Below are 57,815 nucleotides of genomic sequence, written 5' to 3'. Positions count from 1 at the left end.
CTCAGTCTTTGCTAATGTAACAAGAAAGAACAATCGATACAGAAAATAAGTCACTGTGTGTGTGTACCTCGGTTCTAGAGGTGAAAGGTGGTGGGCAGGGCCTGTCACCCCTCACAACAAAAGTAACAGAGACCCCACCCCAAATACTCTGATGTTGGAACTGCTGCCATAATGGGTTCTGGGCTGCCTTTCTGTGGCCACAGAGTGAGACATCCATGGACAGTGCTGGCTCTTCAGAGGGAAAATGTCTGATTTTCAGTGCGTGCTAATTTCCATAGTGTAACTATTTCTCCCATAGCTCATTTCAGACAACCAGTATGATGTTTAAAGATGTGTAAAGTCAAAACAGTGCGGTGGCATTTACCTGTAATCCCTGAACTTGGAAGGTAACATCAGGAGGATCAGGAATTCAGGTTTGTTCTTGGCTACATAGTAAGTTCGAGATTACCCTTGGCTAAACAAAGCCCCTTCCAGGTGTGGTGGTGCACGCCTTTAATCCCAGTACGAGGGAGGCCGAGACCGGAGGATCTCTGTGAGTTTCAGGCCAACACTGTCTACATAGCAAGTTCTATGCCAGCCAAAGCTACATAATGAGAATCTGTCTAAAAACCAAAGGGACAAACAAGCGAATCCCCACTCAAAAACAAACAAAGTCTGTGCAGACTGGCCTTTCAAGATCCTGTGAGCAGCCATTAGCACCCCCTGGGGCCCCTCACACCTGTTCACACTGGGCCTCTGCATCCCCTGGGGCCCCTCACGCCTGTTCACACTGAGCCTCTGCATCCCCTGGGGCCCCTCACACCTGTTCACACTGGGCCTCTGCATCCCCTGGGGCCCCTCACACCTGTTCACACTGGGCCTCTGCATCCCCTGGGGCCCTCACACCTATTCACACTGGGCCTCTGCATCCCCTGGGGCCCCTCACAACCTGTTCACACTGGGCCTCTGCATCCCCTGGGGTCCCTCACACCTATTCACACTGGGCCTCTGCATCCCCTGGGGTCCTCCTCACACCTATTCACACTGGCCGCATTGCTCTCACATTCACCCTGGGGTCCCTCACACCTATTCACACTGGGCCTCTGCATCCCCTGGGGCCTCTCACACCTATTCACACTGGGCCTTTGCATCCCCTGGGGCCTCTCACACCTATTCACACTAGGATTTTCCATCCCCTGGGGTCCCTCACACCTATTCACACTGGGATTTTCCATCCCCTGGGGGCCTCTCACACCTATTCACACTGGGCTTTTCCATCCCCTAGGGCCCCCATACCTATTCACACTGGGATTTTCCAACACCACCCCCCTAAGATCACAGGGAGCCCCGACTCTGTGGAAGACTCTTCCAAAAGCAGGCAGGATGGACTTTAAAACATTAACCAAGGCTGTGAGAGGTGGCACTATGGGAAATCAAATACTTTGATTCCATCACTATGGAGACAGAGGCAGGTGGGGCTCTCTGAGTGTGGGCCAGTCCAGGCTACAGAGTGAGTGATTAGCCATCCAGGACTACATAGTGAGACCCTGTCTCAAAAAAAAAAAAAAAAAAAAAAAAAAAAAAAAAAAGAGAAAAGAAAAAGAAAGAAAGAAAAGAAAAGAAAAAGAAAAAGAAGCGTGAGCCAGGGTATTCACACAGAAAAATCCTCGTATGTCGGGTGGAGCTGATGAAGTTAAGACGTGAGAGAAGGCAGGAGATGAATTCTTCCTTGGAACCTTGTTCCATCCCTGCAAATACAGGTTTGTCCTAGGGTGATACCCTATTTTGAATTTCCAGCTCCTTCCTGAGCCCTGTTGTGGGTGGTGATTCTGCTATCACCAATTCTTAGTAACAGGATGCCTTGGCCCACCCTGGCCTTGGCTTGTGGAGATTGAAGGTGTGAGAGAAGAGACTACACCCTTGAATGTGGTGAAGGAAGAGAGAGACAACAGCAGAGATTCATCCTGCTGGGGAACTCCCAACCAGACAACTAAATCACAGTCAAATAGGAGCCTGGATAATGCCACAAAAGGATGTAGGTCCTGGTGTTTGGGGGGACCCTTCCGTCTCGGTCCAGCCTTCCTGGGATGTTGCTGTCACCACAAGGTCGCTAACCGCTGCCCACCACCACTCTGTTCCTGTTCTAACCTGTGACCAGGAAGGAAAAGAGGTCGGAGTGACTCCAGAGCCCTGCACACCACTTCGCAGGTCTCAGGACACGTGACCACGCCTAACCACACACTTCTCCAGTCTCACTGATCAGGACATGTGACCATGCCTAGCCACACACTTCTCCAGTCTCAGGACACGTGACCACACCTAGCCACACACTTCTCCAGTCTCACTGATCAGGACACGTGACCACGCCTAACCACACACTTCTCCAGTCTCACTGATCAGGACATGTGACCATGCCTAGCCACACACTTCTCCAGTTTCAGGATACGTGACCACGCCTAGCCACCAGGAAGGCTGAAGAAAAGTGTCTTCTGGGTAGCAGTTAACCCGACTAACCGTTCTATGACTGTGGCGGGAGTGAAGAATGAGTATTGGGGTTCAGCTGTGAGCCTCCCTGGTGAAGGCCAGCCACTTGACCTCCTAGGAGGACCCAGGTGAGCATGGGAAGTGTGTTGATTGGCACATCTTCAAGGAACAGGGGGGTCCATGAAGGCTGTTCCCTCAGAGGTCAGGAAAGCCTGGTGTGGACCTCAGGGCCTATTCTCACTGAATGGGGAAGCACTTTGCACAGGCTTCTCTTGAGTCCAAACCAAGGGAAAAGGAGAGACAAACGCAGGACGCCCTGAACTGTTTCTGCAAAGACCAAAAGAGCTTGAGTGTGTGTGTGTGTGTGTGTGTGTGTGTGTGTGTGTGTGTGTGTGCGCGCGCATGGGTGGAGTGGGGGGGTTGTGTGTGTATGGGTCGTTTAGAGGTCAGAGGACAACTTCAATGTCATTCCTTGAATGCTGTCCACCACTGTTTTGAGACAGCCTCGCTGACCTAAAATTGCCCCGGAAGCCGGGCTAACTGTCTAGAGTGCCCCAGGGAACGTCTGTCTCCACTTCTCCAGCACCAGAATCGCAACCACGAACCACAAGCCTGGCTTTTGTCTTTAACACGGGTCCTGGAGATCAAGGCCGGATCCTCAGGCCCACAAGGCAGCCACTGAGTTCTCTCCCTGGCCCCTGGGTTAACTCTCACAAGGAGCCTTGCCTCAGGCCAGCTTCCCAGGGGTGGGGCAGCCTTAGGAGCTCTGGGGTTTGGGGGGCATGCATAATGTAAAAGTACAATTTGTCTCTATCTCTCTCTGTCTCTCTATCTCTGTCTGTCTCTCTCCATCTCTGTCTGTCTATCTCTGTCTCTGTATCTGTCTCTCTCTCACTCTGTCTTTTTTGTCTCTGTCTCTCCCTTTGTCTCTGTCTTTCTCTTTATCTCCATCTGTCTCTGTCTATCTCTGTTTCTGTATCTCTGTCTCTCTTTCTGTCTCTGTCTTATCTCTATCTGTCTCTGTCTCTCCCTTTGCCTCTATCTTTGTCTCCATCTGTCTCTATCTCTGTCTCTGTATCTCTGTCTCTCCCTCTTTCTATCTTTCTGTCTCTGTCTCTCCCTTTGCCTCTATCTTTGTCTCCATCTGTCTCTATCTCTGTCTCTGTATCTCTGTCTCTCCCTCTTTCTATCTTTCTGTCTCTGTCTCTCCCTTTGCCTCTGTCTCTCTCTGTCTCCATCTGTCTCTCCTCCTTGGTGTGCTCTTCCCGGCCTCTGCATGTAAGCTGCGATTCTAAGAACGTCTCTTTATAGACAGCACCACGAGCTGTGTTTACTTTTACCGCTCCATGCAGCCTGCCAAGTAAGCAGAGCCGAGAGAGGAAAATCTCTTAAATTAATGGAATACACAATTTTTCTTCTTCTAGGAAGGCGTCCTGTCTCCAGGCACCGAGCATAGAGAGCGAGGACGACTCTGCTGAAACTCACGTTTTCATGTTATGATCTCTAAGATCAGTGTGTCTCCAGGGGGACCACTAGGCAAGGCGGAACAGAGCCTAGGGGAGGCCAAAGGGGAACTGGGGTGTCCCTTTGTGGATTCTCTGTCTCATTAATAAAATAATTTCAAATAGACTCAGAGGGAAGCTTAAGGACTATTTTATTGGAGCTTGAGAGTAAACCACAGGGCCAGCAAGCTATAAACCTTAACAGTTGCCAGGAGGAGGGAGATGGAGAGGAAATGGCTGACAGCTTCCTGGAGGGGGGAGGTGGAGGAGGGAGATGGAAGGGGAGATGGAGGAGGGAGATGGAGGAGGGAGATGGAGGAGGGAGATGGAGAGGGATGACTGACAGCTTCCTGGAGGAGGGAGATGGAGGAGGGAGATGGAGGAGGGAGATGGAGGAGGGAGATGGAGGAGGGAGATGGAGGAGGGAGATGGAGGAGGGAGAGAGGAGGACAGTGGGAGGAGGGAGATGGGAGGAGGGAGAGGGAGGAGGGAGAGGAGGAGGGAGATGGGAGGAGGGAGATGGAGGAGGGAGATGGAGGAGGGAGATGGAGAGGGAGATGGAGAGGGAGATGGAGAGAGGGAGATGGAGGAGGGAGATGGAGAGGGAGATGGAGGAGGTGAAGTGGAGGGGGAGATGAAGGAGGGAGAGGGAGATTGACAGCTGCTGGAGAGGGAGATGGAGAGGGAGATGGAGGAGGGAGATGGAGAGGGAGATGGAGGAGGGGGATAGAGGAGGGAGATGGAGAGGGAGATGGAGAGAGAATGACTTGCAATTTGAGTCAGGGTTCAAGAGAGCAGGCAGGTTCAGCAAGGGAGTGTGGCAGCAGTTGGGGGGGGGCGCTGAAGAAAGTCAGAGTACACAGAGAACCAACGCAGACACGAGGATTTGGCCAGTGTCCAAAGATGAAACCGAGTGGGCCGGGGGATTGCATTTTTGGAGTTAGAACTGAGGATGGCAATCAGTCTTGGCAGTACGAATTGGAGGGGACTTCTGGAGTATACATACATTATCTCATTGAGGGGATTATTCCCCCTATCTGCAGCATCTTCAGGTGGGTCGGCTTTCCTGAGGGGTAGCCTCCTGGTGATTGACAGGCCCAGCTGGATTCACTCTCAAAGGAGAAGACAATAGTAACGTAACGTTTGGGGCATTTTAGACTGTCAGTTCTCCACCCAGGGCGAGAGAGAGAGAGAGAGAGAGAGAGAGAGAGAGAGAGAGAGAGAGAGAGAGAGAGAGAGAACTCAGATTCACTTCTTTTGACCAGGAGGAAGTAGCTCTCTCTTAATGGGCCTCAACAAAGCTGCCTAGCACTTCCACACTTGGCTTCTCCTCAGCTGTATCCTCACCCGCACGGACGTCTCTGATTGGTATTAAATTCTCTGACATTCAAGAAATCCTTAGTCAATGATTAGCATAAAAATTCATCTCATTGCTATGCATGACTATTTCAGTATTACCTACTGTTGTGAGTCGAGTTGTTTCTCTTAAGAGTATTGACTCAGATCAGATTCAGGTATGCTAGCTGAGTTGTGCATTTATTGAATATTTATTAGGGTGACAGTAGCTAATCTTTATTGAGCGAACCACCAGACAGAGCACACAGGGCATTCGTTTACTCTCATAACAGCCCCAAGGGCTTCTGGGTACACATACGTAGTCTGTGCTGGCGAGGAGGGCGTGAGAGATTTGGCGGGGCTTCAGGCTACACTGCCCTTCCTCAGGAAGCTGTGAGCTAGGAAGAAGCCTCGTGTCTCACAAAGGTGACAGGCTGGTGCATTTGTAGCTGGGGTGACCCATGACCCAGATACCTCATTTCTTACCCATTGCACAGAGTAAGAAACAGAGGTATGACAATGTTAAACTTCCCAAGGTCACATGCAGGCAGGAGGTAGTGTATGGTCTGAACCAGGAAGCCTACGTCAGATACAAGCTCTGAACCTGCACGCTGTCGGCACAGCGTCACCCCTACTCCCTAGGACTACTCTAGTTTTGAGTCAGCAGCACCTGAAAGACATGCATGCACATACACATGATATGCCTTACACGTTGCATGCCATTTTATGCCAGCCGTGCATTAAAAAAAAAAAAATCACTGCTCAGGCTCTGTGGACAGAGATGTGCAGCTGCCAAGGCCAGCTGCTTGGAATTTTACAATACAACAAGCAGAGAACAGGGCCGGAGAGCTGTCAGGAAAATGATACCCCGAGGAAATCAGCCCCTGCATTCTTCTTCCTGGGTGTGAATAGTTCTGATGACAAACCGGAGTCTGGAGTGTGGAAATCAGGAGTCAAGGCTTGCTCGAGCGATCGGGAGGGTTTAACGTGGACTGCCTGGCCACTTAGCTCCCCTGCCTTACCCTTCTCATCTCTTTGGAGCCCTGCAGATCGGCCTGTCCATTAAATACACCTCCCTCGAACACGGCCTAAAGCTCCTGCCATTTAATGCATTTCTTGGGTTATGGTTGCCCTACCTGCCACGGCTCCCTCTGATTCTTCTTCCCCTCTTGCTCCCTGATGCCTGAAAGTCCTTCAGTATGAAACAAAGCCTTTCATTTCATAGGAGGCGATGAGGCTTAAAATACGAGCACCCCTTGGAGAGGCAGGCCATTGATTCACATGCACGCCATGGATTTGTGTAAATGAGTGATCGGGTGCCCCCTCCCCCACCCGGCATATTTTGATGAGGGAAGGGCAGGGGAGGAAATATGAGCACCAGAAAAATCAAGTATTGGAGGAAGGGCACACAAAAGAGAGACCAGGGCTCCCCAAGACTAGTCTTCCTGGCACTGGCACGTGCCTGGTGTCCTGGGCTTCTCCAAGTGGAAACTGTCCGGCCAGGTGCCCAGGAGATGGTGGCACACAGCAGTGGGTTGGGATTTTAATGGACAACTCAGCAAGCTACTGAGCTTCCCCTACCTTAATGAGAGTCACAGAGCCTACCTCGAGGGCTGCTTTAGGATTTCTTTTTTAGTAGTGGTGAAGTAGGATTTCTTTTTTAGTAGTGGTGAAGTACACATAAGGGAATTCTCTAGCCATGTTTAGGGGTGAGTTCATAGCACGAGGGTCATCTTTTAGTTCTGTGACGGTCACCACAGCAATATGTCCCCAAAGCTCTTTTCACCTGAGGAGACTAACTCTAGGCCCCTCGTGGAAGTAGTTCATACAGCATTTGTCTTTCTGTGACTGGCTTGTGTTGCCGAGCAGGTGTTCTCGGGTTCATGTGTGTTAGGGCGTGTGCCACATCCTCATTCCTTTTAAGTCTCCAATATTCTACCCTATGTGTGCGCCGTATTAGTAATTGTCACGGTGCTGCTATAAATACACGGGTGTGGATACCTGCTCAAAGGTGAGTTTCCAGTTCCTCTGGACACACACACCCAAACACACACAATTGCCGCATCATATGGTAACTTCAGAAACGACTAGGCTATAGCCCACAGCGCTATATCGTTTTACCTCCGCACCAACCGTGTACAAGAATTCCAAGTTTCACAAGTAACCATACTAATTTTTGTTATTTTTAAATTGTGGGTTTTTGTTGTTATTGTTCGTTTTGGGGGGAGGGGCAATGCTCATGTACCCAGGGTAGCCTTGAGCTCACCATGGGACCAAGGCTAACCTTGAATTCCTGATCCTCCTGCCTCCACCTCCCAGGTGCTAGGATTGCAGACATATGTCTGTCACTATGTCAGGCTTCATCCTAACTCTTTATGTGAACTAAACAAAGCTGCCTGTGGGCATATCCAGAAGCCAAACAATTGTGTGACTCTAACTAAATAAGACTGGGAAAAATACAGGGCTGGATGCCAGGGCTTACACAATGGGTCACACACCAAAGGGTATTAGAGATCCTCACGGCCCCTACTCTCTTAGTGTCGAGCATCTCCACAAAAGCCCTGCTGCCTGCCGCTCCTCCTCCGCCGCCTCTCCTGGGCTCCGTGCCATCCAATCACCCTCCTTCTGCCTCTTTTCCAATATGCTTCCCTCCGCTGATCCTCCCAGCTGTACTCAGCCTCCTTAGGAAGCAGAACCTGGGACCTCTTGGCTGTCTTCTTCTGGAGAGCTGCTCTCTGGGACACACCTCTCGATTTCATCACAGAGAACCCATCTCTAGAGCCCACCTCACGTGGGGGGCTCTGACACCCCATGTGTAAGGCAGGCAGAGTGCTTAGAACAGGGCTGGTACTCAACCAGCTTCTGAAACCTCTCATCCGTTCTTGGTGCTGGCCTGGACTAGGAGCCTCATGAGCCAGGCGAGCACTGCAGCACTGAGCAGAGCCCTAACTAACGCTCGCTCTAAGAGCATCCTGAAGGTGAGCTGCTAATAATTTGGTGGTTTGAACAGGAAGCCTCATGTGTAGGGCTTACTCAAGAGACGCTGCCCCAAACTCCAGATCCAGGGAACCACAGGAAGCCACCCAGGAGCAGGTGATCTTTGGCTTTCCTACAGTTTTAAGATGCTCCCCTTCAAGGATGCAAATGTGTGGTCAAATGCACCCGTTGCCTTGGGTAAGGGTTTAACAGGCTATTTTGTAGCTTGACAAATCTGCTGTTCCCAGTATCCCCCTAGTAAGAGAAGATGAATAAATCTGAACTTTGTAGGGGAGGGAGGCTAATCTTCATGTGCACCTGCATCTGTAATGAACTGCAGCAATTCCGCTTATCGAGGTTTCAGTCACCTGCAGTCATGTGCATCAAATACAGCCTGAAGATGTGAAATGGAAATTTCCAGAAACAAACAATTCTTCCATTTTAAATGGGGCATCAGGGGCTTGGGAGAGGACTCAGTGGGTAAAGGAGCTTGCTGCCAAGCTTGAGGACCTGAGTTTGCTCACCTGAACCCACATGGGGAAGGGAAAGTACCAACTCCCAAAAGCTGTCCCTTGACCTCCACATACATGTTATAGTACATGTGTGCCCCCCAACACACATTACAGAAATAAATCAATGTAATTTTAAAAAGTACAGCTGGGCCTCATCTGAACAGTCTGGCGAGGTGCTGGTCTGCCTCCCCCATCTACCCGTGACTCATCTCTTTGTCCAGCATCCCTTGCTGAACAGTCAACATGCTCACTAGTCACGTAGGCGCCTAGCTCTCAGATTGCTGTGGTTTAGTGTGGAGAATATGTGGATACCTTCTCTTCACGCTGACAAATACCCGACGGAAGCCACTGGAAGAGGAGAGGATTATTTAGGGAAAAACCCCTGTGGTGAAGAAGCATGGTGGCTGGAATGCTCAGCAGTGGCTCACGGTTTTGTGGCAGATCCGGAAGCACAGAGGCGGTGGGGAGGGAAATGGGGAAGGCTGTCACTCTCAAAGGCCTGACCCCAAGGACCTGCTTCCAAAAGCCACGCATGGCACCCCAAAGATCCCACAACTTCCCCAAACAGCAGCTCAAGTTCTAAACCAAACGTTCACATACGTGAGGCCGTGAGGGGCAGTGCCCATTCATGCCATCGCATCCAGCCGCCTTTGTTTTCCTTAACAACAACATCAAAGGACAAAAGTAATGATGTTGATAACTTTATGACACAACAGAGTTATAGCTTCTATCTTATTAGATAGTAGAGAGACTCAGTGTGCAGTGGAGAGACTCCTGTGCAGTGGAGAGACTCAGTGTGCAGTGGAGAGACTCAGTGTGCAGTGGAGAGACTCAGTGTGCAGTGGAGAGACTCAGTGTGCAGTGGAGAGACTCGTGTGCAGTGGAGAGACTCGTGTGCAGTGGAGAGACTCAGTGTGCAGTGGAGAGACTCAGTGTGCAGTGGAGAGACTCCTGTGCAGTGGAGAGACTCATGTGCAGTGGAGAGACTCCTGTGCAGTGGAGAGACTCAGTGTGCAGTGGAGAGACTCAGTGTGCAGTGGAGAGACTCGTGTGCAGTGGAGAGACTCGTGTGCAGTGGAGAGACTCAGTGTGCAGTGGAGAGACTCCTGTGCAGTGGAGAGACTCCTGTGCAGTGGAGAGACTCCTGTGCAGTGGAGAGACTCCTGTGCAGTGGAGAGACTCCTGTGCAGTGGAGAGTCTCTCGTGCAGTGAAGAGACTCCTGTGCAGTGGAGAGACTCAGTGTGCAGTGGAGAGACTCCTGTGCAGTGGAGAGACTCAGTGTGCAGTGGAGAGACTCCTGTGCAGTGGAGAGACTCGTGTGCAGTGGAGAGTCTCTCGTGAAGTGGAGAGACTCCTGTGCAGTGGAGAGACTCCTGTGCAGTGGAGAGACTGAGCATGCAGTGGAGAGACTCGGGTGCAGTGGAGAGACTGAGCATACAGTTGAGAGACTCATGTGCAGTGGAGAGACTTGTGTGCAGTGGAGAGACTCCTCTGCAGTGGAGAGACTCATTGTGCAGTGCAGAGATTCTTGTGCAGTGGAGAGACTGAGCATGCAGTGGAGAGACTCGTGTGCAGTGGAGAGACTCCTGTGCAGTGGAGAGACTCGTGTGCAGTGGAGAGACTCGTGTGCAGTGGAGAGACTCATGTGCAGTGGAGAGACTCATGTGCAGTGGAGAGACTCGTGTGTAGTGGAGAGACTCAGTGTGCAGTGGAGAGACTCATGTGCAGTGGAGAGACTGACAATGTGCAGTGGAGAGACTCATGTGCAGTGGAGAGACTCCTGTGCAGTGGAGAGACTCCTGTGCAGTGGAAAGACTCCTCTGCAGTGGAGAGACTCCTCTGCAGTGGAGAGACTCATGTGCAGCAGCTCTCCACCTTGTCTAATGGCTATCAGTTGAACTGCTGCATTGCCACCCCTGTCCATCTGAAGGTGACCCAAGAAAGTGTTGAGACGTTTCTGCTTGTGTGTGCATCACCCAATACATGTCGGGACTAAGGCCAGTGCTGACTGAGGGTTGGGAGACGGGGTGAATATTCAGAGCTGGACAGATACTGGAAGAATGGCCACTCCTCTGTGGGGAGTCATCCAGCCCACGATTGATGCTCAGGACCCTTTGAACAAGGGCCGTTCTCAGAGGAGAGCATGATGGTGGCTATCCCCCTTTATACCTGGTGGATCAATATAGTTCATTCTGCCCTCTCATGATTATAATTGGAGCTTTAAAAATGGGAAAATCAGTCTTTTCTTTCCCCTTTATTCCCTAGATTAATGCTGAGCAGCAGGTATCAGGGCTTGGTTTAGTTTTTTGAGAAGTGGAGGAAACTGCCTTTATCTGATTGTGTGCAAAATTACCAAGTGTTAAAAACTGCATTCTTATGTCCATTATCCCTCAAATTCATGTGCTGAAATCTCACACCTACTTCATATAATGGCACTAGGAGATCGGGCCTTTGAGAGGCAACTAACTTGTCACAGCAAGATCTCATGGATGGAATTAGCACCCCTGTTAAAGGGACCAGAGAGCACTCCAGTGCTCCTCCACCATATGAGGACAGATCAAGAGGGACAGGAAGCAGGCTTTCCACCCACACACAATCTTCTAGTGGCTTGATTTTGGACTTCCAGCCTGCTAACCTTTAAGCAATAAAAGCTTGTAGTTTAAGCCATCCACTCTCTGGCATTCTGTTACAGCAACCCTGTGGTGGTTTAAATGAGAATGGCCCCCTAGATTCGTATGTTTAAATTCTTGGCCCCCAGTCATGGAACTGTTTGGGAAGGCTTAGGAGGTGTGGCCTTGTTGGAGGAAGTTTGTAACTGGGGGTGGGCTTTGAAGTTTCAAATGACTTGTATGATTCCCAGTCTCTGTCTCTGTCTCTGTCTCTTCTCCTCCTCCTTCTTCCTCTCTCTCTCTCTCCTCTCTCCTCCTTCTTCTCTCTCTCTCTCTCTCTCTCTCTCTCTCTCTCTCTCTCTCTCTCTCTCTCTGCTTTCTACTTGCTCATCATGATGTAAGCCCTCAGATGTTCCTGCCAACATAGCTTTGCTTCACCATCATGGATTCTAACCCTCTGAAACAGTAAGCCCAGATTAAACACTTTCTTTTCTAAATTGCCTTGGTGGTGGTATATTCTCACAGCAATAGAGATGCAACCAAATCCTACCTAACAAAGACACAGAAACCCTTAAGCCTGGCAAACATAAATCCTTCCATTTACAGACTTCTTATGAATCTTATGGACTTCTACTAGGAGGGAGATGATTGGCTCACATCTTGACTCCATGGTCTGATATTTTTTCCTTCGACAGCAGCAATCTATGTATAAACACAGACCCGGCGTGACTGCAACAGTCAGGGCCCTGCCCATTTATTGCTTCCTTCCTTCCCCTCTTGAGAATTGTCAAGAGTTGTGTAAAGAAAGTGAACTACTTCAGCTCCACTCAGACTTGTAGGTAACACAGGCCAGAGCTGAGCAGCCAAGGGAGCAAAGGGACAACCCGGAAGTGAGACAGTGTTGAGTTCGACTGCTCCACCAATTAGCCATGTGCCCTTCAAGGAGTTACGAGATGTCTCTGAGCCTCGTGTTCCTCGAAGGTACAGTGGGATGGCAGCCACTGCACCTCACAGGACTGCTCTCGGGATTCAAGGTGTACAAAGGGCTTCGGGAAAACTGCTCCCTGGGAGGCTACACTACACGTGAGCATCTGGACGGCATCCGGAAACGGGAGGTGTTTATGTCCCAGACCTCAGGCACGCCCTCTGGCATCCGTATTTCAGTCAAACCTCAGCAGGCATGCTCAGACAGAAGTTTCTCAGTCCAGGAGACGCTATAAACAGTTGACATCCTTGAGTTGCTTTCCAGGAGGGGCCCAGCAGAGGCTGTGAGCAAGGAGCCATTATCCCGTTCCCCCAGCTCAGGATGGATTCAGAGAGGGGAGGGGCCAGCGACTGCAGGAAGAGCTTCAGCGCCTGGCGCCCCAGTCACAGCTCTCACTTGGTGGAGAACTGGAAAGAGTTCCAAAGCAGGAACTTTCCAGAAGCACTTCTGAGGTCTACCCAGCCCATTTAAGGACAGCTACACGAAATGAAAACGTCTTCCTCTCTTCTGCTCCCCATTCTCCCTCTCCCCTCCTCCCACGCCGTTCTTCTCTCCTTTCCTGTCCCCATCTAACGCTGATAACTGCCCCCGCCCCCTCCAATTCTCTTGGTTTCAGCCATTCCACGAAGAATGTTGTCTTCCCACACCCCCTCAAAAGATTTGATAATAGTTTTTGAAGCAGAAAATTCAAGGCTGAGGTAATCAATCTGGGAATAACAGGCCTGTGCAATGAGGAGGTCCAGCTCCAAGCATTTCTGACTTGATCATTCAACATGCACAGAGTGATTGTCTACAATGTCACAGGTAATGCCCTAGATGCTGGGGACACGTAAACATCCGTGTGTGTGTGTGTGTGTGTGTGTGTGTGTGTGTGTGTGTGTGTGAACATATGTATTATCAAAAATAATGTTTCATTAAATAATTTATCAGAGCCTCTTTTCCATGTTAATTTGTACAAATAACAAATGCACATATTTATTGTTTTAACATCTACATAGCACTCCATTGTGAAAACACACGACAATGTATACCACCTTTGTTACGATGGTTTAAAAACGAGCCTCGTTCCCTTTGCATATCACCATGTGGAACAACTTGGATAGACCTGGTATAGCCTGGCTGGGGACGTTCTAGGACGTGTCCCCTCCATGAGAGTGGGGAGACAGACAGCTTCCAGGGCTGCTTCAGTCTGCAGCACCTTCTATAGGTGGTCAAGTACAGCCCCTGGGGTGCAGTGAAGAGCCCTGTGGCCCTGTGACGTGACTGAGTTCACACCTGGACTGGCTCCCACCACCCTCCAGAGCACGGGAAATCACCTGGATTTATATTATCCAAACACATTGCCGCCACAGCAGCAGCAACCTGCCTCTCGGATCCCCGTGTGCAATAAATTCTGTAGGCTACTACTGAATAAACAGAGGAAAAGGGAGAAAGACACTTAAAGATTGTGAAATGAGAAGCCAGAGGAGTGTGTGTGCGTGTGTGCACGTGCGTGCGTGCGTGCGTGCGTGCGTGTGTGTGTGTGTGTGTGTGTGTTCATACACTCCTGCACAGAGCTGTAGGCAGTGAATCCTTGCTCCTTAGTTACGGGCAGCACATGTGTTTTAGGTAGTTAAAGGACACAGTAAAAAAAGCTCTTGCTTCATACTCCTTCCCATTATCAGGCCCCAGTCTCCTCGTTTGAAGCTGCTAATGAATACACAGTCTGAACACTCAAGTTCAATCTCCCAGAGACACCTTCTCAGGCACCGCAGTCACCCCGAGGCCGGGGCATTCCTCACAGTTTCTTATCTGGGTGGTAAAATCAGGACGCCGCCTAATTGGTTGCCGACTCTCTCTGGTAAATGAAGGAGGTTTCTGTTTTAAGAAAGAGTGAGACTTCTCAGCCGTTGATTCACTGCCCACGGGGAGCCTGCGGAGCCGAAGCTTCCTCTCCGTGGAGATTTGCATACAACATCCACTTCCTGCTTCGCAGCCTGCTCCACCGCTTACCTGGACCCGGAGAGGGCGAGGGAGGTCTGAGCGGCCCAAGGTGGAGCCCCGTGGCCGAGCCAGCGACCACCCCCCGGGCCTGCCTGTCTGCAGCGGCGATCGGAGGTGAGTGATCTCACTGGTACCTGCGTCGACCTCCGTAACCACCGACCGGCTTTCCAGCCCACTGCCTTCTCCTCTGCCAGAAGGTTCTGGCCTTGCTTTCCGCCGCCCTGTCTCTCTCCACCTTTACCTTGTTCATCTGGAGACCAGCTTTGAGCTGAGACTACGGACCCCGCGCTCCAGGAGGAAACGTGGCTCTGGTTTAGTGTTTCAGGCAGGCCGAGCTGAGGTTAACTCTTTACTGAGAGGAGCACCCGACTACCAGCTACTCTTAGTGTCTCCTCGAGTTTCCAAATCAAGACATCAAGCTAACCATGGCGAGTTCAGGACTAGCCTGGGCTACGTACGCATGTAGCAAGAGCCCGTCTTTTAAAGGAATCAAACTTTCTCCGAGGAGGGAGCCGTGGTAGCAAGGATTAAGAAATTGGCTTCCAGCCCCAGACGCGTCAGTGACAGAGCGGGAAGGCCGACTCCCAGTTTTTCTCGATCCTGGTTTTATGCTGGTGGAAAAAAAAAAAAACAAACAAACCATCAACATCACGTTCTTGGGTCAGGAAGTGCTCGACACCGCCCCCCGCCCCCCTCCATTCTCCTTAGCCAGGCATGTGCCGGGTCTGGACAGTGCTGGGGACGCCAGGGGAGATGCGTGATCTTAGAAGCCGCCTTCTTGTGACTTCCTGGTGGCCTATTAGACTACGAAGTGAGTGAAAAGAGACCAAATTAATAATTTCAAAAGAGGTCAGAAAACTTGGTTCCAAGTTCTCCCTCCACTTTGTGTGGGTCCATCTCTTAGGCAATTCCCTTTGGCTCCCGGAAGCCTGGATTTCTTCATCTGCGGTGTGTGGTGTGTGTGTGTGTGTGTGTGTGTGTGTGTGTGTGTGTGTACTAACATGATTATGTCTAAATTCCTTTCTAACCAAACAAGGCCAGGGCAGTCCCAGAAGGGCACCGCAATGGGTGGTCTTCGAAGACATGTTTTGTGTACTGATTATTACACATATAAATTTTACCTCTGCTACTAGTCCATTAGGAAGGCCTTTGCTTCTTCCGTTTTTTTTTTTTCCAGCCCCCAGAACCTGGCATGCCATCAAACACGCAGAGGTACTCAGGCTCCTTGCACATAAACTTTTAAAGAGTTTTTCGTTCCCTTCATCTGCTTTCCAGGCCGAAGGTAGAGCAGCTGTCAGGGCCCCGCAGCTTGTGGTGGGCTGGGGGGTGGGGGTATCAGCTGCGGCTCTGCAGGAGGGCCGCCCTGAATCCAGCCATCATTTTTGGCTTTAACCACAGAGGGGGAAATGGGATTTCTCGAATTTAGCGCGTGTCCCATGTGTTTGCTGAGAGTCAAGGCCGGCTCCAGGGTTGGCAGCGGATCCGGCTTCAGAGACCAGGAGCTGGAGCAGGAAGGCACTCATGGCTCCAGCAGTCAGTGTGTGGGCCTTTAATGGGAGGGGAAAGGGACCAGAGAGACACATCCTAACACCATGTAAGGCTGGTGACCACGATTAGAGTCACTATTAGATGGCAGATCCACCAGGTCCTTAACCTTTTCCAAACCACTGCTTTTAAAAAATTATTACTGTTTCTTTTGAGAAATGACTGTCTGTAGGAGTCCCAACAGGTTCTGGCTGAGAGGAGGCAGATTTGGGGCTTTGGGTATTGCTAAACTCTCTGTAGGGTATAAGGCTCCAGCATAGGCCCTATGGTGTTTTTAGATGGTTCTCTGTATTCTGGAATAAGGGTACCAGACTTCCAACATATTTTGCTTGTGGCGAGTTCCTGATTCTTATTTTAAATCTGAAGCGCTATCTTCTAAACCAGGGCAGCAGCTCTGTGTGGCTGCCCGCCTGGCTTTGATGGGTCAAGGCTCCACCACAGCCCTTCTTAACCTGGTGCTGCTCTTCCCAGTCACTCCACAAGTGTGAGGAGACGGGTGATGCAGCCCTTCTGATGTGTTCCCTGCGCGGGGCTGGCTAAGCAGGAGTCTGGACAGGATGCTGGAGGGAAAGCTTCCTCACTCAGGGATTCTCAGAGGTACCAAGATAAAGTGTTCAAGCCCGCACCTCCAAGGAAGAAGGCATTAGTGACTTTCAAATACACTGAAAATTAAAAGAAGAGGAGAAAGTCATATTTCCAGGCATCGTTTAGCAGGCATTCAGTGAGATAGATGATGGTAAAGTGGTTTGTCTAAATTAAATCAATGTTTTACACGTTGCAGAATGGAAATCTCAGATAGATCCTGAATTCAAATCATTTTCTGCTGCAGGCAGTTTTAGATTAACCTTTAAAAACGTATATATGTGAACTGCAGGCAACTGCTATAGGAAAAGGGCACACGGAGGCACAGCCCAGTTCCAGTTCCCTTCCCAGCCAACTAAATGACCCCTACTGTTTGATCCTATTTCCTTATCAAAACAGTCCAGCTGACTCTCCACAAGAAGCAGCCGATGGTTGGAATCTAGAAGCTGTCCCCCAAGGCCTCTCCTGTTTCTCCTCAATGCTTTGTCACCCAGATATTTTTAGTTCACGAAACACAGGGTTTCTTCTCCCTCTCGGACAGATCTTGTCTCCTACCCAGCATGCCTCCTGGAGCCCACGTGGGCTCCAACCTCAGAGCTCTGCTCACTCCGCTGGTGTACATGTGTGCATGCAGGTGCGCACACGTAGACCTTCTTGGAGACCACGGGCCAGAAACCAGCGGAGGACGGGTGGGCTGTCATGCAGGTGGCATCCTCAGCATGCGGCCACTTTGGCTTGATTCCCTGATGACACCGCTGAGATCAAGCTATGTGGATGGGTGGGAGGCCTGTCCTCCTCTCGTGCCCAGCAGACCTAGTCTACACAGGGTCTTGGCAACTCCGTGAGTGGCGAAGGAAACTTGGCTCCTGTGCCCAGCCTTCCACACCCCTCCTTTCCTCTCCAAGGGGAAACAGGTTCCATCTCGGAACTTTTCCAGAGTTGTCTGCCTAGACGTCCTGGGCACTGGCCCACCCTGCCATTCCTGCCTTTGTCCTGTGACGATCCCATTGACCCTTCCTGCACCTGTAATCCGTGTGGATTACAAGGTCCTTCTCCCATAGCAATAGCCCTTCCCTTCTCATCCTTCCCGCCCCTTCCTCTTCATTCTGTGACCTGAACTGAATTAGGGATCACGCGCAGGAGCTTTAGAAAGACCACCTTATGTGAAGCAAGCACAAAAAACCAAACAGACAGAGCAAACAATGGCAACAAAAGCTCCCGAGCTGGCCTGAGGTTGTTTCTCTAAATGTTTTTATGAGCAGCTCTCGATGTGGTAGGCAGTCTGTTCCCAGAAGTCTCCCTCCACCCCACGCAGCTCAGCACTCGAGTCCCAAGGCCACTTCCGCAAGTCAGAGCAGAGCATAATGACTGCCCTCAGCTTGATGTGCGTCTTCCTGTGCAAAGTCCAGCAAGTGCCCCCTTGTCTCCACCTCTCACACCGCCTCAGAGCCTCTGGCAAAACCTAATGGAATAACTTCTCTCTCAGGGAAATTCTGCAAGTAAGCTTGGAAGTGTTTGCTCACTGGAGTTTGAATCTGAGCTGACCGGTTCACCCCAAACCCAGCTTCCACTGACCAAACCAACCTTCTGGTAATTTGCATACATTTTGGCAGTAGACAAAGAAATTCATGAGTTTACAGACATTTCTAAAGATCTGTGATTTTTAGAGGCACTAAAAAAAAAAAAATTACTCTTTCGGGGCCGGCAAGATGACTCAGCTCGTAAAGGTGCTTGCCACCAAGCCGACAGCCTGGGTTTGATCCCTGGGATCGATCGACAAGGTGGAAAAGGGAGAAGAGACTCCTGCCCAATTGTCTTCTGACCCATGCATGGGTGCCATGGCAACACCACACACACACACACACACAAAAAAAAAAAAACATAAAAAGAAACTTTAAATTATTCCCTAGAGAGTAAAAAATACCTCGAGAATCTGTAATTGTAAGTGTCTGATCCAAATTGGATTTCAGAATCCTCTCAACTACAAATATATATATTTGTTTATTATGGCCACCTGAAATATTCATGCTATATATCTCTAGGACTTTTCAACCCTATCAGTAACCCAAACAGTATTTTAAAAAAAATAAACATAACAAAAGAAATTCAGGACTGGAGTCAGATCCCCAGAACCCACGTAAAAGCCAAGGGGTGTGGCTGCCTGCCTAGAATCCCAGTGTTCTGGGGACAGAGACAGAGAATCCCCAGTCAGGTGGCCAGCCATACTACCCACGAAGTTGAGGCGGGAGAGATCTTGCCTCCTTACATAAGGTGGAGAGTAACCGAAGAAGGTACATGGTGTCGGAGCCTGCAACTGAGGGAGACGCCTGATTTTCACCTTGGCCTCCACAAGCACACACACATGTACCCCACACACAAACCAACATACACACATACATATTTAAAGAAATATCTAGCCTGTATATAGTGGTGAGTGCCTGTAATCTCAGCATTCAGGAGGTGGAGGCCGGAGGATCAGGATTTCAAGGCCAGGCTGGGCTCCACAAGACCAAACCCCAATCCAATCAGTTGGTGATCAGCTCGTCTTGAATATTTAGGAGCTGCTAGGGCATTTATTAATTACTCAGTCTGCCCTTCCTCCGTTCCTTGCTCTCCTATTTGTCTTCTTCCAGGGACACAACACCTTCATTAAATCCCGCCCGTCCTTGCCTCAGAGATGTCCCCTGGAACCTGTCCCCTTCCCGCTGCATCTCCATTTATCACTGCCCTTTGTTTGTGCTCTGTCATCCAGGTTTCAATTTATTTTGAATTCAGTTTATGATTAAAATTTAATGAGATCCAATCAAGTGCTTTTTTTTCAAATCAAGATGCCTCTGCAGTCTGGGCGCACCCTCCATTGTAATGGCGTGAGGGAAAAACACCCAGGCTTCTCCCTGTGGTGCCTGCCTGAACCCTGGAGGTGTCCTCCAGGCCCCTCCAGGTCAAGGAGAATGCTCTAGAAGCGACTCATCCCAGAGTTGCTAGTGGTTCCTGGGCGGCCGCCTGCCCTCCGTCAGTGCAGACTGCTCAGCACAGGCTCTGGGGCTGAACTGCTACTGGCCATAGGACCTTGAGGAAGGTCTTTAACCTTTCTGTACCTCAGTTTCCCCATTATAAAAGAGTACCAACCACAGCACCCATCAACTCAGGTCACAGCGAGAGCCAAATGAGTTACTGTGTATGAAAATCCTTGTAACTGTTTTACATATAACAACCATTCAGTAAATATTAACGGGAGACAGGTAAGAGAGGGCAATGTTTCTTAACTAGATCCATTTTATTACATTTGCATTTTGCTACATCAGCATGAGCTTTTTATCAGCAGTTGGTGAACTGTAAGCCCGCAGGCCAAAGGTCTTTCTGTACTAGCCTAGTGCTAAGACTCATTTTTATATTAATTAAAACTTTTTTCTTTTTATTGATTTTCAGTTGTGTGTCGGGAGGGTGTGTGCATGTGTGCATGTGAGTGCAGTTGCCTGTGGTGGCCAGAGGCACCATCCCTCTGGACCTGCAGTTACCGGTTGTTCTAAGCCATCCATCGTGGATGCTGGCAACAGAATGCAGGTCTTCTGCAAGAACAGTGTACGTGCCTAACCATTGAGCCGTCTCTCCAGCCCCTATCTTTTTTAAAGGGTTGTTAACAACAACAACAACGAAAGTTGTGAGACGGTAGGAGATGGCTGAGTGGGTAAGAGCCTTGCTGTGCAAGCCTGAGGATCTGAGTTCAAGTCCCCAGACCCCATGGGAAAAGATGTGCAAGGCTGCGCATGCCTGTAACCCAGTGCTGGGGGTCAGAGTCGGGTGGATCCTACGACCTCACCTGCCAGTCAGCCTAGGTTCAGTGGGAGACTCTGCCTCCGGGGAATAAAATAAAAACAACTTCTCTGTCTTCTGTGGGTATGTACCTGCACACACACACACACACACACACACACACACGCAGTGAAATACAAGAAAGACAACATATGAACCACAAAGCAGAAAGGATGTGCTATGTGGCCCTTTGTTGGGAAAATTTGCCAGCCCTGGATCTCGATGGTTTGTGGAAACTTCTGGGAGAGCCTCTGGTGTGGCTTTGGCCAAGCTCTTTAATGTGTGTCATAGAATAGCAGAGTGGTACCTCTCACCCTGCCTGTGGCCCAGGACCAGATGAGCAGATGTCACTCAAACGTGGTGGAGTCCTCTCATGCACACACGCTCGCTGGTCGCACAGCTACGGTCTCCATACACTAGGTTTCGGCTGACACCCCCAGTAGCTGGTACACCTGCAGGCATGGCATCTAGAAGAACGATTCCAAAGCCAAGTCTCTCTCTGGATTAAAAATAACTTAAGAACTGGATGTGGACCAGGCTCTGCATTGGGCATGCTGTGCCTTTTTAGCCTCATGACACCCCTATAGGACAGAGTAGCTACTCCCTCCTTTTTGCAGATGAGTCAAACGAGGCCTGGAGGGGTTAAGTGACTTTGTCATGGTCCTAACATTTCATTACACAGCTGGTAGGGAAGCATCAAAATCCAGAAGTCTGCATCCAGAAGCAGTTAAGTTCTGTGTGTATCTCACACCTGAGCAATGCAGGTTGATTCCGGGCAAGGCCACCTGTAAGTCAGAGAGAGCCACAGTGAACTGTGAGCATGCCAGGAGGTCCTTTCGCTTCTGTCCTGAGAGAGACTTGCTTTTCAGACAGGAAGGGGAAGGAAGCTGTCTGACGGACATGCAAGAAGGGAGGCCACGATGGCCAGAGGGACAGAGGTCCTGGTGGGATCGTAAGGTACTGTGAAGGCTAGTGGGCCCCTTTCTGAGACTCTGTGAGAAAAGGAATGAGACAACACAGTGGGAAATGGATGCTGGGAACGGATCTGAGCTGCTGGCAGCCCAAGGAGCCTGGCTGGGCTGTGTGCAGAGAAAGGCGGGAGCAATTCTGTGAAAGGTAAACCAGGGGCACACATCCTCAGGGGGTGCTGTTGGCTGTCCCAAAGCCAGTCCTGCTGGGGGTGCGGGAGGCAGAGGATAACGGCCTCAGACCTGGGAGGGAAAAGGGAAGCTAGAGGTTTGGGGAGGGATGGAGAAACTGACAGAGATGAGGAGGATGGAGAGGGCTGGAGAGCTGGCTCAGGGATGAGAGGCTGCCGCCTGTGCAGAGGACCCAGGTTCAGTTCCCAGTACCTGCGTGGTGGCTCGCCATCACCTGTAACTCTAGTTCCAGGGGAGCCAATGTCCAATTCTGACCTCCAGTGTCACCAGGCACAGATGTGGCGTCAAACATATAGACAGGCAAAACACTCACACACATGAAAAAGATTAAAACCAAGACTCCCCACTTGAGCCCTGCACTCAGGAGGCAGAGGGCTGTATCAAGCCCAGCCTGGCCTATGTAGAGTTCCAGGGCAGCCACGGATACACAGTGAGACCCTCTGTCTAAAAGGAAAAAAGAAGAGGGAATCCAAATACAAGAGCTGGAAACAGAGCAAGTGCAGCTCTCGGCCCAAAGTGGGCGAGCCACACTCCCAAGAGAAGGGCTGCTGTCTTTGGAGCCGGAGCAGAGGGCATGTGAACCCCGCCATGTGCCTAACTGTGGCAGTCATTCTCCGTGGCAGTCATTCATTCTCCATGGCAGTCATTTCTCTCTGTGCGTCATTTTTTTTTTTTTTTTTTTTTTTTTTTTTTTGTTTGTCATCTCATTCTCTCCGTGGCAGTCATTCTCGTGGCAGTCATTCTCTTTTCATTCTCCGTGGCAGTCATTCTCCGTGGCAGTCATTCATTCTCCGTGGCGGTCATTCTCCGTGGCAGTCATTCTTGTGGTCATTCTCCGTGGCGGTCATTCTCCGTGGCAGTCATTCATTCTCTCGTTTTTGGCAGTCATTCATTCTCCATGGCAGTCACTCTCCGTGGCGGTCATTCTCCGTGCAGTCTCCTGCGCCTCCCATCCTCTCCGTGGCAGTCATTCATTCTCCGTGGCAGTCATTCTCCATGGCAGTCATTCATTCTCCGTGGCGGTCATTCTCATGCGTCATTCTTTTTTTTTTTTTTTTTCTGTGCAGTCATTCATTCTCCGTGGCGGTCATTCTCCGTGGCAGTCATTCTCCGTGGTGGTCATTCTCCGTGGCCATCATTCTCCGTGGCAGTTGTTTGGTACCTAGCCTCTGTTTGCAGCTCAAGCCAGCCCCAGTGGGCACCCTGTTACTGTTTTTTGTATCTAAGGAGTTCACGGTCTCCTGGAGGTGGAGTGGGAGTCACAGTTGGCACTGGTTCTTCATCTTTGTGAACACCAGGTCAGTGGTGGAGTCCACATTTCTAACAGAGAGAGTCTGACAGGTAGATACACAACCAGCACGAATCAGAAAAGGGGCAGGCTGCTCTGGGAAGTGAGTCCCATGTGCTCCCTTCTCAGAGATAACCACCATTCTAGTCTCTAGGAGATGTCCGGCCTTACGTCACAGCCACGTGGCACATGTCCGGCCTTATGTCACAGCCACATGGCACATGTCCGGTCTTACGTCACAGAGAGCCATGTGGCACGATGACTTCTTCTATTTTTTTTAAACTTAAGAATACATTTGGAGATGTTCCCACTTCAACTGGCATGCACTTTCCCATTATTATAAAAGATGGAGTGCTCATTGTCCAGATCCACGACACTTTTGAAACGCAAAGCCTTTCTGTCTCGAGTCTCCGCTGCCTCACTCGTCTTTATAGACTTCATTTGGCACGATGTGCGCACTTCTCTGGAGAGGAAATTCTTAGAAGTAAAAGGACTCTGTCGGGGGGCACAGACTTAGAATCCTGACAGTTCTTTCTTTCCCCTTGGCAGAGCGAGGGGGAATCTGTTCACCCGAGGGACTCAAGAATCAGGCATGGAAGCCCTGCCCAGCAGAGTCTCCAAGCTGGGCCTGGCATCCACCCTGAGAATTCCAGAGGAGTCCCAGCCAGAACCCCAGCCAGCAGGTTTCCTCCTAGCCTCTCCCTTTTCTCAGAGTGGGCCACAGTGTAGCAGGCCCGCTCTTATTCTTCAGCTCCCACAAGGCTCAGCTCTGCAGACTTGCTGAGCGCTCCAGCCATGCAGGCTCCAGGGCTCCCAGGGGCTGACTGCAAGGCTTTCTGTCCGCTCAGAGGTCAGGGGCTTTCTCCAAGGTCAAGGCTAGTTGAGCAGGGATTTTCTGCATCAGTGAGGACTTGCCTTGTGTCAGGGACTGGAGTGCAGGCCACAGCAGGGTGAGAGTCACATGAATAGAACAGGGAGCCAGCCTAGAAGAGAACAAGAAAAGTGGAGATGGTTAGCAGTTAGATACTGGGTTGTTTTTCAAGAACAATAGTTTTACGACGTCTTACCGCAGTTAAAACTGCATCATTGACAAACCTCTCTAATCTATGTGCATCTGCCCCCTGTGACTGCCAGGGAGGCTGGGCAGGGCTGACCACGTTCTCCCACTTCTGGCCAGGGCCAGAGCTGGGGGGCTCCATGTCTACAGACGGCAACCCTGCCAGGGACCCACCCAGTTACAAAGCGCTGCTGTACGGTAGACAGTGATCATTTATTCAGTCAGCAATCTTTACTGAGCGTCTGCTAGCACCGGGTGTGGTCATAGGTGTTGAGTCTAGGACTGTGGGCAGAAGTCTGACAAGTCATGTGTCATGAAATTATACCTTGGACGCACACAGGATTACATATTTACATTATATATCTTGGTGGAATATGGAAGGTGGTAATAATTGCTGGCGAGGATGGACAAACAGAAGTGGGGATGGAAGTGAGGGGAGAGTGGAGACGCTTTACTAAGGGGGTTCCGGGGGAACCTCACTGAGAAGGCGGCCGTTGAAGAGAGACCTTTGAGGAGAAAGGAAGGGAGCCGTGCAGTATTCAGAGAGAAACGTATTCTAAGAGAGCAGCGTGTGCAAAGGCCCGAGGTAGATCCTCTGCCTTCCTGTGTGCTTTCTCTTGGATGGGATCAGGTGACTTGCAGGTGGCACATGCTGTCCAGATCTTTAGGATACTGTGACGAGCTTTCACTGTCTACGAGTCCTTCCTCCTCTCCCGTCTGCACTACTTGTAGGTATTCCAGGAGCAAAACAATTGTCATCGGGCTTATGCTTTGGGGGCGGGTTACTACCGTGGAGGAAGGGCTTGCGGTCTGCATATTTAAACCTGGGAGTCCATTTTCATTTTGTAGTGATTACTGACCCTACAGGTTTACCGAGAGGGTTTTCATTGCCAGGACAGGTTTATATATACTATCACCCCAGGGGCCATGTGCCCTTTCCAGACCAGTTCTAAGTCATATGAAATGGCCACACTTGTCACCTGTGATGTTAGCCTCCTTGTAGCCCCTGGCAGACCTCTGAGCTAGAAGAATCAAATCCGAAACGTTGCTTTTGGTAGGAAGTACTCCTCAGATGTCCACATTTGAAAACCGGGGAGACTAGAGACATTTGCACCTGGAGTGTTTGAAATCTGATGTGAATCACATGACAAGAGCTGGCAGAATGTCACCCTTTTGCTAGCTGGCTGGCTGGCCACCCCTCCTCACCCTCGCACTCATCTGCGGGCTCACGGATGCTTGCAGGCGATCACGTGGCACTGAGCCACCCCGGGGAGACATGGAAGAGCATGGTGCGGAGTGTATCCCGTTTTGTAGCTGTGGGCAAATGATAAGGATAACAGGAAAAGGACGGTGTGCCTCTAAAGGCAGTAAAATGTTGGGCTCCTTTTTCTCTTTGGTAGGTTCGTAGTCATTTTCACAAGTTCTAACCAAGTTAGAGGGTGGGATCTCTTCCAAGGGACGCACGCACGCATGCAACAGCCCGGGAGGGGAAGCTAAGGGCAGCTGGAAGCGTCCCGTCCCGTGTGCCAGGAAGAGCACGAGGATTGCAGCAGCAAGGGGGTGAGCAGACACGTTTTGCTCCTCGGCTTAAGTGATTCTCCTGCCTCAGCCTCCTTAATAATTGCAATTATAGGCACGTGCTAGCGTGCCTGGCTTTCTGTAGACAGTTAAGCCCACTGGATAGGCACCAGCTCAGTAGCCGATGTTTGCCTGCTCTGTGAAAAGCCCTGGGTTCCACCTACAAGCAAGCTGCTGGTCTGCTCTGTGAAATGGGAGCATGGCAGAAGAGCAGACTCTTCTCTTATCGGAGTGGGCGGGGTGTCCGAGACTGCAGATTCCTAGTCTCTGAAAGCTGTCTCAGAACAATCATGTATGTGCTCGGTGACTTTCAGCATGGTAGGCTCTCAGTACACAGTGGTGCTTGAAAGCCTCCTTGGATCCCAAGTCGGAATCTAAAACTCTGCGCACAGCCTTGTTCTCTCTCGTCTTTGAAGTGTGCTGTGTACAAAGGGCCTCGGCAGAATCAACCACTGGGATTTCCCACACGTACTGCTCTCTTACAGCGCTTGCTCTGAGGCCTCCCGTGAACCCCCAGTGTCCCTCCAGTGCCCCATTTCCCAGGCTTTCCTCCATTTGCCCCACAGCTGGGCATCACAGCAACTAGCTAATCATTAGACAGACCAGAGAAGCTTTTCCCCCTCCCCATTGTGTTAAGTCGATTTTGAGAGATAAAAGCAGTATTGCTTGGATCCTCGGCTCTGCTCTGGGGGCCAAGGCGGGGGCGTTTAACAAGCCTTTAGTCATGGCTACCTTCGTTACAGGCACAGAGCCCAGAGGTAAATACATCCTCCAAATGACCCACGCTGTTAAGTGGAAAATGTCACTCTGACCTGTTTCAGTGTGTTTAAGCTTGTGCTTTCTTTTTCTAAGAAACTTTTATTTCGTGTTATTAAGTTTAGTTTTTAAGTTTATTTAGTGTTATGAAGCAATAGCCAAGTGGGATAAAAAAATATATAAAATTTAAGTTCAAAAGGTCAAACTCTTCATCACACTCCTCTCTACCCTTAGTGTGGGTGTGTGTACATCACACACATGCACACATAGCCACACGCATCCAGTCCTCTGTACCTTCTCATACATGCAGTATCTGTCTCATGCACACAGTGTCTTGCTTCTCACTTTAAAAAAAAAAAAAAAAAAAAAAACAATCAACAGTGTGTCCTGGAGATTGTTCCACATCAGTTCCTGGGATTTGTTTTCATCATGCATTCCAAACACACAAAGCAGCCACTTTCTGATAATTTCTCTCTCCTCAGTATGTAGCAGTTGATGTTCACCCATGGTTTCCCCTTGCTGGTAAGCAGTTCCTACCACACAACGACATCTGGTCATATTTCTTCAATTGCCTTCCAGATAAAATATCTTCGTAAACATTAGTGCCTTTGCCCGGAACGGAGAAGTAAACAGCTTTCTGTGATCGGGGCCCTGCAAGCACAGTGATGTCACACCACTGTTAATTTAAACCACATCCTGAACCAGGTCCTTTAAGGTCATAAAATGGGGACTCCAAGCCCTGATCTATCTTCTGAGACTGAGGCATGTTTTCTCTTGTTCCAGAAACTAGAATGAACCGAAGCATTCCTGTGGAGGTTGACGAATCAGAACCATTCCCAAGTCAATTGCTGAAACCAATCCCAGAATATTCCCTGGAAGAGGAATTGGAACCACCTGCTCCAAACACAAGGAACATGGCACCCAGCAGCTTGTCTGCACTCCAAGCCCCTCACCATGCTTCAGGAGACCTTTGTCAGGCTCACCCTCCCCTGAAACTTGCGAATCACCAGCCTGTGTCACAACAGGTCACCTGCCTGCGTACTAAAGTCCTGGAGGAGAGTGAAGCCAGTTTCTTGAGAAGGCACCCCGACTCTGACAAAGGGGGTTGTTCCTGCTTGTCCGAAGCCAGCGAGCCTGAGTCCGAGTCTGTGCTTGGAGCCCTCCCTCCAGAGCACCGGTTTTCACTTATGGAAAAACGCCATCGACGCCTGGGATCTCAGCTTTCAGCACCTTCTCCCGACACTGGCCACGACTCAGACAAATCGGACCCAAGTTTACCTAATGCTCTGGCAGACTCCTCCAGTGGCGGCCAAGAGACGATACCTCGGCCCTGGCCCCCCAGGAACAGAGCAGCCCAGATGTGCCCACAATAGACACCGGATATGATTCCCAGCCCCAAGACGTCCTGGGCATCAGGCAGCTGGAAAGGCCACTGCCCCTCACCTCCACATGTGACCTGCAGGACCTCCCTGGGCCTCTGAGGTCCAGGGAGTTCCCTCAGTTTGAACTTCAGAGGCATCCAGCACATGCGCAGAGGCTGCCTCTCAATCCTTCCCCACAGGCTCCATGGAACTATCAGTATCAGTGCCCTGGAGGGCCCTATCACCAGGCGCCATGTAAGTGATCTTTATCCTTCTGGGCTTCTGGACGTTCCGAGCTAGGGGCCTCACAACACTTTCAGTGTCCCCAGACTAGCAGTAAGGGAGAGTGTTCCCTGGGGCAGGGGGTGTGAACGGGCAGTGTGTTTGCCAGGGGGCCTAAGTAGGAAGCATTTTCTTAGCCAAGGCCCCTCTCACCTAAATCTCCCTGTAGGAAACTTTCAGGACCAAGTGGATCCCTCTGTTGAACAGTTGAAACCTGCCTTGAGGCAGAGAGAAGATGCTGACTGATTTCTAGAAAATTCGTTTGTCCTAGTCGTTGGGGCTTCTTTGTGGGTCCTTCCTTTCCCTGGTCTTTTCCCATCAGGGTTGGCAGAGCATGTGGGCGGGCCGGGTGCCAGCTGAGTGCCAACCCCAGCACAGGTGGTGGTGGATTGCTTAAGTCTGAGTCACTGAGAACTTGACTTTGGTAAGCAGATGTTGTGTTTAGTTCTCAGAAGTCGCCAGGTTAGTTTTTAAAGCTGTTGAAATTCTACTTATCTGCCTGTAGAGATACTTTTTCTGATAACAGCAGTATGTGGGTAGATATTTCCTTTACCCAAATAGAATTCCCTATCAGGATTTTGATACATTTGCCTCCAGTGGGTTTGTTTTTATAGATATATTTGCATGTGTATCTAATATAAAATCCAATGACACCGAGTGTACTTTTTCCAACAACGTTCTAAAATGTTGAATTGGGCGAGTGTGATGGCTCAGTGATTAAGGGGACTTGATGCCAAGCCTGAAACCTGAGTTCCATCCCTGGGACCCACATGATGGATGGAGAGACATCTTGCAAACTGTCCTCTGGCTTCCACATGTGCACCGTGGCACCCAAGAGAGCGGGCACACACACCACTCACACACACAAATGTAAAAGCTAGATAAAATGTTTAAATGCTGAATTGTATTTCATTAGATAGATTGCTAAGTTATCATTAACTTGTCCTCTGTTGTCAGACACTTGAAATTTTTCCAGTTTTCTGGTCTAAGAATCAATACTATGACAAACATTATTTTTATCTGCATTTCTGGTTAACCCCTTAGATAAAGATGCAGAAGTATGAACACTTAGTCAAAGGCCTTGCAAGTCCCAAGCAGACAGGAGATTGCTTCATCATGATAGCAAAACAGCATTGACTCTGATAATGAGAGTCCAGGAAGATCTTCCCACTGCAAAGTTTTTTTTCCTGTTGAAGGCTTTGGAGGTAAGCATTGCCTCCTCGGGCAGCCTCCTTTAAGACAGACATGACCAAATGGGGACACTTCATCTCTCATGCCTAAGAGCTAGCTTTCTGTCACCGGGCTCACCTTCCCCTTGCCCTCTATGTTATTTCTTCTGTTGAAAGGGGCTGGAAGGGACTCTTTGATCTTAAGAATGCAGAGAGATGAAGAAAGACAGACAGGAGAGAACTTGGGCTGGACATGGGAGTAATTCACATACAAAATACAAAGAGCGGAAATGCAGTGAGACCTGGGCCACAAACGGTGCTGGAGAAACGGGTCAGCGGTTCAAAGCATTTGCTGCTTAGAGAGGACCTGAGTTCAGTTCTCAGCTCACAACTGCCTGTAACTCAGCCCTGGCAACCCAATACCCTGATCTCCAAGGACACCTGCATTCACATACATGTATATACGGTACACACACACACACACACACACACACACACTGATTAAAAAAGAAAGAAACTATACATTTTATGTAACGATGGGTCCCGAAATAAAAACCCTGCACAGGCTCAGTGTTAGTGGGTATAGGACAAGGAACAGTTCAGACACTTTCGGTAAGAACAGGAATTGGTGCAATTCTGGAAGGCAATTTCATTATTTATCACATTTTTTTGAGTCTTCTCTTTTGGACATCAGTCTTACTTTTAGTAGTAGATCCTATAGAAACACCAAACAAATAAAAATATATACAGACACATGTTTATTAAAACACTGTGGGCTGGAGAGATGGCTCAGCAGTTAGAGCGTGTGCTGTTCTTGCAGGACCTGAGTTCAATTCCCAGCACCCACTGTCAGGCAGCTCACTTTAAAGGCCTACAGCTGCAGCTGCGGGGGGATCTGATGCCTCGGGCTTCTGTGGGCACCTGCCCTCAAATGCATAAACACTCATGCTGACACACGTGTTATTTAAAAAACAAAAACTATTAAAGAGAAAAAAAATCCCAAACCCCCAAACCAAACACTGCTGGTGGCCGCAGAGATGGCTCCCAGATTAAGAGTACTTGCTGCTCTATCCAGAACAACAGAATGTCGGTCCCAGCGCCCACATCACACGCTGGGCATCCTATAAACACCTGCTCCAAGGGATCCGATGCTCTTTTTCTGGCCTCTGTGTATGCGTGCACATGCATGCACACACAAATAAACAACGTATTTAAGCAAAACATTGTATGAAAGTGAAACAAAACCAACCGTCTATGACTAAAGGGCCAGAGCAGTAGAGCTGATCCCTGATTCAAGAGTGTAACTTCAGGATGGTGTGAAAGGATGGATTGGGCAGAGCCTGGAGGGGGCCACAGTGCATGGTCAGCTCCAGATCTGGGGGGAAGCAGCACATCAGTGGCAGGGTGCTCCACGGCAAAGGTAATGATGCCGAGGGAGTTGGGTGCAGTAAATACATTTCAACCTGCCATCTCAGTTTAGAATGAGTGTACTGAGACACAGATTAACGTGGGTTGAAGAGCACCTGCATGCTATGATTTATTTCTTCAAGTGCTCTACTTGTTCCCCGTTGTATGGCATAAAACCATGTACGTATTCGGACATAAAAAGGATTAAGGCAGAAAGCAAGATACAGAGTTGATCCCATACATGCTTGCTTATTCAAAAGGAAACGACATATGTTCATATACACCTTTAAAAGTCCTGAAGAATTGCGCCGGTTATTAACAGGAGACAAAGTAAGGGTTAAGAGGGAGCAGGGGTATTTTTCCTTGTAATCTTATACAGTTTTGCTAATTTTAAATAGCAAACTATTCCTATAATTAAAAGATAAATAAAAATTGAAAGGAAGAAAAAGGAATGCATAACACCCGAGTGTGCCTTAGTTCATGCTGCATATCCTTGACCCCCTTTCCTGAGAGCCCCAACCATAGGGACGGTATCGGGGTGGCCAAGTGCTTAAGGTTCTCTGCAGGATACTGCAGCCCTGGAATATTAATGATGTGCCTAGCAGAAAGGCTCCTGGGAGGGTGCTCCGAGGACTAAATGAGACAATGCATTAAAAGCTCTAGGAAAAGTGTGGCTGGCTGCTAGCAGGTTCTCAGCACTGGCTGCTCTTAGTTTTCCTGTGATCTGGAAATGGATCCCACCGCCCAGCACTGTAGAGGACGCCTTCACTTTCAGATCCCTCTTGCTGGCATGGATTTTAGACATTCAGGACAGATACACAAATTCGCAGTTGCATGTCAGGGTTATAACTGCACTTAATTGCCAACAAAACCACTTCAAAAGAGCTGTTCACCTGAGGGAGGCTGTGCACTGGAAACCATGGCTACGTGGCTCTACTCAAGCTTTAGAAGAGCATTACTTCCTTGCCTGTTAATGAATATATAAATAAATAATGATCACCATGCAAATGGTGTGTCTTTGCATTTTGCAAGTTAAAGCAAAAGTAACGTTACTGGTCACCTTTTTCATGTAAAAAAAAAAAAAAATCCAAAGCAAATGAAACCAGGAGCTGAAACAGCCTACAGTTTTCTTCAGCACAGCTCCGGAAGTTGGCCCCTGTTGTCTTAAGAACCTTCCACTGCAGGTCACAGATGAAGCTTGTGTAAGCAAAGCCAATCAAGCCCGCAACACAAATCTATTTGGGCCAAAGACGGCCTGGGATCTAATGAGCCCCTGTGCTTTACACAGTTTTTGTTTTCTTTATTATGGAGACAGAACACGGCATGTGGGCACATGCTCCCATGGACCAAAGCGGGCTGGGGGTGGGTGGGGGGCGGGGAAGAGGGCGCATGTGACTGTTTGTATGCTAGAATGTATGCACAGTTAAAGCAAGGAAAAATAAACCAGATGGAAGCAATGATAAAGGAAGGAGTTGCCTTGCAGGAGTCCCAGCTGCTTACAGCTGTGGGAGTTCTTCTAACAGTTTATGTTGGCCATTTTGTTTCCTGGCTAAACTGATTGCATTTTATCATGATGTTTTTTGACAACTTGAAAATCCAATTTTATTTTCTCCCTCATAAGCTCTTTTACTACCATTCTTAATAAGGAAGAAAAATGTTGACTGTTTTCCCTGATACATGGAAAACCTCATTTAAGGCTTGGTTTACAATTCCAAGTGGTAAGAGCCCAGTGCCATGAAAACTGTCTGTACTGAGGCCAAGCGGCTCACAGGGCTGACAAACAGCACTCGGGACTGGGTGCTCATTTAAGATTGTGCAAGCTTTTCGTTTCTGCTGTTTTTGTGTTGTGTTCAACGCCGCCTCGGAACCGAGGAGTTACTATGCTAGCAAAGTCATTTGTCTGTCACATCACCCACCTTCCATCTCCTACAGAATAGACTCCCTTGATGGAATTTTAGGCATAGAAGTCTGTGGGAAGCTATTTTTGAGCAGCGCTTCTCAAGTAGGTGGCTGCTGATTTGTATGCCTTCCCTTCTCACACACACTGACGAGTGTGGGTTTGTGTTGAAAAACAGACACCTACAGACACACAGATTTCTCCCTGTCTCTATTTATCTTGAGCTGCATAAGGGAACTGTACCACATTTATCTTGGTTCCTTGTGTGCCTGGGAGTAGAGGGTCTATAAATATTTGCTGAATGAGTAAAAAGAAGAGTCTACCTTCTGGGGGAGGGAGAGACCTCTCATCATTGGTCGAGATTTTTGTGACATCAAGGCTTTGAAAGGCCATCTTTAATTGTGTGGTAGGAAAGGAAAGAAGGGAGGACCGTGAACTTGTAAATAGAACTTGCCCGTTCATTTATCAGTTTACTAAGTAAAAGTTGCCGTGTTATCTGCTGGGCACTGCATAGATAGTACCAGACACAGGCGAGCAGACAGAAAGTAGGTAGAAATATGCACACACCATGACAAAAGCGTGCATGCCATAAAGGAACTAGCCAGGGGCTGGAACGGCTGTTCATAGGCAGGCAGCCAGAGTGGGTCTCACTGAATGGACGGTTGAGCTCAAAACTAAAGAACGAGAATGCCAAAGAGGCAAGGAGACTGATGTTGCTAAGGTGCCAAGAACAAGGCCGTGGGCCAGAGGAGGTGGGGCAGGGAGAGTGATAGGCCAGAGAAGACAGGATGCAAGGCCTGGGTTCCATTCTGAGTTAGACTATTCCTTCCGGGAAACAGAAACTCTAACTCTGTCATCCTGAGTAAAGCATGGAGCTAGCAAGGCCTGGTCATGCTAGGGGAAGAGAATGATTACAAGTTGAGCAATGAGGTCTGGCAGTATGGCTCAGTGGGTAAGGGTGCCAGCCACTAAGCCGACAACCTGTTTGATCCCTGGGACCCACATGGTGGAAAGACAGGACCAGTTCTCACACACTGTCCTCTGACCTCCAGGCATGCATGTGTGTACGGACTTGTGCACGTCGACACAATAAACGTTGGTTATTTACCTAATAAACTTACTTTTTAATTTGACTTTTCTATACAACTAGTCGAATTTCCTGGCAAAAATGGCCCAGGTTCCACATACAGAAGGAAAGGCTTACTTTGGTTGACCTTCTGGTATTCGGTCCTTGTTTTGAACAAGAGGATGACACAGGGGATTAGATTGTTGGGACTCAAATTTAAAAACCGACGAGGTGGATCATGTTCATCTGCTCATATCCACTGGTGCAGCTTTTTTCTACCACAGGTGGCCGTTTCAGAACTGAGAGTCACAGCTAGTCAAACACTCAGCCCATGTGCCTGGTGATTTTAATGATACGATTTGTTGCTATGAGACAAAAACATGTTGTGCAGGGAAATAATCTGCTTGCAATCATCTGACCTTGATTCAAAGGCTTTTGATTAACAGCACTAACATCCGCCTTCTGGAAGAGGAGCACACCCTATGATTAGAGCTTGCTAGTCCTTTTAAAGCAAATAAAATGTTATTAGCCATTCATTAATGGAGATGGGGAGCAAAAAAAATGGCTCTAAACAGTGAAAACTTCACTTGAGTTTACTTCCAGCATCCCTTGAAAAAGCTTTCAAGGCCCTGGCAGTTTCTCCCCTTTGACCTTGTCTCTCTCATTTCTGGAGGGCAAAACTGATTTAAAAAAAAAAAGAAGACGACGACGAAGAACAGCAGACAAGAAGGAGGTAGTTTAGCAAACCGAGGCTTAAGCAAGCAGGCTGTGCAGTCCAAAATGGTTCCTCTTCCATGTGTAAGTTGGCTTTGTGACTAACTATTCCGTCCTCATTTATTGAGGGCTGCGCCTCTGTAGCTGCCCTGTGCTTGGTGAGGGGCGGTGAGGCCCCCCTACACCCTGTTCTTATCAACCCTTCCTATGACGAGGGGACGAAAACAGGGATGGGAGAAGGTAACCCAGCGAGGGTGAGCCTCCCTCAGCAGGCGAGAAGAGCCACGTGGTAGTTGGTCTGTGACGATCGAAGGCAAGATCTTTCTGCATCCAGAAGATGTAAGCTCAGAGGCCAGAGGCGGGGACCAGCTTGGGGTAGTCAAGATGAAGGTGGGCCATGATAAGCCAGCGACAGTGTTGTAGGGGCTGAGATCAACCACAGGGACCTGGTCATGCAGGCTGGATCTTAGTGCAGTAGATGCTGGAGGATTGCAGGTACGGCTGCTTCTAAACCCATGCAAAGCTAATGTAAAGGTGAGCTGGGCTCCTGCCTGGTGACAGGATGGCAGGACCACTTTTTGTCCTTTTTTAGCCTGAGTAGCAGTAGTAACCTGCCTGGTTGCCCTGCAATTCCCACGGGCAATCTAGACGTCCTGGGATCTACCTGGCCCGCTCTAAGAAGGCTGCCAGAGCAAAGCCTTAGTGGTGGACCTTGTTCTAGACCACAGAAGTCTCCACGGTCTTGTCTCCCCATTCTTAGAGCTCCCCTCCAAGTCCTGTCAGCTCCATGTGGGGACAGGCCCAGGCAAATCCCTTTCATCTTGTCTCCTCCTTTCTGCCAACCTTCTATTTGCAATGGTCAGGGTTTAACAATAACAGGACAAGGGTCATGTGTAGACAGCCTAGGCTGGAGGTGCGCGGTCACTTTTTCAAGAGGAAGAACGGGAGGAAGGATACAGCTGATATGAGGGTCAAGGCAAACAATGAATGGCCCCAGGGAGTCTGACCAGGCATGTGAGACTAGCCTGAGTTAATTGCCAGGGTCGTCAGCCAAGGTTCTGAGTCCAGACAGTGAGACCTGGAGGTAGCCACACTAGTAAACACACAGATTAGTTTTCTCTTCTGTATTGAGTGAGGTTGTCATTCCCCTGAATGATTCCTTAAAAGTGTTCCAGGCTTTTGACTGCATGCCAAACTCAGGTCAGTGCCATCCTCCCCGTTCTGCTACCTCAACTGGGCGAGGAGGTCAAGAGCAGCGACCTGACCATGCAGGGTGACTCCTTACTGCGATAGAGTTATGCCACTTTCTTGCTTCTTTACTGTTTTATTTCTCTGGGTCTCCCTCACATATATTATTACCCTGGCAGACCAACAGAACTATGAATTCTATAAATTGGGCAAGGATTTAAAGCCAATGATAATTTTTAAAATAAAAATGCTTCTGCCCTAACTGATTGTGTTTCCAGGCTCATCATGCTTCTGACCTGAGTAGAGTTGACAGCCTGGGTTATGAGGGGACTCATGGCTCCTCTCTCAGAGCTTAATACTTGGCCATCTCCAGTCCCCATGCACCTCTCAGGTTTCCCAGCTGTAACCCTTTAGGCCTGTGTAATGCCTTCATAGCCCTTCTCTCTCACCTCTCCTGGGTCCTTGCATCCCTCCTCTACAGCTCTCTTCTAAAATTTTTACTTATGAGTATGTGTTTGTGTGAATCTATACCACAAGTTTACTAAAGGCCACAGGAGGATGCTGGATCCTCTGGAGCTGGAGTTACAGGTCACTGTTAGCTGCCTGACCTGGGTGCTGGGAACCAAACTCAAGTCTCCAGAAGAACAGCAAGTATTCTTAACTGCTGAGCCATCTCTCTGGGCCCAGCATTTTTTCGTTAATTCTTTTACCTTGTCAGCTAGCTGGCCTTCTCTTGGGACCCTGTTACTCTGGGGTTTCCTAGGACCAACTTTCTCCCAAGTTACACGTTCATGTCAGTCCCTGCCAGCCTGGCTTTGCTCTAATCCCTGCTCTTTTTTCTTTTTTAAATTTTATTTATTTATTACGCATACAGTGTTCTGCCTGCATCCCTGTAGGCCGGAAGAGGGCACCAGATCTCATTACAGGTGGTTTTAAACCATCATGTGACTGCTGGGAATTGAACTCAGGACCTCTGGAAGAACAGCCAGTGCTCTTAACCTCTGAGCCATCTCTCCGGTCCCCCCTGCTCTTTTAAAAAATAACTAATTTGTGTGTGTGTGTGTGTGTGTGTGTGTGTGTGTGTGTGTGTGTGCGTGCATATGCATGGAGAGGCTGGAGGTACATGCCAGATGTCTTTCTTAGTCACTCTCCACCTCGTCTTTGGAGAGAGAGCCTGTCACTAAACCAGTAGTTCACTGCTAGCCAGTGTGCCCCGGGATTCTCCTGCCTCTGCCTCCCTAGCACTGGGCATGTGCTGCCCCATGACCAACTATGTGTATGTGGGAGGCTTGAACTCAGGTCCTCAGATTACACAGCAGACACCCCGTGGACTGAGCCCTCTCCTCACCCCTCCCATTCCTTATCTTTTCTATTGTCTTGGGGCCAAGTGCACATGGGCTTTAACAAGACAGAATGGGAAGGTAAAGGGGGTTGCTGGCGGCCTTCCCAGAGGATGAGCCAAGGTTTCAGCCATTTACTTCTTCCTAAGAGGGAGCAGAGTGGGAGCGTGTGTGTGTGTGTGTGTGTGTGTGTGTGTGTGTGTGTGTGTGTGTGTGTGTGTATGTGTCCACTTAGTGGTGATGGGAAACACAGTAACTTTTGGGGGGGCGGATCTTTCTATGTAGACCAGGCTGGCCTTGAATTCACATGAGATCTGCTTCCCAGTCTGGGATTAAAGCATGCAATACCACATCCAGTCCAACACGGCAACCTTAAGTCTATCACAAGGATGATTTCTCCTAGCCGCAGGTTTTAGACAGTGTGGAAATATGGTAGGAACAGTGGTGTGAGGGAGGCTCTTCAGGGAAGGATAATCCTAAGTATCTTATTAAAACAGGACTTGAAAAATTTCCTTGAGTTTTCTAACTAGAATGTCAAACATGTGATTTCACAGATGTTTTTACATTTAAAAAAGTGTATCAGTTTCATGAATATTATGAAGTAATTAGTAGTACAGAATATGGCAAATATATGGAGGTGGGTTGATATTTGGAGTCTGAATTGCTATCAGGAGAAAACTGTTCAGTGAGCTTGCATGGCCTAGGGCTTGCAGGAGCTGGAGTCAAATCAACCTTCTCTACCATTTCCTTGTTCACCCACAGACGCTCAGGCCTACCCTCCAACAGCCTACCAGCAAGTCATCCAGCCTGCCCTGCCCGGGCAGGTCCTTCCTGGGGCAAGGGTGAGAGGCCTGTATCCTGTGCAGAAGGTCGTCCTGAATGACCCCAGCCCCCAGGACCAAGGAGAGAGACCTGCACAGAGAGACTTCTCTTTCCCAAGGCTCCCAAGGTATGAACATGGCAAGAGCCATCCCCACACATCCTGATATGAAAAGGATTGTCAGGGTAACAAAGACGCATGGCGAGTGTCTGTAGGCCTGCACCTAGGTCAGCGCAGCCACACAGTGAAATACCCAGTATAAACTTCCAGGTCAGAGCATGGAGAAAGCGGTTGGCAAGGCTCTCTCAGCACCATCACATCTGGTTTCTAGTTATTTCTTTTGCGATGAAACCATCCATACAAACTGATCCCTCCTCTGCTTCTTCCAGAAAAATAATGCTGTGTTTTCAAAGCTTTGTCTTAACTAACCCTGTGCTTTGGTCCGTTTCCCACTGGTATAACAAGGTCTTGGAAGCTGGGTGCTTGACAGACAGAAAATATTTCATTGGCTCAACGTTCCAAGATAAGGGGCCCTCCTGGCTAGGTCACCTTCATGGCAGATAGCATCACCCAGGAGTGTGAGGTAGAGGGGAAGATGGCATGATATGGTGAGAGAAAAGCCAAGGAGGGAACCAGGCCCCCCCCCCCCCCCTTTCCTTTTTTTGTTTTTGTTTTCCAAGACAGGTTTCTCTGTGTAGCTTTGGAGCCTGTCCTGGAACTCACTCTGCAGACCAGGCTGGCCTCGAACTCACAGAGATCTGCCTGCCTCTGCCTCCTGAGTGCTGGGATTAAAGGCATGCGCCACCACTGCCTAGCAATTAATTTTTTTTTAATATAGGTTCTAACAAAGTAGTTCAACCTGGCTTCAAACTCTCTCAGTCACCCTTGCTAGCTTCAAATCTGTTACCGTCCTGAGTTAGTCTCCTAAAGAGCATGCACTACTGTGCCAAACTTTGGACTTGTTCTTCAATTACAGCTCTCCCCAGACCTGACCTGAAGTCCAGCCCATCTCAAAGGTTCCCCGCTCTTTCCAATATGCTGCCACGCTAAGGACCACGCACCATCAACCCACCCTCGGGGCGCAGGCTCACCCTCTACTTGAGTCCTCCCTTAGTGGTTTTTCTTCTACTGTTTTTATTTTTCAAATTCTTCTTCAAGATTACCTTTTCTCTTGTGTGTCTAAAACACACAGGAGCAAGTGGAGTTTCCTGTTTTAGAGCAAAATTGGAAAGAAAGAATATGAACTGTTTGCTTCCTTTCAAGTACAACTTGCATGTAGCACTCAAAGTAAAACTGCATTCTGTTTTTATAGACCAGAATCACATCTGAAAATCCTATTAAAGTGGATTTTTCGGAGATAAAGAAATTGGCAATTAGCCAAAAAGATTTTATTCAAAGGGAAAAAAAAGAAAGTCAGTTTTATTAAGAGTGGCAAACAAGGCCCAAGCCCGCTTCCCCTCCTGCAAGGCCCACAAGCCTCTGTAGTTCCTTCCAGATAGACCCTTCACTTTCCGAAATGCACAGTTTAAATAAGGGAACTAAGTGACATGGGACTTCATAGCGAGACACACTCCTACCAAGAAATATGTAAAATTTCACGAAACCATACAAAACTAAGTCATTTTATCAAGTCACTTTGGTATTTAATAGGGGATGCAGTCATAATTTTTAAGGTAAACATGAAAAAATCCATTGCTTTCAATAACTCACAAATAAAACCACAGCTAGGGTAAAGTCGCCACTCTAACGAAACACTTGCCCAGCCCAGGCTCTGTGCACCTCCATGACCTTCTAGACGGCTAGAACGGGCATTCTGAAGTCTGGAGCTTCACTTAGGATTTTACACTTTTACATTTTTTATTGTTACCAAGCAGCTGTGGCACACACCTTAATTCCAGCACTCAGGAGGCAGAGGCAGGTGGATTTCTGAATCCGAGGCCAGCCTGGTCTACAGAGTAAGTTCTAGGACAGCCAGGACTGTTACATAGAGAAACCCTATCTTGAAAAACAAAACAAAACAACAACAAAAAATTTATTGTTTTCTGAGCTATCAACTCTCACTGATTACTCCAGGCTAGCCTAGAACTCACAGCCTAGACTGGCCTCAAATTCCTAGCAATGCTGTGTCAGGAATTACAGATATGAGTCACTATACCCAGTCCGAAAATAAGCCTTTATTTTGAAAAATATTTAGATTTATAGAAAAGTTGAAAGGTATTGCATAGCAAATGTTTCTATAGCTTCAATTTAAGCCTGTTCTGGTATCCTGGAATTATCAGTTTAGGATGATGAAGAACGTTCCGCTAAAAAGCTAATTCTCCTACCACTAACCACCAGAACATTAATACCAGAAGTTTACTCCCATTAATACTCTCAGGATATTATTTTTATGTGAGTTTTTGAGCATGATTGTCTTAGTTATGGTTACTAACTTTGTTGCTGAGACGAAACACCATGAGCAAAGCAACTTGGGGAGGAGAGGGTTTATTTGGCTTATGCTACCATGTTACTGTTCTTCATCAAAGGAAGTCAGGACAGGAACTCAAGCAGGGCAGGAACCTGGAGGCAGGAGCTAATGCAGAGGCCGTGGAGGGGTGCTGCTTACTGGCCTGCTTATTGTGGTTTGCTCAGCCTGCTTTCTTCTAGAACCCAGGACCAGCATCCCAGGGATGGCACCACCCACAATGGGCTGGACCCTCCCCCATCAGGCACTAATTGAGAAAATGCCTCACAAGCTTGCCTACAGCCAGCACTTATGAAGGTATTTTCTCAGCTGAGGCTCCCTCCTTTCAGATGACTCCTGTTTGTGTCAAGTTGACCTAAAATTAGTCAGTATAATTATCAAGGCCTTAATATTTATCAAATGAGTAATCATCTTTTATAACAATGAAGCAACTTTGTGCATAAAAAGATTTAATATAAATAATAAAGAAATGAATCTCAGCTGAAAGTATATTTTTAGAGGCCTCATTTGCTCAATATTTATGAAAATATAAGATATAAATTCCCTAAACATTCTAATTTTAGAAATGTAGTTGAGATTTTAAAAAAAAAAAAGTTTTATTTAAGTCATATCACATAAGACTTTAAGAATTTTAAAATTACTTTTGGGTAAAAACATAAGCAAAAATCTATTAAAATTAGGCATATATACGACTTACAGTCATAACGTTAAACTTTTTATAATATGAAACAAACGACACTCATGGACCCATTACACTGATTTTAACATATTGCCGTATTTGCCTCCGATTTTTTAAAAGGAAGAAAACATTATAGGTATAGTTTTAATTTCCCTACCAGTTAGAAGTTACAGAAGAGAGAAACCATTCTAGCTGTGTTACTTTTTAATCATTCACTTACTTCCGTTGTGTGTGTGTGTGTGTGTGTGTGTGTGTGTGTGTATGTGTGTGTGTGCACTTGCGTGCCATGGCACACACAGGGATGGAGCTCTCAGGGAGTTGGTTGTCTCCGTCCACCACAGAGGTCCCAGGATCCAACCCAGGTCACCAGCCTGGGCGGCACGTGCCTCTGTAACTGAGCCGTCCTCCCTGCCCATTCAGCTAGTCTAGGCAGAGGGGACTTCATATTGGGAGCTGTGTGCTGATAGAATGGGAGGCTAGAGGAGGCTCAGGGGATGATCCAGAGTGGAGCCACTAAGAGGCTGCCCCCTCCTCCAGCACAGCTGCACCTGACGCAGAAGGTAGGGCCACTCCACACCTGCCAGAGTGTCAGTGGCAAAAGAGATGCCACACCTTGTTCCTGGCATCCAGCCACATGGGGATGCTTCTGGCAGAAAACACACCTGTGGCTATTTGTCGGGAGAAACCAGAGTGGTAGAAACAAGACGTGCATGTCCTTTGTTTTCTAACGCTCACAGGAAGTTCATGCCATTGTTCTCCTCGGCACACTGCTCCCAGGAATGCTGGCAGGCCAAACCACAATAAAGACCATGTCACCAGTCAGAGCTTTCACTGACAGAGTTTAAAAGAAACGCTTTTAAACCTATGTGGCTTAAAAAACAAAACAAAACAAAAAACTTTTGAAACATAAGCAAATGTTATCCTGAGCTAAAAGTTGTGTCTTTTTGCCGTGAATGCCTTTAATATCAGCATTCTGTCACCCATCATAGTATTTTGTTTTGCCGGTGACCTTGTCTGACCCGTACATGGAATTTATTTTCCCAATTAGACAGACCTTGAATGGAGAAATCAAATCCTGCTTCCCTCTTTCGACCCGAGCACAGGTCCTCACATATGGCAGCCAGCTGACCTGTTTGTAGAGGCAACCCCATGGGACTCCTCTCCCTTCTGTGGCAGATAAGAAATGGAGGCAGAGAGGAGAGCTCCTGGGTGGGTATGGCCCACAGTGTGTGAAGTCTTTCTGTCTCCCCAAACTTGGCCTTTCCAATGAAAATAAAAACCGGCTGTAAACTTATTCCCTTGCAGGGACCAGCTCTATCACCCACCGTCTAATGGAGCTGGAGCGCCTGAGGCGTCCTTGGAACATCCTGCAGAGCTGAGACCACAGGGTCCCCAGACTCCCTCCCCAGCTGCTGTGCCTAGACCCCCTAGCAACCCCCTAGCCCGAGGAACTCTAAAAACTAGCAATTTGCCAGAGGAATTACGTAAGTTGTTTGCAACATGGTTTCTTCTTGTCAGGCTTTCTGCTTTAAGAGTTTGGCTTAGTCACTTTATCCATAATCTCAGTTATATTTTCCATAGACAGCAAAATTTACCTTTTCCCTTTTTACTCTAAAAATACCCAGCCGTTTTTAGATGTTTTTTAGTGATCCTAACCTCACAAGGAGTGCTCCCAAACTGCTTACCACTGGGTTTTTCTTAACACATAGAAAACAGCAAACAACCCCCTCCCCCATATTTCTTTTCTTTTCTAAATGCTGCTCTTCAGTGATGTGCCCCTGGGTAGATGAATCAGATGCCCATGTGGCACTGGGTAGAAACTTAGTGTCTCACTGTAAAATAGCAGCAGCTATGAAGAACAAGGTCATTTTCTGTAGGAGTGAGCAGTCTTACTTGGAAAAAGGAAAAACCAAACCAAAACACAGCCATCTCACATTCCCATACTGCTTCACACCCCAGTGCAAACTAAGCCTTTTGTTTAAAGAAATATTCTGTTCAATGTCAGGTGATGATTCGTTTTCCACACTCTGCTGCTAGATCCAGAAATGTTGAAATATTACCAAAATGTTCTGAGAGTAAGGCCAGTTAGGATTCTTAGTTCCAGAAATCTTAAGAAATCAATCACTACTAATGAATTATTTTGCTGGAGAGGCTCACTCTTTCCAGATCTGGGACACTCAGAACCAAACTGGAGGCCTTTGCTTTGCTAATTGCTTGTGGAATCTCTACTGGTCATCACTTATAGCTCCAAAAGACTTCTATGACAATGAGGGCCATGGTTTTCAGGCAAAAAAATTGTTTCTGAGCACCTTAAAATTTTACACACTTCAATCAGAAAAATATCTGAGTAGACAGACATGGTCTTACATGGTGTACGGTCCCAATATTCTGCCTGGCCTATAATCTAGGAAAGGGGTCCTAAGGTTAGTATATATGGAGGTGACTAAGGGTCAGGCTGCCCATACATACGCCTGGCTGCTTGGTTACTACCGCCATGATACACTGCACACACTTCTATTTGAGAGGCGTGTTTCTGTTCTGAAGAGTCTCAGCCCAGACGAATGCATACAGACTCATCTTCTCTTCTGCACCTTTCTTCTTTAACCTCTGCCTCAGGGTTTCTTGAGATTTAACTGGCTCATTCCAGACTAAAAGGCAACAGTACAGATTATCTGTCTACCACATTAAACTGCTAGCCAAGTAATTTCCCCAATACTTTAGTCTGAGAAAACTGCGGTTCTGGCTGGGCAGGGTCAGCTTGTCAGAACAGCTCTGCCCATGGCTTGGGGAGGAAAGAGGAAGCCTGCGATGATGCCGGACTGCCCTGAGGCAGTGGCTCCCCTTTAAACTGCTGAAGCTGCACTCCCATTTCTGATCTGGGTGGGCGTCCGTCTGCTCCTGCTTCCTGACCTTTCTCCAAAGAAGAGTCGCCTGGGGGAAGAGCATGGAAACACTTTCTCGCTCAACTCCCTACTTGGTCTTGTCAGACAAGAGTCCAGGGCAGCCGAGAGCATCCTGAGATCAAAAGCAGACACTGCTGGGTGGCCCCCTCAGCAAGCCTTAGCTTCTTAGCCTGCTGGGAGAGTGTTTTCCTTGGGCACAGGGCCAAGTGCGTCTCTGAGAAACAAGGCAGTGACTTGAGCTTAAAGGCCTCGCAGGCTGTGGGTGGTAGACTTGGTAACATCTCATGTGCTGTTCCAGAAGACCTCTGAGGCTGCCTCAGCCTGCCAGGACTCTCCTCTGTCCCTTCTGTCCTGGACAGGTCCCAGCCCTTGTCACAGAGGATGGCGATCCACACCACTGCAGGCAGACGCTCTCAGGCCACCCTCCAACACAAAGGGCCATGCATACCACTTAGGAGTGCTGGGTGCGACAGATGGATTTGACCAGTTTCAACAGCCCTGACGTTTCTCTCTTAGGGAAAGTCTTTATCACTTATTCTGTGGACGCAGCCACGGACGTGGTGAGATTGGTGAACTTTTTGTTGGTGAATGGCTTCCAAACGGCAGTAAGTATTTGGTTCAAAGAGAAAACTGAACAGTTCGGTTGAACATAGTGATGATGATGATAAAGTATGAACAGTTGATTTTTTTTCTCCTTTTATTTTATTTTACAATACCATTCAGTTCTACATATCAGCCATGGGTTCCCCTGTTCTTCCCCCTCCCGCCCCCTCCCCTTCCCCCAAGTCCACCCCCCATTCCCACCTCCTCCAGCGCAAATCCTCCCCCGAGGACTGAGATCAACCTGGTAGACTCAGTCCAGGCAGGTCCAGTCCCCTCCTCCCAGGCCGAGCCAAGCATCCCTGCATAAGCCCCAGGTTTCAAACAACTAACTCATGCAATGAGCACAGGACCCGGTCCCACTGCCTGGATGCCTCCCAAACAGATCAAGCCAATCAATGAACAGTTGATATTTTTTATTTATGTGATCATGAGCTAAATGCGTATGGATTTGGATAATTAAATTCTGGGTACCTATTTATTTATTTGGTGCGAGGAGTCAAGGCCAGGGCCTCACTCACGCTAGACAAGTGTTCCACCACATTTTAAACTACCCGAGGTCTCCAACAGTTTTCCCCCAAACGTCCATAGTGCTAACTTCCACTGTTGGTCCTGCTGGTCCTAGCTGAAGGGGAGGCCTGGCTTTTCTATACCCTCTGCCTTTGCCCTTGCTCACCAACCACACCCACCAACATGCCTTCTGTGGTACAGGAGGCTGCAAGCTCACTGAGGTGGTTTTTTACCAAACCAGATCCTCCGCTCTGTACCGGAATAGAACCCCGGGACCCCACTACACACAGCTTCCCTTCTCTACCTTGTGTCAGGAGTGGTTTCTGGGCAGGGAAGACATGGCCTCGGCTCTGTCTAAGAGAGATGGCCCTACTTCATTCCTATGGGTCCATTGTGATCTTGGGCCCAAAATTCTCAAGCACATAATCTTTCTGTCTCCCTGCCAACCTCTGAAACAACACAGCTTAAAGCCATGAACATTCTTCCTTAAGATAAACAAAATACCACAGGTTGCTACTCGGAGGGCTGGCTCTCCTCAAACATTAGTTTACCTCCTTTCCAGAAGCCTCTCCTAGACATTCAGCAGCAGTGAATTCCAAAGGAGAGTGAAAAATCAGTGAAATACAGATGTTGGAGGCTAAAGAGGAATACCTACAAATTAAAGAATAAAGAGGTGGCTTAGCATTGTTTAGTAGCTTTTATTTGAATGTTCTTTCCTATAATACTTCCTATAAATAGAAGAGCCTATTTTTTTTTCAAAGATGCTTACAATTTGTGCAATTCGACTTCACATCCCTCTAGACTAACATTTCACTTTCTCGTTTCCAGAATAAGGCAGTGGGCTGGGGCAACTGTGATGTAAAAATCAAATCATGAGACATGAGGCAATATACAAGATCTTACTTTCTCCTTTCCAAATGTAAACATACAGATTCTGACTGCCCCTGGAGAATAGCCAGGGTTTTTAACCTTAAAAATGCCCCTAGTCAGGGGCAGTTCAGGGGGAATTTAAATGTGCCCTTGACCCTTATCATCCAAAGCCTGTGTTTGTGAACAGCTATGTGTTACAACCGATACATCGGGATCTGTAGCTGGAGAATTTCTCTCCGGCTCCCACCAAGTCCCGCCAGTCCCGGAGCCCACTTATAAAATAATCACACAGACTCTTACATAAAACTTAACTGCTTGGCCATTAGCTCGGGCCTATCATTGTCTAGCTCTTACTCTTATATTTAGCCCATTTCTATTAATCTCTACTTTGTCACATGGCTAGTGGCTTATCGGTACCTTACATCTTCCTTGTCCTGGCAGCGGCTCCAGCCAGTCTCTCTCTTCCCTTCCTGTTTTCTCCCTTCTCCTTTCTGTTAGTCCCACCTATACTTCCTGTCTGACTATTGGCCAATCAGTGTTTTATTTATATAGAGTGATATCCACAGTAGGGATCCTCTCAGTGAAATAAAACAATGAGTAATTTAATGAGAGTTTAATTAAAAAAAAAAAACCATAAAGGTTTAGGTAGGTTTTAGGAAATCTTAGGGAATCATGTCATGTCCCGCCACTAGCAGGACACAGTCACTAAAGAGACCCTAAAGGAGCCTGGAACCTGAAGAGGGTGGCTGTGTAAGTCAGCCGAGAAGATACTCTAGATAGGGTGCTTAGGCAGAAGCTCAGTTTCAACAGTTCTGGAGGCTAGAAGACCAAGAACATGTTGAAACAAGGTTGGTTTCATCTGGGATCCTCTCCTTTGGCTTGAGGTGGCCATCCTCTCTGTTCTCACATGGTCCCTCCCCTGTGTGTCCACAGACCCATGTACTAATTCTCTCTTCTTCCATGCACACCAACCCTATGGGAGTGGGGCTCACCCAGCACCTCCTTTTACCTGAATTATCTTCTGAGAGGCCCTGTCTCCAAATCCAGTCACATTAGGAGGTAACGGGAAAGTTTCCAAAACTTAATTCTCATTTTATTTTTTGAGATAGGATCTCACTTTAGAGCCCAAGCTGACAATTCCCCTATGTCAACCTCCTGAGTGGTGAGATCGCAAGTGTAAGCCACCACCTCCAGCTAACATACACATTTCAGGGGACACAATGAGCTCATAGCAGCCGCAATGTAGAAACTGGTCCTGACAGGTGCCGCAGACGCTGATGGAAATCTAGAGAGGCAGACACCGCCCAGAATGCCTGTCTCTGTAGCAGGCAACGACCCCTGTGACGGACAGTAAGGACCATTTATGGTGTGCTAACCTCACGTCTGGCATCATGATGTATGTCTTTTCTGTGTTGTTATTAAATCGTCATAACCACAGTCATGAAGGTGAAAAGCAGCAGAGCAGGAAGCAGAAGCCAAGCTGCCCATCCCCAGTGTGAAATGGAATGGATTACTGGCAGCATCACAGATCGGTGCAGTCTTTAGCCAGAACAGACATTATTATCTTGGTTTTTGTTTTCACTTTTTGAGACATTTTTCAGTGCAGACCTGATTAGTCACAAACTCTCAAAACTCCTGCTTTAGCTTCCTGTACTGGAAGAGCAGGCTCATGACAACATGCTGATGCTAACACATAAATCAAGCTTAGCTTGGTGGTGCACGCCTTTAGTTCCAGCAGCCCTGAGGCAGAGACAGGTGGATCTCCGTGAGTTCAAGGCCAGCCTGGTCTACATAGCAAGTTCTAGGCCAGCTAGAGCAACAGTGAGACCTTGTCTTAAAAAGAAAAATCATCCAACCCAAAGGAAAGCTATTCCATTTTTTAAATGTTCTATCAGTAAAGGAATACATTCCAAGTTTGTATTATGTACTCTATAGACATGACAGTTAAGTAAACACATAGTCCATTTCTATAGGGAACTTAGAAGCAGGATCTGAAGACGAGGAGGTCATAAATGAGACACTGAGTAAAATGAAAGAATGTTATGTGTTTGCTACTAGTGGCCAAAATGGGTGAGAATTAGCTGATGCGAAGGGGAAGTCAGTGTGACTTACAGAGCAGAGCGGTGTCTGCTGTGCTGTTAGGGTACAAGGGAACTAATGCGGGGAGCGGAGTAGACAGAGCATGTGGGAGAAAGATAGTTGCTGGCTCCGGATGCTTGACGAATAGTTGAGACTTGGTCAGTTCTGAACAGCAGGGTAACCCTAGGGTGATCACCATGGGTGCAGGGAGGCTGATCAAATAACCCGTCCCCAAAGACCTTCTCCGGATGTCATCTACTCTACTATATTCGGTAGTCCCTCTTCCCATCAGGAGCGCCTTGTATATGTCACATGCACACCCAGGAGAGACAGAGAGAGAGAGAGAGAGAGAGAGAGAGAGAGAGAGAGAGAGAGAGAGAGAGAGAGAGAGAGAGAGAGCAAGGGAGATTGAGATTTGGGCCTTCTATAACATAAATGATTAGATTTTTCTGTGCTTCTAATACCTAAAGGACTATTACCTAATAATAATAGTCTGAGTCTTATCAAAGCCCCAGAGTTCTCCTTGACTTTCACCCTTAGCCCCTCCCTACCGGCTCAGTAATTGTTTTTGTGACTGTTCTTTGGATTACACCCAAGTTTCATACAATCCTTTTGAAATGGGTAATTGAAGCTGGACATAATGCTGTAATCATGACCCGACTAACCCAGGTCACACACCACGTTTGTGTCTCAGCATTTGCACACTACATATCCACTGAAGTTTTAGAATCTGCCTTTCAATTTTTTCAAATTACAGACACAGCAGTGTACTATTTTCTGCCTTCCTGGCTTAGATCCAATTTAGTGATATACTGTGTCCTTCAGATGTTTTTTTAACATAAAATTATTGTATGGCTGCAGACACATTTTGATATGAATCACTACATCCTAATTATGGATATTATAAACTTAAATGTCTATGAATGCTGAAATAGGGCTTATTTCCTGACGCTTGGACTACCTTTTTTTTTTTTTTTTTTTTGGTTTTTCAAGACAGGGTTTCTCTGTGTAGCTTTGCACCTTTCCCAGATCTCGCTCAGTAGACCAGGCTGGCCTCAAACTCAGAAAGATGTGTCTGCCTCTGCCTCCCGAGTGCTGGGATTAAAGGCGTGCGCCACCACCGCCTGGCGTATTCTACCTTTTATACAGAGCACTAGTCTAGGGTTGCAGGGGTGTGTTGCTTCTTGTGTTTTCTTGAGCTCTGCACCCAGGGACGACCCTCATTAAGAACACCTCCTCTCATCCTTTTCCTGCAGATTGACATATTTGAGGATAGAATCCGGGGTATTGATATCATCAAATGGATGGAACGCTACCTTCGAGATGTAAGTATATTCCTAAATTCTGAGGATGTGTGCCGGCGAGAAAAACAATTAGCTTGTGAAGCTATTTCACAGAAGAAACCCTGATGCTCTCCCAAAGTCTGAGCCTGAGGAAGTCTGACAAAGCCTCTCTTGTTGGAAGCCATGCAAAGACTTGGAAAGGAAGGATGGGGTCGCCCTCCTGGACACGCAGAGGCAGGAAATAACGGTCAAACCAGACACAGGTGGTTGATAACAATCAGTGCAAACAATTTCTAGAGCAGAATAGGAAAGGAGGAAATGAAGGCGCTGGGGGGCGGGGCAGAATCCAGCTGAATCTGGGGCCTTTCCCAGTGTCTCTGTAGGGCTGGGCTAAAGAGGTTTCTTTAGCATGCCACCCCAGGGCACCTACTTGAAGCCCTGTGATTCGGTTTCCACAGACAGAATCTGTATTGGCCACTGGGACACCTTGTGCTTTAACAAGACAGAAATGGATTGCTGCCAGCATGTCCGCGTCCGGCTGCTTCTTCGGGCAGGAGTGGATGTGGGGTGGGAGTCTCAGCAGGCTGGGTCTTGGCTTTCCTTTTGTCTGCTGCAGCCTGGTGTTTGCTTTGTGCTGCAGGGTCTGCTCCTCCTGACTGTGCTAATGTGCACAGGAAAAGCAGGGCAGTGGAGAGGAGCAGAGTGACTGACAGCTCGTATCGGGCTGCAGGGAGGAAGGGCACTTGCCTGTGCATGCGGTGGTAGCGCCTTTCTGCCTCCATGCAGATTCGGTGATTTAGGCTTTCACGAGACGCCTACTAGCGAAGGTTGTGGAAGATGGGAGGATTCCTCTCAGAGCCTTTGCCCTGTGTGTTTGTGGGGTGCAGGGCATGGAGGCAATGGGGAGGAGCGAAGATAACAGCGTGCCTGTGTGGGGGCTGGTGCCTTCTGATTTCAGAGAGAGGGATTGGCCCTGTACCCGCCAGCAGGTCAGGGACCGCTTATGGTCCTGCTGGCCACTTTCCAGCTGGTCTTCACCAAATGAACCACACTTCCCACTTCCATAAACATGCTTTTCTCCTTCTCATTAACAGAAGACAGTGATGATAATTGTAGCAATCAGTCCCAAATACAAACAGGATGTGGAAGGCGCCGAGTCGCAGCTGGACGACGACGAGCATGGCTTACATACTAAGTACATCCACCGAATGGTGAGTGGTGAGGGCATCACAGTGCCTGGCTGCTCCTCTGGAACCGGGACTGTCTCCGGGGAGGATGCTTTTCACTCAAGGTGGCAGGGTGTTAGGGGGAGAGTCTCCGGCCCCCCATGTCAGGAGACATTGTTTTGGTTATGGCTCTGTACACTTGGAGACCCATGGAGAAACACCACTCCTCTGCCTAGTACTCAGCTGGTCCTGTCAGTAACTAGGAGATGTCAATCAAGGTTCTAGAAAGCAGAGCGTTGCTCACTCGGCCGTTTACCAACAAATGGGAAACCTTAGGAGGGGAGAAGGTTACTGTAGCCGTTACATTCTGTCCCTTGCTTTTTCAGAGGAGCAAGATACAGAGCGGGAAGGACACTTCTGTCACACCAGAAAAGCCTGGGTCACACTAGTTTCCTAAGTACAGGCTCTATGACCTCACCCACGTACTTGAATGTTGCCCTCCTGCAACCCTGTTCATAACATGGATCACTAGTGCGTGCAATTCTGTGAAGATAAATGAAGTAATGTTTGAAGTAGCTGGCACATAGAAAACACCTAACCAGAGAGACTGTTCTTAGTTTGTGATAGGTAGGAAGCATTCTACTGCCAGACTTATACTATGGGGCCTGGTTAAACTTAACCCATGGGGAGGATTTAGAAGGAATCAACTTGCTCAGCATCTGAGAGAAACTACTGCCCAGCTTTAGAACGAGCTATTTTATGGCCTAGCTGACTTCTTGTCCTTTGTGGGTTTAGAGATACTGTGGAGACCATTTCTGCTTAGCTAGAAGCCAGGCTAGATCTGTGACCTTCAAACTGTCCTGTGGAATCCCTAGTAGGTGCCTTTATGTCTAAGGGTGGGACCGGTCCTGAGCTTCCCAACCTAGAGCTGGTTTCTCTGGCTTGTTTACTTACCGAGGATCCTGAGATTTGAGAAAGTAGGGAAATCACTGGACTTGAACTCTTAATCCCAGCATCAGTTCTTATCCTGTGTGAGGATGTGGAATAATGTATCACTGGAAGTGGCCCAGATGCAAGGACTACGCAGCCCAGGGCAGGAAGCAGCCAGCAGTCTCAGGACACCTTTACCTCAGAGGAAGCCAAGTTAAATGCTGTCTGCCCTGTGGTCCAGAGCATCCCAAGAGGGCAGGGTAGCCGTGGAAGCAGCATCCTCATCATCTGGGTCTCTAAGATCTCCATCACCGCTTCCACCAAATGTGGACCACTTGTTGAGCTCAAAACCCAAAGCAGAAGCTAAGCAAGGTGGCAAGATACAGGGGTCAGGCCAAGGGTCTGGGGCTAAGTCTGCCTCCTGTCCGGTCTTACCTAGTGCTAGCCTGTGGTCAGGATCCTGAAAAATAGCACTCCTAGAAATAAACGTATCTATAAAGGTCATGACTGGATCTGGGTGCTCCTATCCCTTAGCTGTCTGTATCATGTCTGGACATTCCCAGAACATTGATATTCTGTCTATATCTCTAAGAACCTGCCCAGTCCCAGGAGCCAAGCAGCTGATACTTGGGAAGGACTCCAGGTCTCTACCAGTTCCTGGGGAAATCTGCTTAGTTGTGCTGGTGTATGGCAAGGCCATCCAGTAATACACACAGTTCAACCCGAGCTTGGAGGACCATGCCAGCTGTAACCACGCGGTCTCCAAATTTGGTTTCTTGGCCCTAATGTCTTAAGCTCTTCCCCATCTCAGGAGGGACCGGATGTCCGTCAGATATAGGAGGCTCCCACCAGGCGGTGGTGGCACACGCCTTTAATCCCAGCACTCGGGAGGCAGAGGCAGGCGGATCTCTGTGAGTTCGAGGCCAGCCTGGGCTACCAAGTGAGTTCCAGGAAAGGCGCAAAGCTACACAGAGAAACCCTGTCTCGAAAAACAAAACAAAACAAACAAACAAACAAAAACCAGATATAGGAGGCTCTCCCTATCCCTGGGCTGACTTCGTGGCTTCCTCCAGACACCAATGTGTAATTACATCAAGCGACCTCATTAGAAAGCCAGTGCCTCAGAGAAAGTGGGAGAGAAAATAAAACATACCGCTGAGAGCTAGTCCTTGACAGACCGAATAGTATACAGTGCCCTGGAAGTCAGACATGAAACCCAGCTCTACTTTTATCTTAGCAGAGCCCATGCCCTTACCCATAGGTGCTTACTCTGCAATAGCATGCTTAGAATCTGAACTGCACAGTACTCTGGTCAGCGCAGTACATGCTTTTGGTGTTGTCTTCTGTGTTTTGAAGGGAGATGGCGCTGAGAAAAGCCCCTGTGGCAGATCTGTGTTGTGTATATCTGTGAGAGTGGGTGCTGGGGAGAGGCTTGTCTGCATTTCCACGTTCACTTTCTTCTTGTTTTTATTTCCATGCACAACAAAAGCTTCGCACTTATAAAAATCAATTGGAAGGTGAAATTGTTCAGGAGACATAATTCCTTGTTCTCCTTGCCATCAGCTAGCTGAAAGCTCCATGCCAGTCTTGGGATTTGGAGGACTTTAACTCCCCGATACTGAAAATTCTGATTTTGATAGAGTTCTTGTAGCTAAATCCTCTTGGGTGACCAGAGTGTGAAATCTGATGGATCTGGTGAGGAACCTCAGGCCTGACAGACGGGGCCCTTCCTGGCTGATTTCCTCGACCCCTCTGCCGTCTGTGCTCCAGAAGTGGATTGCTAGACGGTTCCACTCACCTTACCACACTTCCTCCTCGGCAGGCGCTCACGCCTCTGCCCTTGCCTTCTCCCCATTTTCCCTTACCTGACCAGACTCTTCTTCATGCCCGGTGACCCCTCCCCTGTTACTGTCCTCCACTCCCTGAGGCAGAACAGAGAGCCCCATCCTGAGCCTCCACAGCAATTGTTCACACACTGTCCTCTGCTTGGTGATTTTCCTTCCTGCTTGCTCATTAGTTGCTAGCTCTGGGAGGATTATCCAAATTGTATCAGAGGTACTCTGCTAAACAGGCTCTTAAAAAAAAAAAATCCTGGGTTTGAGCATTTTACTCATTTCCATAATATAAATTTATAAATACTCCCATACGTGGCTATTGAAAGCTACCTATATTATTGACTACAGAACTGGGAGAGACACAATAGCCTGCTCTCATGAACTGAGGTGGCCCAGCCCCTGCACACTCCTATTCCTCAAACCCAAAGTCACAATACTCAGGCAGCTGACAAAGGATTGTTGGGTGTTCGAACCCAACCTGAGCGACACAGTGAGTTCCAGGCCAGTCCAGGCTACACGAGAGACCCTGACTCAAAGAAACCCAACCAACAAATCAACAAGGAAATTCAGGGTCCTGGCCAGAACTTAACTTAAAATCCCTATTTATTTATTATTCATTCATTCATTCATTCATTCATTCATTCATTCATTCTGTGTATGTGTATGCATGTGCACACGTGTACACATGCACATGAATTTGTCACTGAAGTGGAGGTCAGAGGAGAATTTGCAGGAGTCAGTTCTTGCCTTCCACCCTGTGGGCTCCAGGGACAGAACTTAGCTTGTCAGGCATGGCAGCAAACATCTGTCCCTGCTAAGCCAGCTTTCTGGTCCCTAGAATGTGGTTTTTAACAGGCCTTCAGTAAGTGGTTGTACTACTCAGAGTTCTCTAGAGGAGCAGAACTTACACACACACACACACACACACACACACACACACACACACACACACTCTACAAGGAGAGAGAGAGAAAGGGTATTTATTAGAATGGCTAAAAGGCTCCAGTCCAACAATGCTGTCTACCAATGGAAAGTTCACTCATCCAGTGGTTACTCAGTCCAGGAAGCAGATGTCTCAGCTGGTCTTCAGTCTACAGCGGGATCTGCAGGCTCCAATCCAGTGAAGGATGTGCTAAGGGGAGTGAAAGCAAACAAAGAGAGATGCTCCCTTCTTCCATTTATACAGGCTTCCAGCAGCAGGTGTGGCCCAGATTAGAGGTGGGTCTTCCTCCTTCGAAAGATCTGGATTAAAGGTGCGCCTTCCCACCTCAAAGATCCAGATTAGAAGTGAATCTTCCCACTTCAAATGATTTAATTAAGCAAAAATCCCTCACAGATGTGTGCAGCCAGTTTGGGTTTTAGTTCATTCCAGATGTAGTCAAGTTGACAACCTAGGCTAGCCATCATAGTGTTCTGTACAAGCAAAGAGGCATAGTCTGTAATGGGGAGAACTTAAAAATGCAATTAAGATGGCACTCAAATAAACAACCCAGAAGAAGAAAGATGCCATGTGGGCTGGCAGTATTATTGACACATCACCTTCTCATCTTTGCTCCTAGATGACTTAATTTCATATTTGTTTGATTTTTAGATGCAGATCGAGTTCATAAATCAAGGAAGCATGAATTTCAGATTTCATCCCTGTGCTCTTCCCAAATGCCAAGAAGGTAAACAAACAAACAACAAGATCCTCAAATAATTCTGTCTTTGTTTTCAAATCCGGTTTGATGGCTACCTGGGATTGTAGATTGAAAATCTTGTCAACTCTCTGACAGCCCTCAGAGATAGCAGTATCACCAGAGAGATCAACAGGTTGTACATTGGCCTCGCAGTAGGATTAGGAAAGATCTGCAGGTGTTATCTGGTAGGATCATGGCTGTCCTAATTGCTCAGTCTGTGTATACAAAGGATGGTTTATGCTTAATTACTTTTTTTGTTTGTTTGTTTTTTCTCGACAGGGTTTCTCTGTGTAGCTTTGGTGCCTGTCCTGGATCTCGCTTTGTAGACCAGGCTGACCTTCGAACTCACAGAGATCCGCCTGCCTCTGCCTCCCGAGTGCTGGGATTAAAGGCGTGCGCCACCACCGCCCAGTGCTTAATTACTTTTCTATTGCTGTGATAAAACAGCACGAGCAAGGCAGCTTATAGAAGGAAGGGTTGATTTGGGGTTGGTGGTTCTAAGAGGGATAAGATCCGTCACCATCATGGCAGGCAGGTTAGTGTGGCAGCAGGCAAGCATGACATCTAGAACTGGGAGCTGAGAGCTGAGGGCTCACATCCCCAGTGACAAACAGGACACAGAGCGAGTGGCTTTTGAAACCCCAAAGTCCACTTCAAGTGATACGCTTCCTCGAGTCAGGCCATCCCTCCAAAGAGCATCACCAGCTGGGGATCGAGTATTCGAATGCCCAAGAGTAAGAGGGCGTTTATCATCTGATGCTTCTTACCTCTCACATCTTAGAGCCAAAGTGTGGAGACTTTGCTTTCTGCTTCACATACATATTTTGTTGCACACAATTCTGTCTTCACAACCTGTGGAGTACAGGCCCTGAATCCACACAGCTCTCGAAGTGAGCCTTGCTGGGATTCACATGAGGGTTTTGATCATATTCCAAAGGGTATGCAGACAGCTTTAGAGAATGTAAGTCAAGCCACTAGAGAACACTTTCCAGGCCTGGCAAAGGGAAGACAGCAGCTAAGTAAACAGTTGGAGACTCAGACCAGAGCACTCTGAGCTCAGATGCAGCCTCTTTCTGGAGTATTCCTAGATGTCAGGACTGCGTTGAAACCTCTGCCCCACAGTAGAGACAGCCCAATCTGTGTGAATGGGACACCCAGGGTTGGGCAGTGCACAATGCATATGAAAGGACCCCTTATTCTCTCTGGCCCTAACTTGTCTGGAGATTAAATGCAATCATTGACTGGCAAATCTCTTTACTGGTCTCCCCATTTCCTCTGGGACCCTGTACTAGCCACCTTCCACTTTGCCAGCAAAGAGCTGCAATGTGAATCTCCCTAGTTCCAAAATTCTGTGACGTTTCCCACTGACTTCAAGACACTGGCTACCTTCCTTAGCATGACCCATGAGGCTCTTTGGAATAGGACTGTGTCCACTTACTCGTTTTCCTCCTTCTCACCTGGTGCCTCTGCTTTGGCCATAACGGGCCGTGTCAGCTCCCCTGTGTTCTTTCTGTCTAGGTGTCTTTGCCCCTCTGTTCCCTCTCCCTATGATGCCCTTCCCCAATCTGTTGGCCTAGTGAACTCCTGCCCATCCTTGGATCCTTGCAACCTCTCTAGCATGTGAGGGTCTCCTCTCCCCATGCCTGTGTAAGGCATGCAGAAGCTGGGACATGGTGGCTCCTTGGTATGCTATTACCTAGAAAACAGTTATGCTGGTTTTGCCTCCGTGCGGGATTTTCACTCCTCAAGACGGTTACTGTGCCTTCTCATTGGCTGCCTTCTGCACTCAACCTGAGTGCTGGTTCTGAACCCGGGCTACAGTCCCCAAAGCAGCTCATCTCACCATGGAAAACACAGGCCTTCCGTGGGCCCCGGTCCTCTGCCACAGCCCCTCAGTTCTGTCCCTCTTCACCCACTCACTGCCACTTTTTCTGCTGCCGCCACTGTGACCTTGTTGCCTTTGGACATGCCTAGCAGTTTCCATGCCTGTGTGCCTTTCTAAGCCCGCTCTCAAATGCTGCAAACGTTTCCCTTCTCCACCAGCATTCCCCATGTCCTTTCTGTGTCGCTGTTGAGGTTACCATTGCCCTCCCCACCAGAATACATGTGCTCCACAAGGGCAGTCCTGAGGGTGGCCGACACCGGCCCGTGGAACCCCAGCCTCATGGTTCTGAGATCTGTTCTGCTCCTTCCACTTCAGGCCAGACCTGAGGCTGGAGTGAAAGAATCGTGAATTCTATTAAGCCCGCAACGCTGGCATCCTTCCCCCAAAGCCCCAGGGGGATTCACATCATTCGGTATGACCTCCGTCCCACCCCTTTCATGGGAAGGTGGTGAAAAGCACGTTGACATGCAAAGGGCAGGTAGCCTGGGAGAGTGACAGAAAACGCTGTGCACATGTGGTTTCCATAATGAGATACACAGCTTGCACCCGAAGCCAAAAGTGCTCTCTGCGTGTTAAACCCTCCAAAAGCAAAACAGCAGCTTCCCAAGACAGCCTGGCGGGAACGCCTATGGAGGGCCAAGCCAGAACTGTTCGGAACTGAGCCCCGGATCCGGGGTCCAGGCTTCTCTCCCGTGACCTTTGCTCCGTCCTCTCCCCCACAGGAGCACGTGCCCACCTGGCTTCAGAACACTCACGTTTACAGCTGGCCCAAGAATAAGAAAAACATCCTGCTGCGGCTGCTCCGAGAGGAAGAGTATGTGGCTCCTCCCCGCGGTCCTCTGCCCACCCTTCAGGTGGTGCCCTTGTGACACCAGCCGTCTCCAGCCCAGTGCAGTCCTGTTCTCACCGCATCCTTCTGGCTGAGACCGGGTGGTGGCACCCAGGCCTGTCTCTGTGTCTTCTAGGGGGAGTCAGGCCCCAGAACACCTCTTCTGCGGAGTTCTCTGCCTCCTAACACTTGGCTGCTCTGTATTTCCTGCCTTTTACAAAACACACAAGGTGCCCGGGTCCTCCTGAGCCTGAGTTGCCCACCTTGGGCTTCCAGTACTTTCAGCGAGTGGATACTACAGGGGATGGATGGCAGCAAACGTCTATAACCACTATACTATAACTAAAACGCTCGTCACTTCAGCTGCGTTTATGAGTTGGCCAGATGCTGTGTCCTTAGACCAATCTGACTCATGTCCAAATAATAAAATGATTACTCTTCGTAAGAATGTGTTTCATTTATCTGAATGGAGACAGTCATATTAATTTATATCGAAATGGGCAGGTGTGGGAACATCAACAAAACTGCTTAGATATAGTATAGATAAAGGTGATAGAGTTCTCTGTATTAAGGGATTAGAACCAGAACGTTAAATACCCTTTTTATGTAACTATAAAAGGTTTACTCTTACAGTTGAGGTTTTTAACAGAACAACCCTGATTGTAAACAGTGTAATGGAGCAGGCAGTGTGGCTCAGTGGTTGAACACTGGCAA

The 57,815-nt window shown here is 48.4% G+C and overlaps 1 protein-coding gene across 1 annotated transcript; it reads left to right on the top strand.

The window, feature by feature from the left end:
• Positions 1–14,205: 14,205 nt before the first annotated feature.
• On the top strand, positions 14,206–57,549 carry Traf3ip2 (TRAF3 interacting protein 2). Its single transcript, XM_028874843.2, is given in 11 exon segments — positions 14,206–14,480; positions 26,929–27,480; positions 27,483–27,761; positions 37,332–37,518; positions 41,838–42,016; positions 43,952–44,040; positions 48,751–48,819; positions 49,872–49,988; positions 54,300–54,341; positions 54,343–54,375; positions 56,995–57,549. Coding segments are annotated over 11 exon segments (1,947 nt in total). The 5' UTR covers positions 14,206–14,227; the 3' UTR covers positions 57,142–57,549.
• Positions 57,550–57,815: the final 266 nt, after the last annotated feature.

This window comes from Peromyscus leucopus, chromosome 8a (genome assembly GCF_004664715.2).
Source record: "Peromyscus leucopus breed LL Stock chromosome 8a, UCI_PerLeu_2.1, whole genome shotgun sequence".
NCBI lineage: Eukaryota > Metazoa > Chordata > Mammalia > Rodentia > Cricetidae > Peromyscus > Peromyscus leucopus.
Note: the sequence above shows the minus strand (reverse complement) of the source record. Positions and strands in the feature narration are given on the sequence as shown.